At 34.3% G+C, this 61,475-nt stretch overlaps 5 protein-coding genes across 5 annotated transcripts in view; 2 read left to right on the top strand and 3 right to left on the bottom strand.

Annotated features, from left to right (window-relative positions):
* Positions 1-739: 739 nt before the first annotated feature.
* Positions 740-13,730, bottom strand: LOC109095662 (glycerol-3-phosphate acyltransferase 3-like). The gene is made up of 13 exons (XM_042752536.1): positions 13,532-13,730; positions 13,138-13,323; positions 12,051-12,117; positions 9,894-10,188; positions 9,190-9,264; positions 7,325-7,414; positions 6,977-7,070; positions 5,280-5,395; positions 3,085-3,140; positions 2,888-2,973; positions 1,442-1,570; positions 1,282-1,361; positions 740-1,198 (listed from the first exon to the last, which is right to left on the bottom strand). Exons 2-13 carry the CDS (start codon positions 13,279-13,281, stop codon positions 1,099-1,101), a joined length of 1,332 nt encoding a protein of 443 aa, XP_042608470.1. The 5' UTR covers positions 13,282-13,323; positions 13,532-13,730; the 3' UTR covers positions 740-1,098.
* Positions 13,731-15,196: 1,466 nt separating this feature from the next.
* On the bottom strand, positions 15,197-16,989 carry LOC109064721 (dual specificity phosphatase 29-like). The gene is made up of 3 exons (XM_042750268.1): positions 16,664-16,989; positions 16,290-16,558; positions 15,197-16,146 (listed from the first exon to the last, which is right to left on the bottom strand). The coding sequence occupies exons 1-3, from the start codon at positions 16,978-16,980 to the stop codon at positions 15,860-15,862; spliced, it is 873 nt and encodes a 290-aa protein (XP_042606202.1). The 5' UTR covers positions 16,981-16,989; the 3' UTR covers positions 15,197-15,859.
* Positions 16,990-17,043: 54 nt separating this feature from the next.
* LOC122145134 lies at positions 17,044-18,408 on the bottom strand. The gene is made up of 2 exons (XM_042757255.1): positions 17,686-18,408; positions 17,044-17,294 (listed from the first exon to the last, which is right to left on the bottom strand). The coding sequence occupies exons 1-2, from the start codon at positions 18,131-18,133 to the stop codon at positions 17,044-17,046; spliced, it is 699 nt and encodes a 232-aa protein (XP_042613189.1). The 5' UTR covers positions 18,134-18,408.
* Positions 18,409-19,903: 1,495 nt separating this feature from the next.
* On the top strand, positions 19,904-49,503 carry LOC109095663 (A disintegrin and metalloproteinase with thrombospondin motifs 12-like). Its single transcript, XM_042752504.1, has 24 exons — positions 19,904-20,507; positions 21,192-21,550; positions 30,966-31,146; positions 31,245-31,486; positions 33,210-33,293; positions 33,534-33,658; positions 34,783-34,932; positions 35,989-36,132; positions 36,255-36,399; positions 36,522-36,614; positions 36,691-36,836; positions 37,815-37,984; positions 39,138-39,271; positions 39,512-39,632; positions 39,797-40,041; positions 41,224-41,365; positions 41,511-41,637; positions 42,400-42,610; positions 43,590-44,489; positions 45,381-45,533; positions 45,606-45,779; positions 47,144-47,290; positions 47,703-47,856; positions 49,007-49,503. The coding sequence occupies exons 1-24, from the start codon at positions 20,396-20,398 to the stop codon at positions 49,120-49,122; spliced, it is 4,575 nt and encodes a 1,524-aa protein (XP_042608438.1). The 5' UTR covers positions 19,904-20,395; the 3' UTR covers positions 49,123-49,503.
* Positions 49,504-55,367: 5,864 nt separating this feature from the next.
* LOC122142323 (fibroblast growth factor 10-like) overlaps positions 55,368-61,475 on the top strand; it is a 17,067-nt gene continuing 10,959 nt past the window's right edge. Inside the window, exon 1 of the mRNA XM_042752487.1 lies at positions 55,368-56,041. Coding sequence (XP_042608421.1) covers positions 55,732-56,041 — 310 coding nt within the window. The 5' untranslated portion in view covers positions 55,368-55,731. The remainder of the gene's footprint in view (positions 56,042-61,475) is intronic.

The raw sequence follows: 61,475 nt of genomic DNA, 5'->3' as shown, positions 1-61,475 counted from the left end.
GAGCAAATGCTTCAGTTAAGTGTGTTGTAAAACCACTAAGACAGATGTGAAGATAATAAAAATGTCAAGTGAACACGCTGCAGCTTCAATATTTAGCCTGCTCTGAACAGATAAGATCAAATAAAAGATTTCAGATATTTTTTGGTTAGTCACTACATGCTTGTAATCAGTTTTAATATTTGCTGAAGTATACACAGATGTGACAGACCTGATCTCAAATGAAAAAAACAAAAAAAAAAAAAAAAAAACACACGGTCAGTAGTTAAAACATACTGACATTTTACAGGGTGGCCATACCTTCTGAGAAAGACATTTCCATAAATTCTTCAGTAATTTAAGATTATGCAGGTATGTAAAAAACATTTTGCAGACTGCTATCACAGTGAACAACTTTTAGCTAAATAATTTAAATCTGAGCATAAAAAAAGTTTTATTCTTCAACATTGTTTATTTGTGGTGTTTTTTTTTTCAGAATATTTTACTATATTCAATAAGACATTTTTTGACAATTAATGATAAAACTGAAATCTGCATTACCTGCATTTCTAAAAAATAGAAACTTTAAAAAAAAAAAGTTGACAATAGAAATTTAAAATTTATTTTTAAGATTTCACTTTTTTCCAAAAAAAAAATTTATCTCTTATATTTCCAGGTTTTAATGGCTGTGGCAACCTTGAGTTTAATAAAAATAAGTGTATTTTGTCATGAACTAATCACAATACTAGACATATGTGACAAAAAAAAAAAAAGTTTATTTGCTCTGAGAAATAAATGATCATATACCAAACTCAATATTAACCCCAATTATGCATTTATTTATAATTTTGTCTTTTTTTATACATTTTAAATTTAAAAAATATAAACTAATTCAGTTAATTTCACCTGATTACTATTCCAGCAAAAAAAAAAAACTTCACAGAAAACCAGTGCAGCTCATAAGAAACTGGGATCTATAGCATTTGCAATGCATATTTATTTATATCTATGTCCCATTTATAAATATCTTTAAACCGTATTTTAGCAGCAGTAGTATAAGTAGACCCTCCTGTACTTTTGCCAAGAAGTGGGTGTATTTCCAGTGACTGGTGAATGATGTGTTCAGTCACTGCTGTCGTCACCCACCACCATGTGGCTGTACTTCTTCTGCTGTTGCTCCTTAAACGATTCCTTCACCTTTGCCCTCTTCAGACCTCCATCCCTGTGAGACACACAAAGTAATAAACCTTTAACTTAAATTCAATCACTGTAGCAAGACAGCTGAAGACAAACCCATTTACACACCAGGCCAAGTCCACTAAACCTCCTTGTTGTGCAATGGTTGATTTCACCCTGTTGGCGAACTGCACAGCATCCTCTCCTTCCTGTGCGCACAGGAAATGAGTCAGTGAGGGCGTAATCAGTCACATTACACTATTTTTCACTTCACAGCTCGAGCTCTCACCTCCTGTGTCATTGGAGGCAGATACCAGACGTTGCAGACTATGGCCCAGCTCGTCATCATCCGCAGCAGATAGCTCACCATGCTATATTTACTGCTGTTCCAGAAAGCATCTCCAAACTGAGGGTCATACTATATATAACACACACACACACACTGCATGAGGGTCATAATAGGTCAGTATACAAACACACACACTATGAAGATCACTGCAACATGGGACCAAACACAGTACTCTGTATATTACTGATTTGTTTTAAATTGTATGTTATTTAATGATAATTAAATTAAAATTTAACTAATTAATTTTATTTATTTTTTGAAAATTATTTTTATTGATTATCAATTTAAACAGTTGCTACAGGAAATATTTTAAAAATAATTATATATCTAAAATAATTTAAAGAATATATTACAATTAAAATATAAAGTATTTATATTTTATATATTTAAAGTATAATATTTTTATGTATATATTACAATTAAAATATAACACACACACACACACACACACACACACACACACACACACACATACTATTGGCCAAAGGTTTGGACTGGAGTAATTAATATTTTTTAATTTTTTAAGTCTTTTATGCTCACCAAAGCTGCATTTATTTGATCAAAAATATAATAAAAACTGTAATATTATGAAATATTATTAGAATTTCAAATAACTGTTTTCTATTTGAATATATTTTAATATGTATTTTATTCCTGTGATGCAAAGCTGAATTTTCAGCATCATTACTCGTCTTCAGTGTCACATGATCCTTCAGAAATCATTCTAATGTGCTGATTTACTACTCAAGAAACATTTCTTAATTTAATCAATGGTTTAATCAATGTTGAAAACAGTTTTGTAGAAACTACAATACCATTTAAAAGTGTTGGGTAATTTATTTATTTATTTAAGTAATTTATACTTTTATTCAGCAAGGATGCAATAAAATGATTAAAATAAATTGTTTGATGGTGTAAGTTGAGTTAATTGTGTTGTTAAAGAAATATATATATTTCAAATAAGGGCTGTTCAATTATCTTTCTATTATCTTTTCATCAACAAATCTTGAAAAATGCGTCATGGTTTCCAGAAAAATATTTAGCATCAACACTGATGATAAAACAAAAAATATTATTAATAACTGAGCACCCATTTTAAGAAAATCCACATATTAGAATGATGAGTGAAGCATCATTGAATAAATTCCATTATAAAATATATTAAAAATAAATAAAATATTTTAAATTGTAATAATATTTCAAAATATTATTACAGTATTTCTGATCAAATAAATGCAGCGCAACAGAGAATCATTATCATCATTCACATTGCAACTTACTACATTGCATTTTTCAGGTCAACGAGAATTGTGAAAATCACCCTGTCACCTTACACTTTACTTTATAACAGGTAATGTGCATAAAAGACAAGTACTGATATCTTACCTTTATAGCCACGGGGTATATAGTTCCTCCGATTTCAAAACTTCCCTTTTTAAACATCATTACTGATGTATTATTGATGCAAGTTCCTGCAGGGGCAACCAGGTGCAAGTATTAAACTTCAACCATTAAACTTTAAGAACAATGCTGTGGAGCAGGACCTGAAATACGACTGAAACCGTATCTCGGTATGCACTTACCCTCAGGGAAGATGAGTATTGGCAGCTTTGTTTTGTTATTTACGTGATCTCTTAACCTGTGGAGGATGAGAAAACAACAAAGATGAACAGACCAGTGTGATATGATGAAAGACAGTATGTGGAAGAGATGGAAAAATTGCCCCAACTGAACAAATCACAACATATATATATATATATATTAGTGCTGTCAAACGATTAATCACATCCAAAATAAAAGTTTTTTTTGTCAAAGTATTTTTTTTTTTTGTGTTTTTTTTTTTTTTTGTATATATAAATACACACCCATGCATGTATATATTTAAGGAAAATGTTACGTTTATATATTAAATATATTTATATGAATATAAATATATACATGTAAATGCATGTAAATATTTTCAAAAAAAAAACTGTATGTGTGTGTGTATTTATAAATACATAATAAATATACATAGTACACACAGATATATTATGCAAATAAAAACTTATTTTGGATGTGATTAATCGTTTGACAGTTTTATAGTATATATATATTTTATGATTAATCGTTTGACAGTTTTATAGTATATATATATATACTGTATATAAAATTTACAGGCAGAGTTCTACAGAAATTAATAGGAAGTGAGGGATAAAGTCTGGATTTCCTAAGAAAAAAAACTACATAATGAACATTTAATATTTTAATTCATTTTCTTTATTATTCTAGATTAAAATGTAGTGCTGATGAATGACAGATGGATTATATTCAGACAAAAATCAAGTATTTTAAAATGAAATTTTAAACATCTCAACATTTCCCTAAAACTATAAAAATAGAAATATTTTATATTTATCTTTAGATTACAGGCAGAAGAGATTACTGAAATTAATAGAAAGTGAGGGATAAATTCTGGATTTCTTCAGAAAAAAAAAACCTTACATAATCCTTGATATTTTAATGAATTTTCTGTTTTATTCTAGAATAAAATGTAACGGTTATGAATGGCAAATGGATGAAATTTGGCAAAAAGCCAAATATTTTAAAATGATTTTAACATTTATTTTAACATTTTCCTAAGCCTATAAAAAATATAATACTTTTATATTAATTTTTAGTTAATTAATTAATTTGAATTGTGATTACATTTACAGGCAGATTAATAATAAAATTGAAAGTGAGGGATAAATTCAGGGGGAAAAAACATACATAAAAACTTGATATTTGAATTAATTTTCTTTTTTTATTCTAGATTTAAATATAGTGGTGATGAATGGCAAACAGATTATATTCAGGCAAAAAAAAAAATAATTTGAACATTTTTCTTGCATTACAAACTGAACAGAGTTAAACCTGCCATGTAAGCTGACTAAGTTTTAATTGGCTACTTAAAATATGTTACTGAAACGGCAAATATTTTTGGAAATTCTCTTTCAAATAGACAGAAGCTGTACTGACATGATGGTAAAATAGCTGCCTGGAGTGCTATCAAAATAGCCTTCGACTAAACTTACATGCTTTACAATGGCATTTAAGGATGGCAGTAACACTTTATTTTAATGAACAATTCTAATTATATCTAGTCATTTATTATCATGCATATTACTGCTATATTGGCTGTTTATTAGTATTTATAAAACACATATTATTGCCTTATTCTGCATGACCATATTTTAGATCTCTTAATCTTACCCCATACCTAAACTTAACAACTATCTTACTAACTATTAATAAGGAGTTTACTCATTTGGTCCCTAAATTAAAGTGTGGCCTGGATAGCCATAAGGAAAAAGGCTGACAATAAACCACACTATAGCATTGCAGAAATCATCCGTGCATGAAATGATATTAAACTGTGGCCTACATTACATACCATAACTTACATTACGGATATTCAATCATTTGTGTGTGTGCCTGTGTAATGTCATTTCCAGTGCTGCTTAAGTCCTCAGTGCATGTCAGAACACTGTGTGTTGTTTTTAAATAAGTGTGCTTCTGTTGTGCTGTGAGGCACATAGCATCTGACTCAGACAGACATGACCCAGCATGCAACAGGGAGATATGTTTTTAAAATAAAATATGCAGAGAAATATATGCATGCATTTATGCAGTTTTACACTGTAGAAAGATGACCTGAAATAAATGTAAACATTTTGAAAACCATTTTTGTTTGTTTGTTTGTTTTGTGGTGATTTGCTTGATTAACAATAAAATATCATCATTATTGTTGTTTTACCTTTGTGTCACTAGGTGGCGGTCTCTCATCTCCGCTCTCTCAAACCAGATATGAGGGCAAGATCGCTCCATGGCTCGCTGGAGGACTCCCATTAAACCACCATGAACCTGCCCTACCTGTTCACACAGTAATGCTTTGGTTAATTTTCACCATTTTTTTTTTTTTTTTTACTTCGTAACTAAATGTTAATAAGGACAGATAATTAGTTCTTCTGTGACTATAATGCAGTGGTTTTCTAATGTTTTTGTTGATGCCAAAATTCATTGAATAAACACATCATTTACATGTATTAATTTAGCTTATACTTACAAATGAAACAAAAAACACATTATTAACAGAAAAATATTCAGCATTTTCTTTCAGCTTTACATATATATATTTTAGTGCTTTTTAAAAATATTTAGTTATATTTCTTACTTTTTAATTTTTTTTACATAATATATGTGTGCTGTGTATATATATATATATATATATATATATATATAAATACACACACATGCATATATATTTAAAAAATATTTGCATATATATATATAATTTATATTATATTTAAATATAAATATTTTATATATAAACAAAACTTTTTTCTTAAATATATACAAGCAGGTGTGTGTATTTCTATATATACATAACATACACAGTTCACACACATATTATGTGAACAAAAACTTTTATTTTGGATGCGATTAATCGTTTGACAGCACTATATTTTTTAAATAATGAATAATATATATATATATTTATATATATTTACTGGATAAATTATGTCTCTTATATGTTCTTAAAATATTCCAAAATAAATAGATTAATTGTATATGACTATTAATATTATTGAAAAACATACTGAAAGACAAAGTTTCAGTATTTTTGCTCTATTTTTTACATGATGAATAACAAAAAATTATGAGATAAATATTTTTTTTATAAAAAACAAAAAAACAAAAAACAAAACATATGACGTATTAAAATATGACTCTTAAAATATTAAAAAAAAAATGTAATAAATTAATTGTATACAAATTTTAATATACTAAATATACTAAAATGTAATATACTAAAACAAATAGTTTTTCGGCCCTATATATATTTTATAGGATGGATAACAAAATAATTACCAGATAAATCTTAAAAACAAACAAAAATCTAACAAACAGAACCAAACAAAACAATTTAAGTATTCAAATATGGCTCTTAAAATAAACCCAAAATAAATATATTAATTTTTATAATGAATAACATAAAACATATGTTAAAAAAATAAAATACAGCAAAAAAAAAAAAAAATATTGTAAGTATTCAAATATGACTTGCAGGAGCAATATGAAATGCCCAAAATACCAATTGTGTCTCTCTAAACCTATATGATGTTTTCATCCATTAAACACAAAAATGAGAAGTTGGCGAATGTAAACGGTGACTGTAACCTTAATTCCAAAAAGCACATAATATACCATTAAATAGTCTATATGATTTATGTATGCCATTCCTAATGTTCTGAAATTATTTGATTGCTTAATGTGAAAAACAGATTGGAATTTAAGTCCAAATCGTATCAAGTAAAAGAGCTGTAGAGCTGAGCACAACATACAAATAAAGGAGAAGATAAAGGTGCGTACTAACTTTACAAACCTGTATGAAAGTGCAAATACCAAGATTTGAGAAGCACTGCAGTGAAGTGTTATTTCAGTCTCACTCACCATTGCATAACAGCCGTCATTAGCCAGAATAACGACATCAATTGGTGAAGTGTGATTAGCTACACAGATGCCTCCTCTCTTAGGCCTGTTCTGTCTGAAAAAACAATTAGCATTGCACAATTAGACTCATTCAACACACGGTTTACACATTTAACACAGATGTTTGTTAGTAAGCGCCTGCTGCTAGAAGCTACAGCCACAAGTCATTTCAGTTCAGAAACGGCTTCCTATGTAGAAATTCAGCTCACTGGGTTCTGGAACAGAGCCCCAGTGTCTGTACAAGTCTAAACCAGATTATTGTTACTTGATTAGGCCGGTTGTTGTTGTTAAATGGAGCCTTGAACTCACTTGTTGTGGTAGTGAATCGTAGCTGAAAGGCCTCTTGCACAGATCCTGTAGCACATCAAGTGGACCAGTTCACTCAACCAACCCTTCACTCTGAAACAATAAAGGACTGTAATGAATATGATTCAGATTAAACAAATCAATAATAAATAGGTTGAACGTTATTATGAGATGTCCATTGTTAAAATGGTTGAAGTGCAGTTTTCATCATTCTGCACTCATATTTGCCATTTACATAAAAGTAAAGGGCTTTTCTTTGCTAAAGCATCTCTTTTGAGGTGAGTATAGATATAAATAATGTTGTGATTATTAGTAATTGGTGTCATGTTTTTTTTATGATTAATAATTATTTTTTTTTTTTTGAAATGGTGTTTTTTTTTTTTTTTTTTTTTTTTTTTTTGTTAATTTACACTGCTGTTCAAAAGTTTGGGATCAGTAAGACTTGTAATGTTTTAAAGAAGTCTCTTCTGCTCATCAAGGCTGCATTTATTTGATCAAAAATACGGAAAAATAAACAGTAATCTTGCAAAATGTTTAACAATATAAAACAATGGTTTCTATTTTAATATCCTCTAAAATATAATTCATTTCTGTGATGCAAAGCTGAATTTCCATCAGCCATTACTCCAATATAAAGTATCACATGATCCTTAAGAAATCATTCTGATATGCTGATTTATTATTAGAATTATCAACAGTTGTCATGACAAATATTTTTTTTTGAAACTTTGATACTTTTTTCAGGATTTTTTGATGAACAAAGAGTTAAAATGAACAGCATTTATTCAAAATATAAATATTTTCTAAAAATATAAATCTTTGCTATCACTTCTTAACAATTTAACACATCCTTGCTGAATAAAAGTTAAAGAAAGAATAAAATGTACTGTCCCCAAACTTTTGAACTGTAGTGTATATTGTTAGAAAAGATTTCTATTTTAAATAAATGATCTTATTTTTAACTTTTTATTCGTTCAAAGAATCCTGAATAAAAGTATCACAGGTTCAGAAAAAATATTAAGCAGCACAACAGTTTCCAGCACTGATAATAAATCAGTATATTAAGATGATTTCTGAAAGATCATGTGACACTGAAGACTGGATGATGCTGAAAATTCAGCTGCACATCACAGGAATAAATTGCATTGTAATGTATATTAAAATAGAAAAACGTTACTTTACATCATAATAATATTTCACAATACTTAATTTTTTCCTGTATTTTTGATCAAATAAATGCAGCCTCAATGAGCATAAGAACTCCTGTAAAAAACATTCTGATCCCAAACTTTTGACCGGTAGTGTATATCAGTACAGATTTAATAATGCACTTCTCAGCTTCTCACTTTTTGCTGACTGAATTAAATCTGAATTAGAATAAAATCTAAATATTAAACAAACTTAAATGAAAATTAGAACATTAGAACTGAAATAAAATGTTTAAGTATTATTTAACTGAATTAAAAAATTAATGAAAGCTAAATAGAAATATTGCAAAGATAATAAAATGACAAATGCACAGAAAAAAAACTAAAATGAATTCCTTTAATTACAATGAATTAAAGGAAACTAAAATTAAAATGGAAATTGAAAATATAAAAATAAAAGCTATTTAAAATTAAATACTATAAATATTACTATAATATATTAAAAAACTATAAATAAAACTAAGGTAAAAATGGTTTCTACAATCTACTTAGGCTTGATGTTTTTGGAAAATACAGCCCAGGCTAATGTTAAATTAGTATTGTTTTTTTTGGATAATTATGTGCATGCTGATGTTGAGTTGTGGTATTTTTTGGTTTGGAGAGATAGTGTGTGGAATTGGTGTGCAATCCTGAATTATACATGCATTTATAAAGCATTACCTGAAATTGGGGAGGAAACCCACCATCGTTGTGCCAATCACCAGCCAGCTCAGCCCTATAGCAGTAAGTGTTATCCTACAGACATGACAATAACAGAAGGACAGTGAAAAACATGACTATACCATTTTTATTTTTAGAATCCTAATAATGCATTTTTTAAGAACAAAGCACTGAACCTCACTAATATACTAATGTACCTTTCAAATGTTTTTAAATGAAGTCTCCTATGTTCACCAAGACCATATTTTTATTTTTTGTTTTCAAATGTTTTTAAATGAAGTCTCCTATGTTCACCAAGACCAAGTTAAAATTGTAATTTTGCTAGTTTTATTTCTGTGATGCAAAGCTGTATTTTCAGCATCATTACTTCAGTCTTCAGTGTCACAAGATCCTTCAGAAATCATCCTAATATACTGATTTGCTTCTCAAGAAACATTTATTATTATCATCAATGTTGAAAACAGTTGTGCTGCTTAATATTTTTGTGGAAACCGTAATACATTTTTTCAGGATTCTTTGATGAATTAAAAAAAAAAAAACATCATTTATTTGAAATAGAAAACTTTTGTAACATTCTAAATATCTTTACTGTCACTTTTGATCAATTTAATGCATCCTTGCTGAATAAAAGTACAAATCTTGCTGACTCCTAACTTTTGAACAGTAGTGTATTAGGCATAAAGTCTTATGAGATCGTACTCTACCGTAGAGGAAGCAGTATGCAGTATCTCACCACCACGCCAACTCCCCACAGTACAGTGAGCCTGAGAGAGATGTACTGGAAGTTGTTGTTGGTTCGGGTGAGGAGGTTCCAGGACACCAGCTCCTCTGAGGTGAATCTCTGCGTGACATCGTCTTCCACAATGCTCTCAATGCCTCTCGTGCTGAAGTACAGGACGTCGCTCAGAGTGAAGTCCCCACGCTCAGCCGACTTCGGCCGATTTCGACGCAACTCCTCGATCTCCTGCTCCAAAGATGAATCATTCCGCTGAATTAAACCTGAGTCACACAGACAAAAGTGCTGGTTAATTATTATTTATAATGCTCACCAAAGCTGCATTTAAATGATCAAAAATACAGTAAAATCTGTAATATTGTGAAAAATTATTACAATTTGAAAGAACTGTTTTTTATCTAAATATATTTTCACATTTAATTTATTAGTTTGTTGAAAAGGTGTATTTTGATCATCATTACTGTGTTTTTTTGTGTCACGTGATCCTTCAGAAATCCGAACTTTATTATAGTATTCTTTGATACATAGAGAGTTCAAAAGAACAGTATTTATTTAAAATAAAACTCTTTTGTAACATGTCCTTAATGCCACTTTTGATCAATTTAATGTGTCCTTGCTGAATAAAAAAAATTATAAAAATAGCAATCGAGTTTTTTTGACTGGCAGTGTATTTTGAGCTTGAAGATGTCTATGCCCAATCGCTTTCATTATGAAAAGAAATCATGTAAAACATTAGTAAATTATCATTTTTAGGCTTTAATATGATGCAAGCACACAGAATACAGTGCCCATTCTGTGCCATCTTAAGAAACACATTCAAACAAGACGACTTTATAACCAGGTGTAATCAGTAACGCTTTCATCAGCTAAGATGTTGATTAATCAGTGAAGATCAGTGAGGTATTGATAAAGAGCATTTATAAATCTAATGCAGGGTGTCAGTGATAAAGACGGGCTAAAGTCCACTGTGAGCGTGTGAGAGAGCGAGAGAAACTGTAGTCATTGTGTAATGTGTGATTGCTTGAGTAGACAGATAAGCTAAGAGATCTCAGAGCACTACTTGTGTCTTGTCAGACCACTGATCGTATCTAGAGGGAAACAGCCTTCGTGCAGCAAAACTAAAAGGCAAAAAAGCTGTTTACTTTTATGAGAACCTGAGGACTGAACTAGAAAAGACCAGCTCTTTTTTACCACTGAACACTAAAACAGAAATCCTGAGTAATCCTTCTGCAGTGAGGAACAGACTGAGGTTTAAGACATTATTCACTGATAATCTTCTACTATGTTAAAGATCTGTAATCTTATTTGCTTTCAGCTTAAGAAAACGATCCAGTGACCTAAGTTTGAGATTGTCAATAATGGTTTAAAATTCAGGCTGCTCCTCACATAAAGTTACTGTATGACTTCAGATGACTTGTAATAGTGGAAAAATCATACGTAGCACTTTCATTGTGCTTTTTGTACTTTTTTGGAAATTGACAGTCACTATGGACTGGAATAGAGATGCATGGAAACTAGAAACGGTATATACTACCGTTCAAAAGTTTGGGGTCATTAATTATTTATTTTTTATATTAGTAGTTTTGTTCGAAGAATGCATTAAATTGATCAACAGTGACAGTAAAATAATTTATGTTATAAAAGATTTCTATTTTAAATTCTATTAATCCATTCGTCAAAGAATTCTGAAAAGACATGCATCATGGTTTACTCAAAAATATCAAGCTAGATTGATTTCAATATGGATAATATTAAGAAATGTTTCCTGAGCAGCAAATCAGCATATTAGAATGATTTCTCAAGGATCGTGTGACCCTGAAGACTGGTGTAATGATGCTGAAAATTCAGCTTTGATCACAGGAATAAATGACATTTTACAACATATTGAAATAGAAAGCAATTCTTTTAAATTGTAATAATATTTCACAATTTTACAGTTTTTACTGTATTTTTAATCAGATAAATGCAGCTTTGGTGAGCAGAAGAGACTAAGGTGTTTGGGATATGTGGATGAATAAAAGGTGACAGAATTTAGATTTTGGGGAATATAAATTCTATTTTATTTTATTTGGTTATAATACACCTGAATCCAGATGTGTTTGTGACTGTATGTGTGTAAACTCACCATTTGATGCGGACCGTTTCAGTATCTCCTCTGCTCTACTTGCTCTTTGGATTCTGTGTGTTGCCCACTGCAAAAAAACCAGGCAGAGCTCAATATATACTGTACGATTCCATTTGTTCCTGACACTAGGCATTATACTTGCATAATGAATCACAATTAAGACCAAAGGGCACTTAACTATGTGATGATACAGCACATTTCAGGTTGAGAAATGTATATCATCTGATTATGCCACAATGTTCATTTGTCCAAAATAAAAAGTTGTTTCATTTCCCCTTGGTGAGTGTGTGCAATAGCCTAGTGTCCTGGCAGACGTACTGTAGCGTGTCAAGTAGTCTTCTGGAGTGTGTCATGCTGTACTTCTTCTTAAACGTTTTTAAAACATTGTCAAAGTCATGTATAATTAATATATATATGCAGTTTTATGAGCTCATATCAACTGAGAGACTACATGAAGTATTTGTGATTTTAAAATTCATTACTACAGCTCTACTATAGCTGTAACCTATTTTAGTTCTATAATGAAAAAATCTAGGGCATTAATTGAGTTTATCTTTTTGGAGCTGATAAGAGGAAAATTGGGAGTTGGAGCCAGACTGAATGTGAAATAGCTAGGTGACTATAAGTTAATATTATCCTGCACAGCTTAAGTGACATCAGCGACAGAAAGGAAAGTTGTTTCATTTGTGGAGGAAGTTACAGCATTCTGATTAAGGATTATGAGAAAAAAAAAGTTTTTCCTTGGAATATTGTGCACATTACATTTGATGAAAAAGGGTCATGGACATAATATATCCTATATTTTTATGCCTGTAAATGTTATTTATATACTTTATAGTTTTATTTGTATTTTGAATTATATTTTAGTTTAATTTTTAGTGACTTTGTTCCGATTTTGACATTTTTATTAGTGTTTCTGTTAATTTAAAAAAATTCTAAATAGTTCCATTTTTTTTACATATGATTTTTGTTATTTTTTTCAGATCAGGCTATTTGCTAGCAACTATTTACATTTCAGTTTCCAATCTCTAAACAATTTTTTTTTGTTTGTTTTTTTTTTTACGATAACAACACTCATCTTACGTACCTCTAAGGTTTTGAGAAGGATCTTCATGTAGGTCTCAGTGATGCCCAGAGAGATCCCAAACATGGCAGGCAGCATGATCAGGACCACCAAACAGGTGAACCAGACCCTCAGCACAGGGAAAAACACAGCCCAAAACCCCTCCATAACCACACGGACTAGACCACTTTCACTGCATGCACTACAACACTGGGGGAAAGTGAAATAAAATGCATGTAATAAACTTTAAACAATCACGTTTATTTAACATAACTTGACTTTTGATGATGTGATACATACTTTTAACCTATCTGTCGAGGCAACTCGGAGTTTAAGCCATGAAGCAATATATTACACAAACAAATCAGTCAAACAAAAACTAGCTTTCGTTTTCTCAGTGACTTAGGATCGAACTCACCTGGTTTCATGAAATGCCAGCAGCTCTTCAGCAAAGCAGAGAATGTTCCTCGCTGTCATACTCCTCTGACTCTTAACATGATGAAGACTGGAACTAAAGGTGTTCAAAAGGCCGTTTGAGGAACTTCTGCGGCCTTTACACAGAGCGATGAGGAAATAGCAATGCTGGAAGACATCCTAGACCTGTAAATTTTGTACTAAGTTCGACAGCAACAATAGAAAACTGCGCCTGTGCCCCATCGTGAGGATTGGTTGTGCAGTGCACTAATTGACCACATCGGAACTCTCCCTCTCTCTCTCTCTCTCTCTCTCTCTCTCTCTCTCTCTGTAGTATATCAAAAGTTCAAAATTTTTTTTTTTTTTTTTTTTGAATTCAAAATTTACAAAGTAACAACTCTGCCTGCATAATAATTATACAAGCATTACACAAATATTTAAATTTGTTTTACTTGAAGTTTAGCACACACACTTGTGCTACTTGGTTGGTTAAATTAATACAAAAAAAATCAAAGACCCCCCCCCCAGTCTTTCACAGCATTTACCACATTAATAAAGAATTTAAGAAATAATGTAGAAATTAAACCTCTTGCAACAACAGAGCAATTCTGGCTTTGTAACTTGTGTATGCATGTTGTCCGTATGGAAATGAAATCTTCTCTAAAATTAGGAAGTCTTTAATTGCTTAACACATGAACTAGTAATAAATAGTTTTGTTCTGGTAAAACGTTGTAGTTTAAGTGGGTTTGAATTAGGACATTAGTTCAATTTAAGTCAAAATACTAAGTGCACCTTTAAATTTACAACTTAAGCAAAATGTGACTTCATGTCTTAACTTAGCAAACAGTAGGCTACAGCAAGATTCATTGCTATAATCAATTGGCATTTAAACTATTGTCACACAGTCCACTGGAATAGAGTATTTGGTCAATGCCATGCAGCAATCAGATATTTCCTTACAAGTATCTGTTCTCATCCGGGAAATTGAAACAACACGTACTGGCGCTCTTTTGTTTCACACAAACAGAATTTTTAGTAAAATGTACTCAGAGGACGTCAGTAATAAGATTCACAATTCTCTTAATACTCTGATTACACTTTGCAATCAACTGTATAGTGTTTCTATTGTTTTTCAATAAAACACACAGTGAGACAGACTTATTTGACTTTTGCGCCTTGTATTTTAGAGCAGTCAATGCATTTTGGGAAAGAAAGAAATTAAATCTGTTTTTCTATACCAGTGGGGAATTAAACCTGAATACACATTAACTCATGGGAACTTGTGTCACCATGGGGACCTAAATTGAGGTCCCCATGGGTACAGAAGCTTATAAATCATACAGAATGTTTTTTTTTTTTAGAATGTAAAAATGCACAAAGTTTTCTATGAGGGGTAGCTTTAGGTGTAGGGTTAGTGTAGGGCGATACAGTGAAATACAGTTTGTACTGTATAAAAACCATAACCTATGAGGAGTCCCCACAAGGATAGTGAACCAGACTCTGTGTGTGTGTGTGTGTGTGTGTTTGAAAATATTCAGTATGTAATGTTTTGTTAACATTTTAATTACACATTTTTTTCTCAGTAACTGTAACAGATTAAAGTTACGTTTATTTTGTAATTAAATTATGTAACTGTTATGTAATTTACGTAAACTCCCCAACACTTAAGAAATGATGGAATTCAGAAATCAGGAAAACTGACAACAACAACAATGCTTCATAAAATGTTATATTTTCAATATTTTATTCAACTATGTGCAGAGGTTTGATTTAAACTATTTCTGAATGAGCAGATTTTGCTCATATATTTATCTGTGCTATTTTATTTTAACTTATCTGTGCTGTTTTTTAATCCGTGCTCTATTTTTTTTTTATCTGTGCACTTAATCATCTGCACTGTAAGAAATAGAGTAAAATACATAAAGTACATAAATAAAAAATATTAATTTTAATATTTAAACTATGTGCAAAGGTTTGATTCTATTTTTGAATTATTCTTTTTATTTTGCATTTTTTTAATAAATATAATTTTTATTGTTTTTTTTTATCTGTGCTCTATTTGTTTTTCTATCTGTGCACTTATTCAACTAGACTGTAACGAAATAAATACATAAACAAAGGAACTAGCAGCTCATTACCAGGAAATTATCCAATAATTTTAAATATTTTATTCAACTATGTGCAAAGGTTTGATTTTAACTAATTTTGAATGATTATTTTTATTTTTTATTTTTATTTTATATTATTTTTTCAGATTTCAAAAATAAATTCCTTCAAATTAATAGAGTATTGTGCCCTATTTTTACGTTTTTTCTGTGTGTGTGCTCTGTTTTCATATGTGCAAATTTTTTAATATCTGCACACTACTTTTTTTTAGCTGCCATTTTTTCCTCTCTCTGCCTGCTTTTATGTCCTCTAGCTTTAGTTTTCGTTTGTTCACAAGGTCAGCATTGAGGAGCATCAGCTTCTTCAGGAAGTCTCTGGAGGGCCTGATGCGTCTCGACTTTATGACGTGATCAATGGCATCCTCCACCATCATGTCATGGCAGATCATCAAATACGCCAGAAACAGAGTCGCAGAGTGGTCGACACCCTGCTTGCAGCAAATCAACACCTTACCTGAGGAAACAAAAAAGAAAGATGGTCAAAAAACTCATTCCTAAGCTGTCGACACTTGATAATAGATGAGAAATGGAGTGTGTGTGTGTGTGTGTGTGTGTGTGTGTGTGTGTGTGTGTGTGTGTGTGTGTGTCAGCCCTTACTCGCTCGCTTATCCAGGGCCTTGTCAATGAATTTTGCAGCTGGCATGAAGCACTTGCTGATGTCAGAACAGTGTCTGTCCGTTGTAGGCAAGCTGTAATAATTGATGTGCAAGCCTCTGTAATATCTGGACCCTGTATTGACTGTTCCTACTATGTCTTCAACATAAGATGTTCCCAAGAAGTAGTTCAAGTCCTTTTTGGGCGCTGCAGCATTCAGGATGTGAGTGATGCACATCTCCTGCAGCATATCTCGGTCTGTTGCGGTCTCTCTGCACAAGAACACAACAGCCTAGGTTAGTCTTTCATAAAAAGGATTTACCTTGTAGAATAAATGACAGAACAATGAGAGAAATACAATTGTGTTGCGGACTTACTCGTCTCCGATGAAGACCCTGGGCCAGACGTTAGTGACATGTCTTTGTTTGAACAGTGTACACTGCTTCAAACGATCCTCTAGTTGGAATATGTTTAAAGGGACATAGTTTTCCAAACTTGAAAGTTCAGATAACACCTTAGATTCTGGCTCAAGAATGCTAGGACCTGGTGCACCCAAATCCTCCGGAGTAGCCAGATCCCATTCAGGTTGTGGCTCGAGAACGCTTGGACCCGGGACGTACAATTCCAATGAATCAAACAGATCCTCTACAGAGTCTGGCTCAGGATCGCTTGAACCTGGGGCATATAATTCCATCGAGTCAACCATTTCATAGTGTCATTTTGGAGGTTATTATAGATATTCTTCTGGGAGTCTGGGTCAGGGGGTGTAGGGTTCGTTTGATTGAGTCATTTTCCATTTAAGTCTATGAGGAGCAGCCAGATCCTCCCTAGGTTCTGGTTCAGGAACATTCAGGTCCATCTCAGGCCATGCTGAGACCCCAACAGGCTTCAGTCTGTCTTTCTGGAGGAAGGTACTAGTTTTCTTTATATTCCTCACTGTAGCATATTCTACTCTCTTGGTCACAACAAAGCCATGAACTTTCTTACTCTTCATGGCTTTGGTACTTTCTGACAAAAGAAGAAAAAACAAATAATGTGGCATTAGAAACCAATCAGACCTTTATCATGTATCCAACTATTTTTAGCAGATAGAGCGAGAGAGTGGATAAATTCTAAACAAGTCAATACTGTCAAAAGTTTTCACCCCCCTGAATAGAAATCTATCAGCTTTTGGAAGTCGGCTACAGGAATTCCATAAATCGGATCAGTTAGAAAAGATATAGCAACAAATTCAGATCAGCCTAAAGGTCGCTGACAAATTTGGTGGTTGTAGCTTGAGAGCTCAAGGAGGTGTCGGAAAACAGTATTAGGTCTTTGTCAAGCCAACATAATAATTCACTATTAGAAACATCTCTAACCACATAAAATAAACATGAATAAGACTCATGCATGTCTTCACCTGTTGGACTGTTCTCAGCATCCAGGCCACCCTGATCATTGGCCTCTTCCACTGAAGGTCCTGCTGGGTCGCTCAGATCTTCAGACACCAGCGTAGGGCTCTTCAGCTCTGAGATGCCGTCATTCCTGTTCATCTCCAGCTGCAAATCTTTCACTTCACAGACTGAGATGTAGTCACTGGCATCAACCTCCAGCTGCACACGCATCTCTCCTGGACTGCAGTAACTGACTGAGACATGATACTCCGTTAAAACCTCCAGCTGCACATCTATCTCTTGAGATGCACTGCAGCCGATGAGGTCGTAGATGGCATCGGTGATCTCAAACTCCAGCTGCACATCTTTATCAACTGATGCCCAGTAGCTGTCACCGGAGTAGAAGGCGTCGTTGACGTAAACCTCCAGAAGCACCTCTCTCATGTCTGTGGACATTGTGTCTGTGGTTCTCATACTGACAGATAAGTAATCTGTATCTGGTAATGTCAGTTTAAACTCTAACGTTATCTGATACACACTGTCTGTACAGATTAAATATATCTCGAATATATCTGTAAGTTGTGGCGTTTGTACAAGTGTTGCTAGGTTTGTATTCGCAGACCTCACTCAAACTCACGTCTCTGCTGTGAATATCACTCAACTACAGAGATTCTGCCAGTGCGAGGCCTTTTACACAGACTGAGTCTGTGACGTCATAAAGCAGTGGCGCGTCTTGTCATCGTTCCACAGTTGCCATGGAGACGGACGTCTTGTTCCAGTTGCCATGGATAATTATTTTTTAAAATAAGTAGTTTTTTACGAGTGTTTTTTAATAGCGGTTTTCAATTATATTTCATATCGCGTTTATGTCAGCGTTTGCTGCGATCCATCTCCAGCGCCACAGCATGAAAAACAAAAAAAATCTAATTTACTATGCTTATGAATGCAGTTTTACCGTCAACAACTGACTCATTTAAACAGTTTCTTCTCATGATTCATGATTGCTGGTTTGAATCTGAGTCACTGAATGAACTTGTCATATCATTTAGGCTACTGTAAGTACAGCGATGTCCGTTTAGAAATTAAGCCATTGTTTGTGTACCTAAGACTCGTGAAACTCCACTTATGGTAATTTCTGTCTAACTTTATATAATTGGGACTGATTTGTTCGATACCAAATACATTTTCAAACAAAGTTTTTTTTTGTTTTTTAATGATTGCCAATCATTTTTGTTAAATTTTAAACAGTTTTTAATAAACTTAAATGCATAATGAAGGGTCATTCCGCAGCAGCGCGCGCACTCTCTCTCTCTCTCTCTCTCTCTCTCTCACACACACACACACACACACACACACACACACCACAGGAGGCTATTTCCATTTCAAGTGATCCATAGTAAATCTTCTGTTCAAGACAGTATTGTGTGACTGTTTATAGTGGATCCTTTTACAATTTAACGTGATGAACTTACAGCGGTCAAGCGCAATGCAACAAAAACTCAGTCCAAAAAACTCAAAAACTCAGTTGCTCTTCTCATTTGTAAGTCGCTTTGGATAAAAGCATCTGCTAAATTATTAAATGTAAATGTTAAATGAAAGCATAATCTATTAAATGCAATTAACCAATCATCTAATACCATGAATATGTAGTCTAAATATACATGTGTTATTTTATTCTTTTTTCTGGCTTGTTTTGTATTGATTAGCTTTGGCTAGAGAGTATTACAATTCTTCCTTTTTATTATGTGTCATTAAAATATCTACAAATTATCATAGTGGTGAACCACTGAAATTTCGAAGGCTACAGCCTAGAAGCCGCTACTGAAACCACTTAAAGGGATACTCCACCCCAGAATGAAAATTTTGTCATTAATCACTTACCCCCATGTCGTTCCAAACCCGTAAAAGTTTCGTTCGTCTTCGGAACACAATTTAAGATATTTTGGATGAAAACCGGGAGGCCTGTGACTGTCCCATAGACTGCCAAATAAATAATAACCCTGGATGGTTGATTTTGTTTGATACACGCTTCGAATCACTGATTCGAAACAAGTGATTCGCAAGGTTCACGAAGCAGTGTTTCTAAAGCGCCCGTCACTGTACCGTTCAGACAGAACGCGTTTCTGCGTCGAAAAACGCGAGCTCCAACAAACACGCAAGGTCTAAGCTTTTCTAAAAGTTTAACTTCTTTTAACTTGCCATGATTTTAGAACGCCGTGACTTGCGCGAGCGCCCATCTAAGTTTAAAATATTATATAGGCTACATGTAAAATATAAAATAACTTACCATCAAATTAATGTTTTACAGAGAAGCTTTTATTGTGCACAATCAGATGGTCATTACCGCAAAATAAACCACATAATGACACACATACGTCCCAAAATCTGGGTTGCATCAACATTTTATGAAGGATAAACAGCTTTTACGGTCTATTTTTGAGAGAGAGAAAAAACAGGCCATTTGTGCAAAGTGCCATTTACGCGTACGTGTAATGCATCCCTTCACTTCTGCAGCTCTTGTGTTGATCTCCTCTCCTCCTGCGCGTGGAAACAGGAGGACAGTCAGTCACCGAATTTCTCCTCCCACTCCAAATTATATTCCTTCATTCTCCGTTCACTTTCTTTCTCCGTCTCTGACCCCAGATGCCTCTTGCTTATATCAGAAACGCCCATCAGGACTGACTTTAACCAGTTGCAGTGCGTGTATTTACTCCGTTCATTTTGCGTTGCAGAAACATGCCAAGTCGGGTCAGCGTTGCGATTTTGCGGTTCAGTTGTGTTTTCTTTCTGGCTGCAAGCCACGTCAAGAGCTCTGAACCGGACTACCTCTTTCCAGACGCAGAACAAGGTTTGTGTTTCCATGCAAAAGTATCTTACAGTTGTGTTCATATCTTATTTACAACATTTAGGTTGTTTTATCCACTGAAGGAGCTGGTAAGTCCCTCTGATATGCAAAGTGTTTCACTGAGGCGGGCCGGCAGCTGCTGCAAAGTCCATTTTTTTGTTTCTGAAGTTCTGAACTATTATAATAGAAGGTAGTTGGTGCATCAACACATCATTCATTTTCACTGTACATATTTTAAAGGCATGTGAGCTCAATTTCCATCTCGAATTCCACCTAAAATATTGTAATGTAAAATAAATAAATACACACATGCACGCACACACACACATATATGAATAAAATACTTAAAGGTTATATATGTCATTATTATATATATATATATGTGTGTGTGTGTGTGTGTGTGTGTGTGTGTGTATATGTGTGAGTGTATATATATATATATATATATATATATATATATATATATATATATATATATATATATATATATATATATATATAAACAAAAATAGACAAAAATTGTACACAAATATATTAATTTTAGGGTGAAATGTGATATTTCTTGATGTTTTTTGTGAGATTCACCCAGAAGATATTTAGATCCAAAAAAGATTGTCAGCTGTGATAAATACTTAAAGTGAAATACTGTTAATGAGTTAAAAGAGAATTTTCTTGTTTTCATTTCAGAGCTCTTCATCAAGCAGCAGTCTGAGTTTTATGTGGATCATCCTGAAAAAGTGGACGGGAATGGGATGTTAATCTCATACTCTTTATCACATCACTTCACTGACGGGCGACATAAGAGAGACCTTAATTCAGCAGAGCGGCGAGTGTTTTACAAACTCAACTACAAAGGTCAGGAGTTCACTCTCAATCTAACCACCAATGACAATCTGCTCTCCAACGAGTATGTGTTGAAGAAACACAACAGGAGTTTAACAGAAAAGCGGTCGCAAACATCCGGGAACCTAGCCTGCCACCTTTTTGGCACAGTAATGGATGGTAATGGGCAGGGAACCGCCGCCATCAGCACCTGTGAGGGACTGGTGAGACTTAATCTGTCAATTCTTTTATGTATCATGCAATTCATTTCTGGTGTAAATTCACTTACTGTGCTTGCGGTCGTGCAGATATTGTCATTGGCTGAATATGTTACATGTAAATTTAGTTTATTTTTCCTAGTTGCTATTCATTGTATAGATAAGTTTGTTTGTTTATTTAAACAGATTTTTTTTTTTTTAAAGACATGCAGCTTTTCACTTCACAAGATGTTAACTGATGGACTGGAGTGGTGTGGATTATTGTGATGTTTTTATCAGCTGTTTAGACTCTCATTCTAACGGCACCCATTAATTGTAGAGGATCCATTGGTGAGCAAGTGATGTAATGCTACATTTCTCCAAATCTGTTCCCATGAAGAAACAAACTTATCTAAATCTTGGATGGCCGAAGGGTGAGTGCATTTTAATTTTGGGGAGAAATATTTCTTTAATGTCAACATCAAAATTGACCTTATGTACTTTTTTAATGCATATTCCTGATTTAATTCTGAACGATTCATCAGTGCATATTATTTAAAAAAAAACATCTGTTTTTCTCTGAAAAACTTTTCTTTTCATCTGATATCATCTTTTGGTTAATGTCGACATAGTTTAACATAACATTGATAAATGTCATTAATGTTGAAATCTGTTTCACTGTGAAATGCATCACATCTTATACGTTTAAATTGAACAATTTAAATTTAATTTACAAGCCCCCACTGAACAATGATATTTTAGAATTATTTGTATACTATTATATTAGTTAATATTTTGACCTGGCTTTTATTTTTTATATATTCAATTTTGTGTGCTTTTTAAATATATATTAAATATGATTATTATTATTATTATTATTATTATTAAATATATATATATGTTGCTTTCATTTAATTTTATTTCGGTTTTAATTATTATAGTTCTTCAACTTAAACAACCATTTAAAAAAATAATATATTTTGTTTACATTTTTAGGCTTTTTCAACTTATATTTAGAGTTTTTCATCTGATATTTAGATTTTATTTTATTTCAGCTAGTTTAATTTTTAGTTTTTGTTAACAATAACAACACTGCTAGTGAATAGCTCTCATAAACCTGGTGGTCCCAGACTGAACAAATGTCTGTCTGGAATGACATTGACTCGCCTGTTAGACTCTTGACTCTTTGGCCCCTGATTTGTTTTCAAAAAGAAGTCAGTATTTGGCCCTCAGAGTGACTCTACAAAGAAACAGCAGCATGTTGGTCGACTGTATTTCGTGTCCGCAGAGTAGATCTGAAAATTTTCAGATAATGATCTTCTGACAGTAAATTATCCCATATATGGAATGGATATGAAATATTGATCAAATGATTCTAAAATCCAAGAAACAAAGGAGCTGGAAATGAATTATGTGGGAAAACTTAACCCCAATTCAATTTAACAGTATTATACAACAATATTTAACTGCAGAAAGCCATGATTGACCAATCAGAGAGCCATGTAAAAAGATCCGATAGTAGCCTGTTATTCAGAGTGGATGCTCATAAAAAGTGGGGAACTTGAGAAGAACTGCAACCAGGTCAGTGTGTCAGCACATAACATGACTCATTCTAACTTGGCAATTTAACAAAAAGTTGCAAAGGGGGGAAAGAAGAGAAGCAGAGTGAATCAGTTGCTGGTGAAAGCACAGGAAAGAGTTCTGGACTTTAAAATGAGCTTTGATTTATTAGATGCATGCATAATTTGCACAAGCAACTGCACAAGCAGTACAGTACCTGCACTAAATGCTTTCTCTGTCTGTCAGTCATTGCCTGAGCATGCATGCTCCTCCTGTAAGGTCGCGTTTATGTCAGTCAACAGCGCTTCATTGCATTCTCATGTTATTTTTTCTTCCAAACATTTGCTGTCAGTTTCTGTTGCTACAACGCTGCGATTCCATTAACTTTTATGCATTCATTCCTCAGAGACTCAGGTGTTTAATGGAAGAAGCAGAAAATAACAGAGAGATAGTCCTCTGCGATATTGTTGTGCAGGATGTTGAGATGATGCCAGGTGCTTTTGCTTTTAAAGTGGACAAAGTCAGGATTCTTTGCAATGTGTGTGACCAAACTAAAATGTAATGAGGTGCAACTGATTAGTCAAGTGTGTTTATACCCTGCCAACATGCACAGTTAAAAAAGAAAATAACAATGTGCTAATGTTTTGTGCAGTGCATTCGGTGTTGGAACTGTGACCAAAAACTACACTTTGCAGAGCTTGTGGAATGTTTCCTGTAGTTCTAAAAGGAATAGTTTACCCAAAAATAAAAATTCTGGCATCATGCTGTAATTTTTAAAAAAAAAATTTACTCCTTTTTTCATACAAGGAGAATTTATAGTGATCACCATTATTTCACAAAAACGTTGACTGTGGTAATTACTTTTACCATCTTCTATTTTTATCCAGTCAGGTTGTCCCACCCCAAACTCAAGCCATTGGTTAAGCCAAACGTTGACTAAATAAAAGAGTACTGTTCAAAAGTTTGGAGTCAGTAAGATTTTTTTAATGTTTTTGAAAGAAGTCTCTTATTTTCACAGAGGCTGCATTTATTTGATCAAAAATACAGTAAAAACAGTAATACTGTGAAACTGTTTTCTATTTGAATATATTTTAAAAGCTGAATTTTCAGCATCATTAATCTAGTCTTCAGTTTCACATGATCCTTCAGAAACCATTCTAAAAAACTGAAAAAATGTATACATTTTTTCCAGGATTTTTTTGTTGTTGAATAAATACAAAGTTCAAAAGAACAACATTTGAAATAAAAAGCATTTTGTAACATTATAAATGTCTTTACTGTCACTTTTGATCAATTGAATTCATCTTTGCTGAATGAGTATTAATTTCTTTAAAAAAAAATCTTACTGCAAACATTCAAACAGTGAATAATTTTGAAAGCAGAGCCATTGTGTGTATTCTATTACTTCTAATCATCTCTACACATTAATCTAGGATGGGAGAAAGTACTTTAGTAATGCGGTGCATTTCATAGCCCAATAAACTGAACTCTAAGATCGTTTACTGTTTGGTTTATGGTCGTTGTGAAAAACTCATTAGCACTGAACTCTGTTAACTCCTTTCCTGTTCAACTTTTGTTTCAAACCAGAGCAGTTACAGATAACCATAACTACCTGTCACTGACCCACTCTGCATTAGTCATCAGATCCATACATTCTTCCTTCCCTCCAGAAAGCGTACGGCTGGTTTTGAAGCACTATACTGTAGTCTGAAGTCCCCTACATAAGATGGAAGGCCTAAATATCCTGTTTGAAGTCCTACCAAAACCTGCAGGAACTCGGGAAGCCCAGCAACACACACATGGCTTCTGTATTTAGCAGTTCAGCCTTTGTTTTCATAATGCCCCCTGACACCAAAGCTCACGTTTCTGCTGTGAGGAACAGATGACGAGAGAGAAAAAGACGGAGATGAATTAAATGAATTTTTTGCTTGTGTACTTTGGCAGCAAAATGAGAGTTATTATATTGTATTTTGATATATATTATATATATTATATATATATATATATGATATATATATATATATATATATATATATATATATATATTAGTAAAATGATTAATCACGATTAATCAAAGTCCAAAATAAAAGTTTGTCTGTTTACATACTATATGTTGTGTACTGTGTATTTTATTATGTATATATAAATACATACACATACAGTAAATATTTGAAAATATTTAATGTATAATTATACATTATATATTTATATTCTTATATTTTATATTATAAAATATATTTAATATATAAACTAACATATTTTTCTTAAATTTATACATGCATGTGTTTGAATTATAGATACATAATAAATATACACAGCATACACGCATATATTATGTAAACAAAAACTTTTATTGTTGGATGTGATTATCGTGAATATCATTTGACAGCACTAATATATATATATATATATATATATATATATATATATATATATATATATATATGGGTAACAAGTGAAACGTTTACAGCTTTAATTTCTCTGTATTTTAGAATGTGTCCTGTTTAATTGTATTTTGTATCATTTAAAAATAACTAAATTTAATACAATCACTTACTCTAATATATAGTCTGATATATATATCTTATATATATATATATATACATAAATATATATATATATATATATATATACACTAGTAAAAATAAGTATGTTGTTTGATTTTTACATAAATATATTGGTAATGTTGAATAACATCATTTTCATCCATATTTTGACATTTTATTTTCACAAAAGTTATTTGAAACGTTAAAACAGACACTTTGTTTGCATTTAATATGCCTTCTGTATAAAAAACACTTTTGTAAACTTAATTGATCTCATCATATAAATATTTTTTGTAATATTTGTAGTAATTTGTTATATATTAACTGAATGATTACAATATTTATATACTATGATACCAATATGGTACATTTATTTTATTTCTTTTGAATTACTTTTTAGTATTTTGACAGAATTGTTGTATTTGATCATGCATATCATGGTATTTTTTGTGCAGTTACAGCATCAGATGATAATACCTTGGCACTTTTAATAGTTAATGATTTCAAATTTAGATACCATAGTATTTCAATGCTGATCCAAGATATTTCGAAGAGTACTACTAGTATTATCATGGTAATGGGCCCAAGAACATGGTATTGCCATGAGGCATGTTCAAAAATATTGGTATTTTTTGTAACATGAGAGATTTAAAATAATTATTTTTGTTAGGACTTATGAGAACTCGACTGTTCTTCTTTCAAGATACATGCTTTAACTTGTCTCAGATGTCGGGAGAAACAAGAAATAGACAAATAAGACAGTTATTGACACAGTAAGAGTATAGCAGGTCAGACATTCGGTTTTGAAAGTATTCAATGAGAAATATTTGAGTTCATATTCTGATCTCTGAATTTTGATGGCAGACTTGGTATCTTTGCAAATCTGAGCACAGTTTAAGACATTGTCTATCTTCTGAAACTCTAGAGAAGATACTAGAGATGCACTGTAACTGTAAAAAATTATTTTTCATTTTTTCAAGCTGTAGACAAAGATTCTTGTTCTTTGTGTCTTTGTGCTTAAAATTTTACCTTTAATTCAATGTGTTACTTGTTTTTTCTTTGTAGTTATTTTTGAAATGTTCTAGCAAAAATTTTCTTCGAAGCAATAAAAAAAAAAAAAAAAAACTTGGAGCAGGAGACATCCAATGAGTAATATTTACTCTTCATTTATGTCTAGGAGAAGCAAAGAGATTTTTCTTTCATTTGATGACATATGTAAGAGTGCTGTTAGAGTCTCATGCCATAGCTGTGTATCACAGACATGCATGTTGCAGTGGTTATATTGTTTAGACTCTGTGGGTGATCGACTCGGTTGAGTCAATATTATGACTCTGTCTCCGGTCCCTGGAGAGTTCATGCTGTATTCCTCTGCCCTTCCACAAATCCCAGTATCTGTTTTGTGTTATGTGCAGCCCAGTTTCAAAATATTTGGAATGTTTTTTCTGGTCACGGTGTATTTAGGTTGTGCTGAACACACACACACATACACACCTGTTTTTGGCCTGTGGGACTGATTCACTCAGCAGGGTGGTGAACGAGTGCATGAAGTGCATCATGAGAGTCATTCTCCTTCGCCTAAAGCTGGGATTTCACTGCATCTCCAAGAAAATATGGCGATAAGAGAAAAATGGCACGTTTCAGAGATGTTTTATTTGCCAGATTAAATCTCATGGGTTGAAGCGTTCGGAGTCCAAGACATATGGACACACACTTTAAGAAGACTGTAAAGAGTGAATGTGCAACCTTGAGGCTAACACATGGGTTAACATAAGTTTGTTTAAAAACCCTAACTTTAAGAAATAATGATGCTATAGGATTGAATCTATATCGATCAAAAGTGACAGTAAAGACATGTATAACATTACAAAAGATTTTTCAATAAAATTTCTAATAAATGCTGTTCTTTTTATCTCTGTTAATCAATGAAAATTCTGAAAATTCAGCTTTGCATCACAGGAATTACATTTTAAAATATATTCAAATAGAAAACGGTTACTTGAAATTGTGATAATATAACTGTTTTACAGTTTGTGTGTTTTTTGTTTGTTTGCTTGTTTGTTTGTTTTTTACTGTTTTTACTTTTTGAGCAAAAACAAAAACAAAAAAATTTAACCTTGGTGAGCATAAGAGACTTTCACAATTTGGGAAACATTTTAAAAATGGAAATAACCGATTTCATATACTGTAGAACCTCTTGTGGAATGGAAAGATTCCATGGTTGTTAAAGATTCTTCATAGAACTATACATGCCAATAAAAATAAAAAGTGTAATACTTGCATTTCAAGCTGCATGGATGTTTGACATTTCACAGACGCATTGAATTCATTATAATGTATTTGTTTTGTGTTTTAGCTTGTGCATGTGACACGTTCAGGCAGACTGATAAACTTGCTTAAGACCCTGCAGTGTGGAGAAAATGCCAGGACTGGCAAGCACTTGCAGGGAAGATTAACAAACAGGGAGTATGACAGGAAAAATACCTTCCCTGAATTCACTGGAATTCCAACAGATTTAAATAATGAGCCTTGACACCTGAAGTGTTATTACAGTTTGAACAAACCCTAATCCCTAAGTATTAACCACTAATGTGCAACGCTGTTTGGACTACAGACATGAATGAGACTGCAAATTATGTGGCTTGTTGAGGATTTGGGTTGTAATTTTTATAAGCTGCTGGATTTGCCATTTTCAACTGGGGGATGATATAATAAGCAAAAGAATTACTATAGACTTAAACTGACAAAGTGAGAAACCATGGACCCCCCATATCTTTTCCACCAAGGCAGTTTGAGTGCTGGTTCAGAGCCAGAGCATTTCAAATAAGTTCTTTGTCTTTCGACACCCAAAGCTCCAGCTCCAAACCAGGAAAAGTGAGATGCATGAGAGTGGGCTATTTTGATTTTGAGCAATGACCAACCAGACCAGCCATTCATAGAGACATGGAAGATCATAAAACATTTATTACTAAAGAAATAACTTTAAAATTAAACAGACTGTTTTGCCACTGCATCTTCAAAAAAATGAAAACACTCACTGGAATCATTTCGAACGCCAGCACTCTCACACTTACTGACCCCAACTCGTTTACCAGAGACCTGAACAACTTTTATGCCAGGTTTGATACTTTGAACTGCACCTCTAAAGCCCCTTTCACACTGCACGTTCAACCCGGAAAATTGCCGGAACATTGCCTGATCACCTTCTGTGTGAACGCAAACATGTTCTAGGATTGATTCCGGGATCAGTCCCGGGTTGGGGAACTTGTAACATTGCTGGGTTCAGTCCCGGAACGAGCTCTGTGTGAACAAAAGCCAGAACCAATGCCGTGTCGTAGCGATGAAGCATGTTATTGTGCAACTCTTTTACCAGGTGTTTTGAAGGCAGATCAACATTCGCGATGAAAAAATTGGTGCAAACTGTAATGAAGCAGAGATCAAGTATTTCCTCACAATCCGCGCTGAAGCTGAGATCGTTCGCCAGCTTAAGGGAAAGTTAACGTGCCTAGCGTTTTCGACTCGTACATTACACGTCACATCCTGATGTCACGTGTCATCACGGGACCTTTACGGGTTGTGTGTGAACGCACACACATATTACGGGAAATCACTGGCAGTGTGAAAGGGGCAAAATCTAGTGACCCGGGAAAAATTGCCGGGACACATTACCCGTGTATTTTCCGGAATCGCAGTGTGAAAGGGGCTTGAGTGTGAAAGATTGCTCAGGAACCTGCCCACCCCTGAGCAGCCACATTTTGTGTGGGAGACGTCTATCATCAGCTTAGGACGTGCAATACTGGCCATGTCCTTTTCCTAGATGGGATCACTTATAGGCTGCTCAAGAACTGTGCCATGTAGCTCTCTCCTGTTCTCCATTCACTCTTCAATGAGTCATTACAGACAACAACTGTTCCCACCCTCTGGACAACAGCAACCATCATCACCATCATCGCTGTCCCTAAGAAACTCCACCCTTCTGAGCTGAATCATTACAGACTGGCAGCACTTACCTCCATAATAGCAAAATGCCTTGAGAAACTGGTACTGAACATCATCCTCCCGGTCATCTCCCCACAGCTGGATCCTAACCAGTTTGCCTACAAGGCTAAAAGAGGAACAGAGGATGCTATTGCATGCCTCTTCTTCAACATCTGGACTCTCCTGGCTGTTATGCCAGGATTCTTTTTATAGACTTCAGCTCTGCCTTCAATACGATTCAGCATCACACCATGATTACCAAACTTCATCAGCTTCATGTGCCACCTCTTTTCACTATGCTCTCTCTCACCGATAGAAACAAGCCCCTTAAAATCACTAACACTTCCTCAAAAATAATTGGTCTTCCAACTTCCAGCTTGTCAAACCTCGTTGACACTGCAATCACTCGCAGAGCAATATCATAATACAAAATCCTATCCACCCTCTCCATTCATGCTTTACTCATCTCCCTTCAAGCACAAAAAAGCACACCTTGGGAAGAGTTTTGTGCCCTTAGCTATAAGAGCGTTAAATTCAAAATATGTGTAATTTTAAATTTACACTGTTTGATGCTGCTTCCACATCTAAGTAATATATATGTGTGTGTATATATATGTGTGTATATATATATATATATAATGTGTGTATATATATATATATATATATATATATATATATATTTCTGTCATGACAACTCTCGGAGGGATTGGCATGGTAATGTACATCTATACAGGTGGAGCTGGGGAAGGCAAGGTGTGACTGCTACAGCAAGCACTAGTCATATATTTGAAAGTTGAGCAGCTAGCTCATTGGCTAACGATACAGGACAGAACCAATCAGCTGTGCCATGTGTTAATGATGTCATTAGGTCAGATTGAGTTAGACCTATACTGCAGCATCTAGAGTTTCATGCCAGAACTCTGTATATATACTTTACACAGAGTCTCTTATACTCAAAAGCTGCCTTTATTTGATCAAAAATGCTGCAAAAAACAGTCATATTGTGAAATATTATTATAATTTAAAATAACCATTTTCTATTTGAATATATTTTAAAATGTTATTTATTCCTGTGATGCAAAGCTGAATTTGCTGCTCAATAAAAGTTTATTATTATTATCAATGTTGAAAACAGTCATGCTGCACAATACTTTTGTGAAAACCGTGACATATTTTCAGGATTGTTTGATAAATAGAAAGTTCAAACGAACAGCATTTATTTAAAATGGAAATCTTTTGTTATATTATATATGTGTTTAATGTCCCTTTTGATTAATTTAATGCATCCTTGCTGAATAAAAGTATTAATTTCTTTTGGTTTGCCCTCAAACTTTTAAACTTTCGTGTTTCTTTTCTTATAGAGAGGGTTGTTAAATTTACCGCAAGGGCCATTATTGATCGAGCCGGTCCGTGGCCACACCCCAAACGTCACTCATCCACGACACCCACATGTGATCTACCGGAGTTCAGCCTGGAGTGCAATCAGGCAGCAACGTAGCACTGATGCACACAGAATTCATCATAGTCCCTGTGGGGTCAAAGGTCAGATATGTTAGATGTCTAAAAATCATAATAGAATGATACTTCACCAAAAAATATTATATTGGGAGCTCATTTTTATGTGTGTGTCTCCGGTGCAGATGGTTCTGAGTTCTCCCAGCAGGTGGAGCAGGAGAGAGAGCGCTGGGAGCAGGAGCAGCGCCAGCAGGGTGGGGATCGTAATCACAATCAGCATCAAGAGTGGGAACGACCACGGAGGATCTCCCCTCGCTCCATCAGCAAAGAGCGTTGGGTGGAGACCATGGTGGTGGGAGACTCCAAACTTGTGGACTACCACGGAAGTGGAAACGTTGAGTCCTACATCTTTACCATCATGAACATGGTGAGTGTGTTCAAGTACTTCTGGAAAGCTCATATGTGACCCTGGACCACAAAAGCAGTCTTAAGTCGCTGGGGTATATTTGTAGCAATAGCCAAATATACACTGTATGGGTCAAAATTATTGATTTTCTTTTATGCCAAAAATCATTAGGATATTAAGTAAAGATCATGTTCCATGAAGATATTTTGTAAATTTCCTACCGTAAATATATTAAAACTTAATTTTTGATTAATAATATGCATGGCTAAGAACTTCATTTGGACAACTTTAAAGGTGATTCTCAATTTGTTATTTTATAAGTAAGGTTATTTTTTTTTTGCACCCTCAGATTCCAGATTTTCAACTATTGTCCTATCATAACAAACATTACATCAATGAAAAGCTTGCTTATTTATTTATTTATTTATTTATTTATTTATTTATTTATGATGTATAAATCTCAATTTCGACAAAATTGACCTTTATGAGTGGTTTTGTGGTCCAGGGTCACATATTTACAAATTGGGAAGTCGTAGTTAAGATGTCAGATCCATTCAAGTCACTTTGGTCAGTGATGGCAATGCATAAAATTAAGCAAGATTTTAAAATTTCTACAGAGTGATGAATAAAGAATGTGCATCAGTGTGTTTTTGCTTTTTTATGTTGTTCAATTTATGATGGTGCTATAAATTAATTGTTATACATTGTAATTGTACAATACTATCATATTTTGAAGATGCAATTTAGATGTCAATACACATGCTGCATCTAATGCACACGTCATATTTTCACAGACACACCCAACTTGGAAACTCACATCTTAAAGAAAGCAGTTCAGTTACACTTTATTTTGATGGTCCCCTTGTTGGCTATAAGTAACTTTGCAAATAAACGTCAACCAAAGGCCAGATGTACTAAATTAGCGAATTAGCTTGAGAGCACAATCCCATAAAATCGCAGACAGGACTGGAAGTTTTGAGGGTGATTTACTGACAGTGTGCAAATTAAAGAACACAGATGCAGCCGGATCGATTCCATAATGACCTACGCAACCTACCAAGAGCAGCACAAATTAGCGTAGGGTCGCAGACAAGCAAAGTCGATGATAATGTGGTGCATGTGATCCACTAGCAACACAGGCACAAATTGGCTTAAGAAATGATTTTTGGTGCTGTTAAATAATGGTGCAAATACCAAAAAAACTGACCACCGCAAACCTTAGTAAATCACTCTGCATGAATCATTTACATACTTGCGTCTGAAAAGGAAACTCCTACAATTGCATATGCATTAAGGTCAGCCGCAAAAATAACTGTGTCCATGCACTTTCATTGCTATTGTTTCATTGCGTGTCTTTAGTAAATCCTGATATATTTTAATGCCAGAAGAGGATTTGCTCTGGTGCAAACTCTTATTAGAGTATTAGTAGAGTATTAGTGGACTGTAAGGGTTAGGGATAGAGTTAGTGGAATAAGCTGACATGCGAAGTTACTTATAATCAACAGCATGTCTAAAGGGGACCATCAAAATAAATTGGTACCAAACATTCAGAGTTTCCCACGACTTTGTAATTACGAATTTGTGATGGTGTTCATGTGCATAACTCGTAAATACATCATTCAGACATGACTTGGACGCAACATATGACTTTCATTGTATAGAAAAGACCAGCTTGATAAACTTCAATAAATTGCATTTCAGACTTTCATAAATAAATCTTTTGTATCACCTTTTTTTTTTGTAGGTGGCTGGAATTTTTCACGATGCCAGCATCGGTAATGCTATCCATATCGTGCTGGTCCGGCTCATTCTGCTACACGGAGAGGAGGTACATATGAATCAAGGCATAATTTGTTTTACATCCAGTCCTTCCTCGCTGAACAGGTCGTCTTTGCCCAACATAAGTTTCCAGGGGTACAAATGGTTCTATGCTGGTTAGTGCTGGTAAACATTGACACCTTGCTGGTATGCTTGTTAACATACACAACATATACTGTTTTTATTTTTTAATAGGGTTACTGGACATTATTACTACTTGTACATTACTACTACTTTTATGTGTTTTCAGAAAGGGCTGAAGATCATTCACCATGCGGATACGACTCTCAACAGCTTCTGTACCTGGCAAAAAAAACTCAATCCTCAAAGTGACACTCATCCTGCACACCATGATGTCGCTATACTCATCACACGGTAAAAACACCCTGGTCCATATATACATATACATACATATATATAATTTTATATATATATATATATATATATATATATTTTATATATTATATATATATATATATATATATAGTATATATATATATTTCATTTATTTGGTAGTTCAGCCTGGAGTGCAATCTATCTATCTATCTATCTATCTATCTATATATATATCTATCTATGGTATATATATATATATTATATATATTAGTATTATTTTTATGCTTTTTTTTTATATATTTAATTCATTTTTGTATTAGCTTTTATTTTCATATTTTTAGTTTGATATTAATTTTAGTTATTTTGTTATGTATTATTGTCATTTTTATTCAGTTTTGTTTTAAAAAATATATTTTCTAAAATATATTTTAGAAAACCAAAGACTAGAGTAATCTATGCTAAAAATTCACCTATAATGGGAACAAAATGTTTTTTAAATATATTGAAATGGAAATCAGTTTTTTTCATTACTGTCAGGTCTATGCATTCTTATTCTCCATGTACATTCTTATGGTTATAGTTATAAAATGATTATAAAATCAGTTGTCCATTGACAAAACATTATCTAAATTATCTTAATAATAATATCAAAATATCTTCATCTAAACTAACTACATTTATTCAAGTCCATTAAATTAATATTACTGAATAAACCTCAGTGCCCTGGAATAAACCTATGTAAGTGTTGTGGATTTATTATATTGTTTATTATATAGTAAAATAATTAATAATTACCTAAGGTTAAAGTGGTGTAAAGTGCTGTTGGGAGCATGTTGGATCTCATTTATTAACATAAATGTCAGTCTCTTGGTTGCAGTAAAGGGAGCTGTTTGTCTCTGAGCATTTAACAGACCCTAAACACTCTCATTTCACCCCAGAGCACCACAGATTGAATGACTTCACCATGTTCTGTGTCCAAGGCTTGAGATTCTCCAGAGCTCATGCATGCTGAACACAGCCAAATAAATGACTAAGAATTCAACCCCTGCCATAACTCTTCTTCAGCAGTTTACCCCTGCTGCATGACTTTAGTATCCTATAAAAAGAATCAAAAACGCTGTTGTGCTGTGTTGTGTCTGAGCTGATGTGATCTCTCCTCTCAGGAAGGATATCTGCGCAGGCATGAATCAGCCGTGTGAGACGCTGGGCTTGTCTCACCTGTCGGGCATGTGTCAGCCGCATCGCTCGTGTAATATCAACCAGGACTCGGGGCTACCTGTCGCTTTCACCATCGCTCATGAGCTCGGACACAGGTATGTCTGTGTGGGTCAGATTCTCATGAAATGGTGCCATTGGTGCCTAAATATGGCATTCATTTTTCATTAAGTATTTGGAAAGGTCAAATTCTTTTGCCCACCTCAGGCTCATGCCAAGATTATTTTGTTCTTTCAAAACTGATAAAAATTTTTGTTTTACAAGATGACACTCTGAAATAATAATAATAATAAAAAATAATTGTTAAAAAAAAAAGATAATCTGGTGTTTTAATGGTGGAAATTTCACAGCTGTATGTGGTTGAACAGAAATCGAAAAACAATTGCATTTTCTGGTAAAATGCATAAAGCATTTTAGTATTATTACTTATTGAAAAATACATCTTTTTAAAATGTTATATAATTAATTTTACTATTATAATGCCATGAAAATTGGGTGGCTTTCCTATGCAACATTTTAAATAAAATAATAAATAAAATAAAAAATTTACATTGCACACATTTATCAAAAAATGTGACTACATTAATTTACTTATACATATATGGTGTTATATTGCATGATTCATTGGTGAATGTTATTCCAAAGCAAAAAAATTTTTTATTTTTTAAAGAAATTTATACTTTTCATTCAGCAAAGATGCATTAAAGTGACAGTAAAGACATTTATAATGTTACAGAAGATTTCTGTTTTGATTAAATGCTGTTCCTTTCAACTTTATATTCATCAAAGAATCCTGAAATAAATTGATCACAGTTTACTTAAAAATATTAAGCTGCACAAATGGTTCTTGAGAAGCAAAATCAGCATATCTGAATGATTTTTCTGAAGGATCATGTGACACTGAAGACTGGAGTAATGATGCTGAAAATTCAGCTTTGCATCACAGGAATAAATTGTATTTCAAATATATTGTATTTTAAATTCTAATAATATTTCACAATATCCCTGCTTTTACTGTATTTTTATCAAATAAATGCAGCCTTGATGAGCATAAGAGACTTCTTTAAAAAACACTTAAAAAATCTTACCAACCCCAAACTTTTAAATGGTACTGTATGTTATTGTTTTGGAATGTTTTGGAATCTGTGCTGTAGTTTTGGAATCTATCATGACGGTCAAGGGAATGACTGTGAGTTAGTCGGGAGGCATCCCTTCATCATGTCCCGTCAGCTCCACTACGACTCCTCTCCTCTCACCTGGTCCTCCTGCAGCAAGGAGTACATCACACGCTTTCTGGAGTGAGAACACACACTCATGTACAGGAGCATGTCATTGCATGCTTTATATCTTACGTCTTACAGCTGATTTTTGAATATGTCATGCAATGGTCTTCAGTCATAAAGCTCTGTTATCCTCTCAGTCGTGGTTGGGGGTTCTGTCTGGATGACCGGCCATCTAAGAGGGACCTCAGCTCTCCGCTGGCAGCACCGGGAGTGCGATACACCCCCCAGCACCAGTGCCAGCTGCAGTACGGACCCAACGCCACCTTCTGCTCAGAAGTGGAAGTAAGGAGTGCATTCATTCAAAAATCAAGATACTGTATGGTTCTAAAATATTTTGTTGATTCTAAAAATGAAAGGGGCTCTTTAGGATGTCAAGCCATTCATTCAGGCTCTTTTGGTTCCAGAATGTGTGTCAGATTCTGTGGTGCTCTGTTAATGGATCCTGCCGCTCCAAACTGGACTCGCCGATAGACGGAACCAGGTGTGGACCTGAGAAGGTACGAGAGGTTCACTGTACATTTAGAGAAACGTTTTGCATTGCTATGCATTTAACTGTGTGTTCATGTGTGTCAGTGGTGTATCTCTGGTGAGTGTGTGATCGTAGGGAAGTTACCGGAAACAGTGCATGGAGGTTGGGGTCCCTGGAGCACATGGTCTCACTGCTCTCGTACCTGTGGAGCCGGCGTCCAATCAGCAGACAGAGAATGCATCCAACCCAAGTACACATCACTCTCATCACTCTCTTCATTATTCCTTACTGCTTTTCTTTTATTAATTCTTTTTTTTTTAGTAAGGTTTTAAAAGGTTTTAGCAAGAAATCATTAAATTGATCAAAAGTGATTTCTGAAGGATCACGTGACACTGATAACTGGAGTAATGATACTGGAAATTCAGCTTTGCATCACAGGAATAAATTACGTTTTAATATATACTACAATAGCAAACAGTTATTTGAAATTGTAATAATATTTCACAATATTACTTTGATCAAATAAATGCAGCTTTGGCGAGCAGAAGAGACTTGATAACATTAAAACTCTTACAGACCCCAATATTTTAATATCAATGTGCTTATGTAGATAGATACATAATTCTACTGTAGCTATAGGGTAAGATTTGTTTTAAAGAAATCAATATTTAAAAAAAAAATGAAAATGTGCTTTATTCCTGTGATGACAAAGCTGAATTATATATACATTATATATAATTTATAGATATAAAATAAATTACAAATACATTATGTGCCAAGAAGATTAACAATTAAAAAGTTATTAATCAATTTATTGATGTCATGCTTCAAAATAAAAGGTGAAGTCGAGTGCATTGCATTCTGGGATATAGTATTCTGTGCAATGTGCTTGTTAGGTGGATATTCTATTTATAGATAGAATTTGCACTATAAACAAGTATTGTGGTAGTATACTGTTCTGACACCGATTGTTGTTCATGCATTTCTGCCCATTATCTGCTGTACTACCAGCAGAATACACTAGAGGACACTCTTGTAACTCTTTTACAAACTTTTTGGTCTGTTGTTAGGGCTCTGTCATAAATTGACTACTAGCATCTTAAAACCACACCATTTTAGGTTTTTAAGTAACCACTTGTGAATTTTCTCAATTTCAATCGCTCCACCGTCTTTTCTTGTACATTTTGCTGAAAATGATCTGTAGCATGATTTTTGTTTCTGTGTTCAGACCTGAGTTTGGAGGCAAATATTGTACAGGCGAGCGGAAGCGCTACAGAATTTGCAACACAAAGCTGTGTGCCAGAAAACATCCCTCCTTTAGAGACATGCAGTGCAGTGAATTTAACACTGTGCCTTACCACAATGAACTCTACGAGTGGATACCTGTTGCAAGCTCATGTAAGATCACTTTGCATCACATGCATCAAAATATTGCATTCAAACTTGTATATGTGCATGATACGAAATCAATATTTTTGGTCATTTTTATCAGGAGAGAAATACACATTTTAAAAATATACACTACTGTTCATAAATTGGGGGTCATAAATTGGGAGGTTTTTAATGTTTTTGAAATATGTCTCTTATGCTCACCAAAGCTGCATTTACTGTATGTGACCGAAAATACAAAAAAGAAAAAAGAAAATTTAAAATAAGTATTTTCTATAGTATACAGTTTAACTTGAGATTTATTCCTGTAATGCAAAGCTGAATTTTCAGCATCATTACTCCAGTCTTCAGTCACATGATCCTTCAGAAATCATTCTTATTTGCTGATTTACTCCTCAAGAAACGTTTCTTATTATCATCAAACAAGCCCGAACCTGAACAACCTTGCATCGCAGTCATGACTTCTACATCGCTTGCATTTTTTTCAGAAGTTGGAAAAAGTCTAGCTGATTAACTTTTCTCAAGGACTGTTTGAATAAACACAACTGGCTACACAAATGTAAAGCATTTAATGTTGACTTGAGAAATAAAAGCATGTGCTTTCTAGTTGAACAGCTGAGCCAAGATACTGTGTTAATGCACGCTGCGACGGTCGAGGCCTGTTGACATTAACATAAAACTTCTTACATGTGGCTGCTTACAATTTTATAGAGTTAGTTGGTTCACATTCAAGAAAGCCCCAGTTTTATTAGCCAGCTTTAGAGGCGTGTGGATTCCTGACACAAGTGTTCAGTCATTGTTTGCTCTGTTTAAGCCGTTGGAGCACAGCGTGAGTTTGTATTGTAGATTATAGCCTAAATACTATTTGATGTTTGCATGGTAACAATACCAATTAATTATACATTTTATGTGTTTTTTCTTCTTTGGGTCTTAAGCCCCGTTCACACCAAGAATGATAACTATAAAGTTAACGATATTAGCGTCCACACCAGCAGACGATATCGTCTGTTTATTCCAAGCAAACGCTCGTCTGCCGCTGATGATATTAAATCTATAAAATGTTTCGGTAAAATGCATTTACAAACAGTATTATATTAAAATGCTTCACTGTATTATACAGTAAATAGCACTGTCTTTCTCTCCTGTTCTGTCTCTCTCCCAGCGCGTCCATGTGAGCTGCACTGCAAGCCTGTGAATGAGGCCTTTTCTGAGAAGATGCTGGATGCGGTTACAGATGGAACGCCCTGCTTTATGAACAACAACAGCAGAAACATCTGTGTCAATGGTGTGTGCAAGGTAGTGTGGCTGGGTATGTCTTACTTTCACCCATTTGTGCTCATGTGTGCGCTGGTGTATTGGTCTGTTCTGTAGCTGTCTGGTGTTTTTTGCCTCCTCCTAATGTTCATCTTTCATGTTATGAGGGAAGTAAATTGTGAGTTATGTTTTATTGCCAAAGAGAAAAACTATGTTTTGCGTTTTTGTATATGTGGTGATGGTTTTGTATATTTCTGTGATGTATGTGTAATCTTTCTCCAGGAGGTGGGTTGTGATTTTGGCATCGATTCTAATGCTAAAGAGGACGGCTGTGGTGTTTGTCTTGGTGATGGATCCACTTGTGAGACTGTGAAGGAGAACTTTGTGGAGCAAGACGGATCTGGTGTGTAAGACTAGTAATCTCTAGCCCTGCCTCTGAGTAGCACACATGACTTCTATGTTTATATATATATATATTATATACTAAATTAGATTTCAGAAATGATAAGTCCACATAAATGTACACAAATGTTTTAAATGGCTTATAAGTGAGATTATGTGATTTAGGTTACACGGACCTAGTTTTGATCCCTAAGGGAGCTCGGGATATCTTCATACAGGAAGTGGAGGAGGCTGGGAATTTCCTTGTGATCCGAGCGGCTGATTCAGAGGAGTATTACCTCAACGGGAATTACATAATTCAGTGGAATGGAGAGTACGAGGCAGGTGGCACTAAGTTTTACTATGATCGGACTGGTAATATGGAGAATCTCACCTCAGCAGGACCAACAACTGAACCGGTCATGATCCAGGTACTGAACTTTACACACGTAAACACATTTGCCATATTACATATGGCAACATATTAAAGGAATATTCTGGGTTCAATTTCAATTAAAGGGATACTCCACCCCAAAATGAAAATTTTGTCATTATTCACTTACCCCCATGTCGTTCCAAACCCGTAAAAGCTTCGTTTGTCTTCGGAACACAATTTAAGATATTTTGGATGAAAACCTGGAGGCTTGTGACTGTCCCATAGACTGCCGAATAAATAACAGTGTCAAGCTCCATAAAAGGTATGAAAGTCGTCGTCAGAATACTCCATCTGCCATCAGACGTGCAATCTGGGTTATATGAAGCAACGGGAACACTTTTTGTAAGCAAAGAAAACAAAAATAATGACTTTATTCAATAATTCCTTTGTAAACGGTCTCCTCTGTGTCTCTCCATATCACTGTATGCTGTGTATGTTCTTCTGTATCATCCACGCCATTTATTTACTGTAGATATTTATTTGGCATCCATTTCATCCAAAATATCTTAAATTGTGTTTCGAAAACGATCAGAGCTTTTATGGGTTTGGAACGACATGGGGGTAAGTGATTAATGACAAAATTTTCATTTTGGGGTGGAGTATCCCTTTAAACCCTATAGACGCATTATGACATTTATAAAAACGAGAAAATTTGTGTTTACAGTAATGCACAAACATTGGAAATATATAGGTTGAGACATTTTGAAATATAAAACTTTAAATAATTAGTTATGATAATTAAAACAATGCTTTGTGGATAGCTGCATTAAACCCCTTTCTGGCACAAATTATTTTTTGTTGAGCACAGAAAAGATTGGCATGTATTTTTTTTTCATATAAATATATTTTACTACCTGTTGTGTTCTCTGAAATCAGTGTGTATTTTGCTTTGACTGAAAATCCAATTTTGGTTATTTTGAGACACTGATTAAAGAGTCAGTGTTATTTTCTGTGTTAATCATGGGAAACATTTCACGAAAACAGCTCATTGTGAAAAATAATTTCATTATCATTACAGACACAAATAGTTTGATTTATCCCTCTTCTTCTGACATTATTTATATTAGAAAGATTTGGAAATAAAGTAGCTTCTAACTGGTGGCACTTGCAAAGAAAGATGATTTGTTGAATGCTGTCATTAATGATGGATGCTTTTCTTTCAATTTGAAATGTTCAGCTGTTGTTCCGAGAGGCAAACCCCGGTGTCAAATATGAGTACACCATTAAGAGGAGTCGCCCGCTGGGCAACGAAATTCTGGAACCAGAGCACATCTGGAAATATGGAGCCTGGACTGACTGCAGCACCACCTGTGGGCTTGGTATGGAGCATGATTTTTCTTTATTCAATCCATAGTTCAACTGTAGCATCATTACTTCTAAATAAAGGATGTTTTGGTGTGTTTATATTGATAAAGGTTACCCCAGCAGGGCTTTGATAGCATGTGACTTTCTGTCTCTGTACAGGTGAGCAGCATCAGCCCGTGCGCTGTTTTGAGGCAGAGGTTGGTGTGGTCGAGGAAACACTGTGTGACCCCAGCACACGTCCTGATGACAGGCATCGCAAGTGCAAGAACATAGACTGCCCTGCAAGGTACACTACTAAAAAACAGCTAAGTTCAGAACAGCACACCACCATATTAGTCTTATTTATAATATCTCCAGTATGTAATATGTATATACAGTATAGAATGCAGCATTTCTGTATGCATAGAGTACCCAGAAGACCTACAATAATTCCCAGAATGGTCATTACACAGCAGAGTATACTATGGTGATCAATGTACATGTACAGTATACCATAATTCAGCACTGCATTTCATTTCCAGTGTGAAGGAGAACCAGAAATTATATCAACTGAGGTTTTTAAAATCTTTTTCTTGACTCATTATTTTAATTGTACATGAACCTAGATTAAAAATGCTATTTATTTTCTTTAAATAGGACATTTTTATCTTTGCCTATTCCATATTGTTTCATATGAAATAGTAGGTCATAAAGAGCTTTCATTACTGTTTAAAAGTTTTTTTTTTTTTTTGTAAATGATTTTGAGGACATCTTTTATGTTTACCAAGGGTGCATTTATTTGATCAAAAATACAGTAAAAACAGTCAAATTATGAAATATTATTACAATTTAAAATAACTGTTTTTTATTGCAATATGTTAAAACATTTAATTTATTCCTGTGATGCAAAGCTGAATTTTCAGCATCATCACTCCAGCCTTCAGTGTCACATGATACTTCAGAAATGTCTTTACTATGTATCATATATATCATATAATTTTACTATATGTCTTTACTATAATTTTACTAAATGTCTTTACTATATATCATATATATCATATAATATCAGGTGGTGGGTGGGAGGATGGCAGACATGCTCGGCTACATGCGGTCCAAACGGAGTGAAAAAGCGCACAGTTCTGTGTATACGGACTGTGGCCGGAGAGGAGCGGGTTCTTCACCCTGGGGACTGCAAGCAGCTGCTCAAACCCAAACCTGTGATACCTTGCAACCGAGACGTACCATGTGGGTCCGAATGGACAGTGGGGAACTGGAGCGAGGTGGGTAGTTGTCTTAAAAATTAACATGGTTAATGTACTTTACATTCACCATGATGATGGTAAAAAAAAAAATGGGATGGAAAATTATATTTCAACGCTTTTGTATTCAATGTTTTGCGAGAGAATGCAAATGTTTTGCAAGCGAATGTAAAGTTTGAAAGGGGAACGGATTGCTTTTCCTCAAACACAAATGCATTGAAATATAATTTTTCCTTCCATCTATTTTTTCTATCACCATGTCCTCTTAGTGGCTCTGTATCAGTTGCATGTTTTGTGGATTGTTTTGAATTGTTCATGGTTTTAAAAAATTCTAAACACCCTGAAAATTAAAATTCTGTCATCATTTCCTTACCCTTATTATTATTTTGTTCCATGTGACTTTTTTCTTACAATTTGACTTACTTTGAGCTATGAAGCTCATAAGGACAAAAACCACAGTAAAAGTCCTAAAACTGTTCATAAAACTTTATTAAGATTTGTGAAAAACTTGAAATATGATTTGTGCATTATTTCAAGTTTTTCATAACTTCTGAAGTCATGCAATAGCCTTGTGTGAGGAAGAGACCGAAGTTCAAGTTAGTTCAATTAAAACCTTTGGTCTGTCAAAACTCAGTCGTGCATGTACATATTCATAGTAGTGCTGCACGATTAATCAAAATAAAAACAAATTTTCAAAATCGCTTAGTGTGATTATCAAATTGCAAAAAAAATATGCAATATTATTTCTAACATATCACTGTAAAATAAATAGTAATTTTTAAAAATTAGTAAATATTTTTAAAAAATTAATAATAATTATATATTTTTTATATAGCCATACTGATGTATAATAACAAAATGTGGGCAAAATTGTTGTTTTTTTCCAGAAAAAAATGTGCCCCAAATCATGTAGCCCTGATTCATACATAGTAATTAGTTGCATAGTCATATTATTTAATTTCTGTGTTACCCAAACTTATGATTGTGTGTCATCCCGCAGTGCTCTCTGTCCTGTGATGGAGGGATAAAGTCAAGAGTCATCAAGTGCATGGCAAAACAACCCGGCCGGTGCAACTCTGCCAGTCGACCTCGTTCCACGATCCTCTGTAACCTCCAGAGCTGCTCGTCCACTAACAGATGGACAGGTTCTCCATTCCGACCACGATTCCGACCTAGAGACCGTCCTAAAGTCCCAAAGCAGGCCCCCGGGACCCAAACACCAGGATATAGCACCACTCTCATGCCTCCAAACACCTCTACTACCATTACGACCAACACTTTTCCAACGTCCACAACATCTGACATCATCCATGAAGATGACCAAGACTTTATCCTGGTGAGGGATGATCACAAAGGCAAAGGTGGTCCTGGATGGGTTCCAACAAATACTGAGGACGAGGAGGGAAGCACAGACTTACGCCCTCCAGATAAAAGCTACACCCCGGGTTATGATTACATAGCAGAAGGTCCGACTGGAGAAGAAAGGACACATGAGGATGACATGTTTACCAGCACACCTGAAGAAGTCTCCACATCTGCTGTCCAACCATTGCATACTAACATCCCCACAACAAAACCAGCCACTACTAGTAGAACCCAATACAATGATCATATGACAACATCCCCAGTGCTGCAGAAAACAACAAGCTCATATGAACCAAATACCACCCCGAACCCTAAAGTGCCACATTTGAATACTCAAAGTCCACAAGCAACTGTTCCTACAGTGAAGATACTGAGAAAAGCCTCACAAACACCGAACAGTCCAAGCATAGGCAATGTGTCTAAAACAGGCAGGCAGAAGCCAGAGACGGGGACCACCACGGATGACTACAGGAACCTGAATGCACGAGATCCCGTCAGTAGGAATGCATTTTGGAAAGTGGGCACCTGGAGTGATGTAAGAATGCAAACTTATGGCATTATGTCTTACATTTCCCGCATTAAATGATGCATTACCTGAAGAAAATACTAGTGTTTGCATGGCAGCAAAAGAATAGTGTTAAAGGATTGGGTAAGTTTAGTTAACTAGTTAATTTCTTCCTCAGTATTTTTGTCTTGTTTGTCATAACAAATATCTAAACATTCTTTAGTCAAGGTACATTCTCTTGAAAATACTTGTTGATACATATATTAAAATTATGTGAGATTATGCTTAAAACAAGAAAATATATTTGCCAATGGGGTTAGAAAAATTAAGTTATGTTCCTTTTGAATTAAGTTTATTTTTCTGAACCCACTGGCAGAATTGTTTTTTTTTTAACTCACTTAATTTTGATAAATTTATCTGAAAAAAAAAAGACTTTGTTTGACATCATTTTGCTTCTTAATTTGATGTATTTTGCTTTAAAAATGTTAGATATTTGTAATGGGAAAAAATACAGAGGAATAAACTGACACTTTTTGCAGTGTAAATATTACAGCATTATGGTATTTTGAAAGACAAACATTTCATCACGTAAAAAATAATTTAACCTTAAATATCTATGAAAACTATAGTGTTTATTTTAAAAAATAGCACACTGAAAGTTTGAATGAGTCTCTACATTAGGCGGTTCAAGTTGAATTACTTGCAAAACTTTGTGCAGAAGAACAGCATTTTCTGAAGAAAATGAGAGGAGTTTGCAGTATTGTTGGTGAATAAAAGTATTAATTTCTTACTGTGCCCAAACTTCTGAGTGCTAGTGTACCAGTTTATTTATACATTACTTGGAGAGCAACCCATGTTCATTTGGGAGGTAATAAAATGCAGTTAGCAGTATTGATACTATTATGTATTTTTTTGTCCCAGTGCTCCACTACGTGTGGTCTCGGTGCGGTTTGGCGATCAGTAGTCTGCAGCTCAGAGCGTGAGGAAGACTGTGCCAGTGTGAAGAAGCCAGAACCTGCCCGCCGATGTAACCTGCGACCCTGTGCCACCTGGAAGAGTGGTAACTGGTCCAAGGTAAAGCCACGATTTCAAAAGAAACTAAATGACTGTATCCTGCAATGAACTGTGACGTCCCCCTTTCTTTAGTGTCCTGAAGGCTGTGTGACTGATACGAAGCATCGAGAAGTGCATTGTTTCGACACTCAGAGCAGACGTCCATTGAGGCCTTTTCACTGTCAGGCTCTTTCATACAAACCACACAGCAGTTTGCCCTGCAGCACCCAGCCCTGCCTGCAGTGGATGCTCTCACCCTGGGGAGAGGTGCACATACGCATGCAGAGAATACTGTTAATATTGTTTTTTGTTAATATTTTGAGTTTTTATTTTAGTTTTCTATTTTAATTTTAATGAATTTTTAAGAAATTGTGTTGTCTTTATCATTTTTGTTATTTTTTTTTTTTAGTGTCCTTGATATACTATATGTGACCCTAGACCACAAAACCAGTCATATGGGTCAATTTTTTCAGATGAAAGGTGAATAAATATGCTTTACATTGATGTATGGTTTGTTATGATAGGACGATATTTGTCCGAGATACAACTATTTGAAAATCTGGAATCTGAGGGTGCAAAAAAATCTAAATCAGAAAATCGCATTTAAAGTTGTCCAAATAAAGTTCTTAGCAATGCATATTACTTATCAAAAGTGAAATTTTTATATATTTACGGTAGGAAATTTGCAAAATATCTTCATGGAACATGATCTTTACTTAATATCCTAATGATTTTTGGCATAAAATAAAAATGGATAATTTTGACCCATACAATGTATTGTTGGCTATTGCTACAAATATACCCCAGAGACTTAAGACTGCTTTTGTGCTCCAGGGTCACATATTATTGTTTTGTTATTATTTAGATGTTTTTTTTTTCATCTTAATTTTAGTTAAAGTTTTTTTTAAAGTAATTTTGTTGTCTGTTTTTGTCATTTTTATTAGTTTTTATTTGTATATTTTCACTTTAATCTTAAAGTTTTAGCAATTTTGTTGTGTTCTTGTCATTTTTATTACTTTTTGTTTTTAGTGTCATTGATATACTATTATAGTTTTTGTTAATATTTTGAAAGTTTTTATTTTTATATTTTCACTTTAATTTTAAAGCTTTAATTGTTTTGTGTTTTTGTATTGTTTTATTATTTTTTGTTAATATTTCAAATTTGTTTTTATTTTTATATTTTCACTTGAATTTTAAAGTTTTACTGAATTTGTTGTTTGTTTTTGTAATTTTTATTTGATTTTTTAAATATTTTTTAAACATGTCTACAGTATATAGTTTTTATTCATTTTTATTTACTAGTTTTAGTTATTTTTGTTTGTTTGTTTGTTTGTTTTAGTTTTAATTATTTTAGTATTTTAAATTAAAATAAATAAAAATGAGAAATTATGCCCTGACAGCTAGCTGCAATATATATATATATATATATATATATATATAATATTATATATATATATATATATATATATATATATATATATATATATTTTATTTTATTTCAGTTAATATTTATTTTACAAGGGAATGTTTTTTTTTTCTTTTTTCTTTTTTTTTTTTTTTTTTTTTTGGATGGTTTTAGTTTTAGTTAACTCTAATAGAGTTCTGACTGTTTTTTCCCCTGTGGTTGACAGTGCTCTAAAAGCTGTGGGCGTGGAGTGAAGGAGAGACGTGTGTACTGCACCGTGTACCAGCGCTGCAACATCACGCTCAAACCCAACAACACTGAGTCCTGCCATCTGCAGCCCTGCACCAGCTGGGCGACTGAAGCCTGGGCTCAGGTAACACACTGCCAAAACCTCAGTGTTCATTTATAGAAAGGAGTAAATATAGGGTCTAGTTCAGGCTTAGTAGGAATATTTTTGTAACAAAATTAATAATTTTATTCAGCAAGGATGCATTAAATTGATCAAAAGTGACAGGAAAGATATTTATAAGGTTACAAATGAATTACCATCCCCAAATCATTTAAACCTATTAAAACATAAAGTTGGGGTGGGATGTGTCAAAGGGCTTGTCCTTTTTTAAAAGCCGAATCAGCTATAGTTTCCATTCCATGATTTGTGACTTGCCATTGTTAGTGGTATTTATAATCAAGTGGGCGGGACGTTCCCATTCCAAAGAGCATTTTATTGGACAAAAATTGTTGTACGCCCCTCCCTGAGCACCTATGATGTCATCACGGTTTGACAGTGCTCCAGAAGCTGTGGTGGAGGCGTTCAGAAGCGAGCGGTGAGGTGCATAAATGAGGAATCGGGCGAGGAAGAAAAGACCTCACTCTGTGCAAAAAACAATAAACCTGACAGTGTGCAGGACTGCAACCCACAGGAGTGTAAAACTGATTTAGGTAAACTCTATTATATAATATCATGTTCTGTTTGTTTCATAATTGTTGATAATCCTACAGTGGACCCTAAATGTATTTGGACACTTAAAAATGCCTGAAGGTCATTGCATTTAATAAAAACAATTTAAAAATATGAATAAAAACTATTAACTCGATGATACTATAATAACACCGATTTTTAGTGGATGTATGAAGTCAGTTCTCCTCAAGTTCACACAGGTGACCTAGCAGAGAAACCACAGGTGTATTTCATTACATGATCCACTAACGTCCTGATCCACTATCAACAGGTTATTTTACAAAAACCCAACCAACTTCTTTACAGCTGCCTTAGAGCGTAAAGGAATACTCCACCCCAAAATGAACATTTTGTCATTAATCACTTACCCCCATGTCGTTCCAAACCCGTAAAAGCTTCGTTCATCTTCGGAACACAATTTAAGATATTTTGCATGAAAACCAGGAGGCCTGTGACTGTCCCATAGACTGCCAAATAAATAACAGTGTCAAGGTCTATAAAAGGTATGAAAGTCATCTTCAGAATACTCCATCTGCCATCAGACTTGCAATCTGGGTTATATGAAGCGATGGGAACACTTTTTGTAAGTGAAGAAAACAAAATTAACAACTTTATTCAACAATTCCTTTGTCAACGGTCTCCTCTGTGTCTCTCCATATCACGGTATGCTGCGTATGATCTTCTGTATCATCCGCGCCACAAGGATGCACTGTTCCTACATGTATTTAGCTTTGATTTGAAAGAAGACAGCGAAGACATCCTTGTGGCGCAGATGATACAGAAGAGCATACACAGCATATGGTGAAAATTTTCATTTTGGGGTGGAATATCCCTTTAATAAAAGTTATTTTGTTTAATATTTTGTTTTCTAAAGCAATGACAATTTATGCATTTTTAAGCATGGCTTACATGTTCCAAATTTGTTCAACTTTATCCATGAAAAATGTGGTCTTTTTGTGCAAGACGCCAAAAATCTTTTCCCCCGAAGTACATGCAAAAAACATTCTGGAAAATATAAAGTTGTGCCAACATAGATCATTTTAATGTACAATCCCATGGCTTTGTAGCTTATTTTTAATGTTAAAGCCCTTTAAATAGTTTTTTTTTTTATTTTGTTTCTCTTCTTTGCAGGCCTAGTTTGTAAGAAAAACAGCATGTCAACACGTTTCTGTGAGAAACTCAAGCTGCTGGGTCGCTGCTCGCTGCGCTCGATCCGCAAGCAGTGTTGTGTCACTTGTCTGATGTAACACTGCAGAGGTCAGGCTTGGGTCAACGACCAAAAGCACAAACTACTGGACACACTGCACGCAGAGGTTCATGGTGCTCTAGAAATGCAGACGTCCCTCTCAAATATATGAAAAATATGTGGTTTTTACTTGAACAAAGGAATCCTTGGCTTTTGACGATGTGTTTCCTACATTTGTCTTTAAATGCGTCTTGAAATACTTCAAACTTTAGTTACAGGATTCAACATCAGTTAGACAGTTAACCTATATGTTATTTTTTGCACTCATTTTGGACTTTTTGTTGTTGTTCTTATTCTTCTTTTTAACCTAAAAATATATGTTTTTGACAGGTTTACCAGTCAAGAACTGGTTGAGCACACAGCAAGACACCTGTCTTTAACGATCCACTTTATATATTATATATATATATATATATATATATATATATATATATATATATATATGATATATATATATATATATATATATATATATCATGGATCAGTTGAAATCTGCTATGAAGCAAGCAAAAGTTTTTGCACGTACAGGCTGATATTCAGGTTATTCATTAAGAAAAAAGTAGTTGTTATTATCTGAAGCGTCATGTGACCACTGTCTGATGAACATTATGCAACGCTTTCACAGTCAAAATGTGCACTTAGTGTTGTTTTATAAACTTGTTTTTCACAGAGCTAAAGTTAATTCTATAATTTGCGGATATGTGCGCAGAATTATTAACAAATTAACCCAAGTTGTTATTAGACTGATATTAATAGGCTGCATGAAAAATTGAGGGAATAAATTTGATTTTAGAGAGTTAGTCTCAGGGTTTTTTTATTTGTAATTTTTTTTTTCTTTGCTATGAAAGATGTTTTGAAAATTTGCATGGACAAAGCAAATACTATCACTAACATCTCGACATAAATTGATAATTTTATTTAAAAAAATTATTTAATACATTTGTTGATTATTTGTTTTAATTTGGATACTGCCATAAAATCCTTTCTCCCAAGCAGCTTCTATTTACTGCTATAAACCTATGATGGCCTCATCATTATAAATACAGAGAAAAATTAAAAAACGACTGTAAACTAAGAAATATATATATATATATAAAAAAGAAAATGACTGTGAAATAACAGGCTGTATTACATTAAGAGATGAGCAATGGTACTTTATAACCAGTATATATTTGTGACTTAATTGAACAACTTATGTAATGAGAGTTCTTGTCAGTACGTGAATCATATTTAGTGATGATAATGCAGGTATGAATATGTCAGGTACAAAAAAATCCAAAGGAGCCAGTATTTTGAGTTTACAAAAGGTCTGGTCTAGTTTAGTTTCCATTCAACTATTATTATTTTAATTTAAAAAAAATCTAATTTCTTACAACTTAACAAATTAAAAAGTTTAAATAATAAACAGTTTTTTTTATAAATCTTTACACAGGATCTAAGAAATGTTTTGCTGAAACTGTACGCTTATTATTTTATTTGCGTTTGTTTGTTTCTTCATTGTAACATATTTGGAGAAATGTAGCATTACATCACTTGCTCCTCAACTGATCCTCTACAGTGAATGGGTGCCGTCAGAATGAGAGTCTAAACAGCTGATAAAAACATCACAATAATCCACAAGTAATCCACACCGCTCCAGTCCATCAGTTAACATCTAAAGTGAAAAGACTCTCATTCTGATGGCACCCATTCACTGCAGAGGATCAGTTGGGGACCAAGTGATGTAATGCTACATTTCTCCAAATATGTTACAATGAAGAAACAAACTCATCTACATCTTGGATGGACGGGGGGTGAGCACATTTCCAGCAAATTTTCATTTTTGTGTGAACTGTTCCTTTATCTGCACTTTATTTGTGGTAGGTTTTTCTAGTTCATGTGCTTTTGTTACCGTCATTTGAAAATATGGATCCATCTGTGTGAATATTGTATTGGTGTAGCTCTCGGGGCTTCATGGTGCTGTTAAGATGCTGCAGACTGTTGGTGCTCTATGCTTAAGAGGCATCATCAAGGGTGCTCAAGCGTTAAAATACATTCTTAACCAGTTAAATGCACATTGTCACTGAGGATGGAGGTGTTGCAGGTCAATCCTCTCTGGCCTTTAAAACAGGCCTGAACGTTTTATACTGCTCATCTGTACTGCTGCTAAAATTATAAATAAATGCAGTCATGATGTGTGCAAGACCTGTTGTCTGCTGTTTGATTTGCTTGATTGCTTTCAGATCATTCTGAGACTATGTATGAGATCCGAACTCTGTTTCAAAACACAGCGAGCCTTCCTCGGAGGTCTGTATAATACTGTTAGAATTATTTATTATTAATAAATTTTTAAAGAAATGAATACTTTTATTCAGCAAGGGGTGGATTAAATTGATCAAAAGTGACAGGACAATTGTAATGTTACAAAGATTTCTATTTCAAATAAATGCTGTTCTGTTGAACTTTATGAGAGAATCCTGAAAATAAAATGTATCACGGTTTCCACAAAAATATTAGATAGTAAAAACTGCTTTCAGAAGTGATAATAAGAAATGTTTCTTGAGCAGCAAATCAGCATATTAGAATGATTTCTGAAGAGACACTGAAGACTAGAGTAATGATGCTGAAAATTCAGCTTTGCATCACAGAAATTATATTTTAATATACATACAAAAAGAAAACTACTGAATAAAAATACAGAAAAATGACTATGAACTTCAGAATGTCTTAGTATTTGATTTTTCTCAATTTTATGTTAATGACAGCAGCAGTATTGACACGCACAAAACCAGATGATCATGATCTCCAGCATGATTTGAGATGTTCAAAAGAGCATCTTGAGCTTCAATGGAAGCAATAATTTTTTCATATTTTTATTAATTAATAAAATTTTAAATCCTAAAATCTTATTTTTCTATATTTTAAAATGTAATTTATTTCTGTGATGCAAAGCTGAATTTTCAGCAGCATTACTCCAGTCTTCAGTGTCACATGATCCTTCAGAAATCATTCTAATATGCTGATGTGTTTAAATTAAATTGAATTAAAATTTATAGATTTTTGATAGGCGTTTCAGACATTTGCATGTACTCTTAACTCTAAATCTAAAGGTTTGGACAGGACATGCAGAAATATTGATGGAAACTTCAAAGATTAGTCCACTACTAAATGTAGCTTGCCACTCGTCCATTGTTTGTTCTTAACTAGCAACACTTTTTCAGGTCACCGTAAAATGGGAAGAGATGACTCTGCAATCCAAACCGTGCCGATTCAGGCTCCATTACAGAGGTCGGGTTAAATTAGGCCAGATTTGGGCGGTTTTTCTATCCCTTATAACTTGAAACCCACTTGGCACCGCAGCGCTGTCAGCTAGGTCACAGAACGATCACATTTGTCAGCACTGTCACACCATGTTAGTGCCCTAGATTTTGTGTGTTTCATGACAAAGCACATTACATAACCTTGATTTTAGCTCAGTTACATAATCACATGTTACAGTAATGTGCATCCAGCAAAAGAGGCCTGCATACGCAGTGCGATTCTTAAATGGCAGTAAGGCGACTTCCCTTTCCTGTGTACCACTAAATAATTCAGACGTCCAGTCAGAGCAGATTCAATGGGCCTGATTAAACTAAAAGCAGATCACTTCGTAATATTACTTAACTAGAACAACTTGTCTAGCTTTACACCTTGGACCGAATGGCGGCACGTCACTTACTGCAATATCATGAGCACACAGCACCTTGTGGAGTGAACAAGTTCAATAAAGTGTTAAATTAAACAGTTTAAAGGTTAAGACTTGGGTTTGGTTCAATCCGTTGGTTTACATACGTATAAGGTTAGCTCAACTGATCAATGATTTCATGGCAAGCGTGTCCAGAAGCGGAAAACAAGAAACCATCACTGCAAGCGGACACCCCGACACCTTCAGTGGACACTCGCTTCATCAAATATTTACTTTTAGTGACTGGCAAAACTGCTCAAGCCCAGAATGGATGAAAACGAATAGCATTAAAAAAACAGAGATTTCTGAGCCAGGTTTAAATCTACTGAATATAAATATAAAGCAGCATTGCTAATCACAAATACTCAAGGTTAGGATTTGAACAAACCCCAAAGGGATGCACCGATGTATCGGCAAATAATATCGGCCGATAAAAGCAATTATTTGGATTATATATTAAAAACAGCTGATGATGTTTGTTTCTATCTGAAAAAAAACAGCATTGAATATAATAGTCTTGCTGTTAATTTTAACCTCTAATATTATATACCAAAAGAGAGGGTTCCCTGTATATTTTACAGCATTAGCAGGAGTGATTTTTTTTCTTAAGAAAACAAAACTATCGGTTTCGGCAGATATCATTCTGGATAATCGGCTATTGATATCGACTGAAAAATTTTGTATCCGTGCATTATAATAAATTTGAATATTCACCCCTGAGTCCTGACTTTTGTTTATTTTACTTTTAAAACATTTTATGTAAAAAGTATTTGCACATGTATATTCTATTTAACAAATGACACATTTATTTTGTAGTTTTGCCCAAAAAAAAAAAAAAAATGGTGTACTGAAATTCAATATTCTTTCTAAGTATGCTGTCATTTGATGCAAGTCTCTCATTGGAAGTCGGTTAACTGTGCTGTTTCTAACTGGATTTGAGGAACAGTACAGAGAAATAGATCTATCGAGACAGAACTAACCGATAAAGCTCAGATCACAGAGAAAGATAAACCTCTGGCTTCAGCACAATCCTCCAAATCTTTCTTATATTACATGTGGCCCGAAAAAGGAGACGGGAAAGGTTTCATTTCGATTGAATTGACTACTGCATGTTTTTCAAATAAAATCCGGCTGTTGGCTACCACAGCATTTTACTTTATTTGAATTTTATCTGTGGGTTACAAAAAATAAAGCCTTACAGAAAGCGAATCATGTTGTGCACTCAAGCACGTGTCAAATGCAGGAATGTGTGACTAAGACTGGATAAGGTTTACGGCACTATGGCTTTTTATTACTGCATATTTTAAAGGAAAAATATATACTTTGTTGTTGTGATTGTAAGAGGGGCAACAAGCCAGTCTCATTTTTAGAATCCAAAAAGGCTTTTAGAGGGAAACTGAGCAGGAAATGCAGATAAGATAGTGATGTTTGAGAAGACAGATAAAACCAACCACACAAGACATTTGTCACTGGAAACACATTTCAGTTCATCAATACTCCATAAAACTGTGTGGGATCAATGCGAAAGTCAAAATTTTTCCACTCAGTTTTGAGGGCTGGAATTCAGGTGTTTAGTTTTTGTTTCGAATGAAATTTTACAGAGCAACAGAACAGTCTCATCTGACAAATTGAGCTAGAACTTTCACAGCTACTGATAAACGAAGAATAGAAATTAGAATAGTCTACCTGGAAATGATTGTCATTATTAGACATTCTCCTATATTTGTCTTCTTTTGTGTGAGCACTGTGTTGGACTATTATGCTGTTTTTGTCTTTTTGAAGCATGCACACTATGAACTGTCACTGTATGGACAAGAGCAGCATGATCATTTTTCAAAACATCTCCTTTTGCGTTCAACTGAAGAACAAAAATGGTTTTATTCATTTGGTTCATACAAAATAAAAGTAGCTCATTTTCCGCCAAGACATTATCTATTAAGTTCATTTCCTTTAATCCAATGCAGAATTCAAAATAGTTTGTAAACCACCTGTAAAATCAGTATGGAAAATTTCTTCATATTAACACAATAACAGTTTAGAACCTTCTTTGCAAAATAAGCTTTTAGAATTTGAATTTCTTGTTTTGGTGCCAATTTAGAATTTCCGTAAATTAGACTATTTGAACTAGATGTTTTGCTTTTGATTGTTTTCTTCAATTAAATTTTAGTTAAATGCCTGTAGTCTTACAAAAATAATCAATTTGTTAACACGTTCCAAAGAATAATAATGACATGTAATGTGTAACAGACAAAACCAACGTCTTGTCTTTTCAAGCAGTGTTCCTTTAGACCTCAGGATATTGTACAAGCTGAAAGAGACATGATCCACGACAAAAAAAGAAAAGACAAAACATGATGATTCCAAAACTTTATCAAGCTTCTTATCATCAGATGGGACCAATCATGAGTGGCATCTGGTTAGGTTTGTTCATCTTAAGCGTCTGTACTCTTTTCCTAGTCCACTATCAAAAAGCTCCAGATAACAGCCATTCACAAAAGCCCTATCAGACGGAGGGGTAAACACGACGAGGAGGAGCAAAAGCTGCGTGTGAGTGTGAGCATGGAGGAAGGGACCTAGAATGACAGACAAGGAGTAGGGAGGGGTGAGGAGCCAAGAGAGAGACAGCAGCTTTTCTGTGAACCTCCTGGAGGTAGGAGATCACATCAGGAGACAGGATGCCAGGAACAGGGTCGTTTTGACACACATTCCCTGGAAACGCAGGAGGAATAAGTGCTGCCATGATAATCATTCCCAAATGGGATTAATAAAGCACTTTATATTTCCATCAGAAGCTTTACAGACTCACTCCTCAGCCTAATTCCACAACTTCATGCTTTCTTCAACGGTCTTAAGTGGAGTTCTCTGGAGCGAGAGGCATCCATGCACATTCACTGAGCAGCATGTCCCATGAGAAGTACCATGAGGAGATGGACAGTGAGTAACAGTGTGTCTGCATGCTGGTCGGTGTGTGTCGTCTATCTTCTCGCCGTCTCTGTGATCTTCGCGTCCTGCCGCAGCGCATGTCCCGTGCAGCGGGCGCTCAGGGTCGCCAACTCCTCATCCGTCTCCGCCTCCACCTCCGGCCGGCATGTGCGCAGCTACGTGCACCTCCAGGGAGACGTGCGCCAGAGGAAACTCTTCTCCTTCCAGAAGTTCTTCCTTAGGATCGGGAAAGACGGCAGAGTCAACGGCACCAAGAGCAAAGACGATCCCAACAGTGAGTCACTTCATAATAGCCTATGCACTCCGTTTATTCCGAAAAAATTCAGTAAATATACGATTTCGAGTGTTTGGAAACTTTATACATCACCTTAGCTGTTAAGAAAATGCATTGATCAGGTTTAAAGGCACACTTAAAATTACAATTACTACAATTACTAATCATGCAATAATGTTGGTAATGGAAGTTATGAACTGAATAGTGTTATTTAGATTTAAATTACGTCAGAAAAATCTGATGTTAATAATAATAAGAAGAAGGGAGAGGATGGAGAATTATAGGCTATTTAATTAGTTTTAAACTCTATTAATTGCCTATCATATGCTTAACAGATCAGTAGTTGATGTATTGATGCACTGTTAATGTATCTGAAAATATCTAATGTTTAATGAAGCTTCTAATGGTTTGAAAGCACTTTAATGCTCTCTTCATGGAGATCTATATATATATATATATATATATATATATATATATATATATATATACATATACATTATGCAAAGTCTATATATATTTTCTGTTTGGCCAGTTACTATCTGTTATACATGTACTGTAGAAAAATCAGTTTACATTTAGGCACATTTAGTATTTTTTAATCTGTTGCGTAGTGTGCACAAGCAGTAGAAAACCGGTATCCAGTTTACATTGATCTCACCATCATCGAATCTGTCTGTTTTGCCATTGAGACATTTTAATAATAATCTAGTCAAGACGCTGAGAAACCTTTTGAATGCACAAGCAGTACCTGACAACAACAATTTATCACACATATTGATTTTGTTAATAGAAGTTCCTTACTTTGACAATATTTTTGAAAGCATCCTTACTTTACACATATTTGCACAAGCATATTTACACAAGTGCCTGCTTTGAAGGCAGTTTTCTTAAAATGTCTTGAAGGCGTTGCTACAGTTCTTCTGGATTTAGTTTGTCTCAGTTTCATCTGTTTCTTCATGTAATCACAGACAGATTCGATGATGGTGAGATCAGATCTCCATGTGGAGCACCGGTTGTTGTCAGACTGCTTGTGCATTCTAAAATCTAACTAGATTATTTTTTTTTTAATTAATGGTAAGATGAATGTTTGGAAATGTAAACTGATATTTTCTACTGACACACTACAGCAAAAGATAGAAATAACTGGCTTAAAACCCCATATATATATATATATATGTATATATATTAGTTTATTGTATTTATTGAGGTTAAAATAGAGTTTCTGGATTATGTCATTATAGGCAAAACTATTGAACATTGTGACATGAAATTAATTATTTAAAATGTAATTAATTATGAAATTAATTGAAAAAATAAATTAAATTAAAATTAAATTATTACATTTATTGGTCAAATTAGTTAAATTAATACATTTATTAATGAATTAAAATAAAAATCCAGGAATCCATTTAGGAATATTATTACTTTTATAAGTAAACTTTAATTTTATAATTAAATTAATAACTTTTGTAAAACATTTTTTAACAATAAAATTGTTAATAATTGATGATTTTTAGATTTTCTCATGTGCATTCCCATGCATATAAATCAAATCAAAAAGCCTATTCGACTTCCTATTCTATTCTACAGACATTTCTATAACCTGCAATAACTTTTTGCAAATGACAAATTATTGCAAATTATATCTAGGCAAAACACCTGATGCAAAACTAAATTCAGCGTGTAGGCTGTTCTGTCTTAATGAACCACACAGGAATAATATTAATATTTAAACCCCATGAATTTAATTAGCTACTCTAATAAAACAAACAAAATTAATGGGCCATAAAGGAAGGTGCTGTTGGCTGTGATATCCTTTTAAATGCATAATTATGTCCTGACACCCAAAAACCTGAGAGGAATTAACCTGCATATTGCCGTAAATGTTTTCCCTGACACAGCAAAGGAGGAAACACATCCTTTATAATGTAATTAAAGGTTACGCTTGTGTTTGCAATGGCTGTATAAACCTTACAGAGTCATGGATCTTTTATTAGATTGTTTCTGGTTTCTTATCAAGTATTATGAGCCCATCAGGGAGAGGCACAATGTGTTTTCGGTGTTTTACATGGAACAAGTTAATTAGCCATTACTCATATGGAGCCCATGTGCAGATAAGGGTCTTCCTGTTTCCTCTGTGTGTGTGAGTGTGTGTTTGTGTTTGTGTTTGTCTGGTGCTATTAGTGATTTGTAGTTAAGGGTCTTCCTGTTTCCTCTGTGTGTGTGGGTGCGGGGCATCTTGATTTAGGCATATGTGGTTGTTTGTGTCTGGTGCTTTATAAATCAAACTTTATTTTAATGTCTCAGTTTTTTTCTGCTAGACAGCAGTGAGATGTCTGCTGATTCTCAGATTGATCCCTTGACAAAAAGAGCCCGGGATATCTCCTATTGGGTTTCAAAAGAGATCCCAACAAGGTCTCAAACAGGGCTTAGATATGCCGAGATATCTCAAAGATGTCACTGGGACGGCACCTTGTCAAAAGGTACACCTTTGTACCAAACGGGTACATATCAGTACCTAAAATGTGCATATTAGTACCTACACTCTCAGAAAAAAGGTACAAAAGCTGTCACTGGGGCGGTACCTTTTCAAAAGGTACACTTTTGTACCTTTTAATTACTAATATGTACACTTCAGGTACTAATTCTTATCTTTAAGGTACCAATATGGACTCTTTAGGGACAAAGGTGTGCCTTTTAAAAAGGTACCGTGACAGCTTTTGTACCTTTTTTCTGAGAGTGTAAAGTGTGCAAATTAATATCTAAATGTGCTTATTGTACATCTTAGTACCTACAATGTGCATATTAGTACCTCAAGTGTGCATATAATGTGTGTATATTTACAAAAGTGTACTTTTTGGAAAGGTACCATCCCAGTGACAACTTCTGTACTTTTTTTCTGAGAGTGACAGTGTATAGGAGAACTATTCACTCATTTGTTTTGCAACAGATCATTACACTTTGACACTGTCAGATTTTTGTTCACTTTATCACCTTCAGCGAATGAATAAGTAAAATAAATAAAGAATTTTCAAACCAATTCATTATGATAATTGTACTTTTTTTATTTATCTGAACGGAAATCATAAAAGATGAAAAAAGGGTGTGGTCTGAAAAAGGAGACTGCTGGCCTAATTATTCTTGCGCAAAATCCCTCATTGAATCTCAAAAATAAAATGTATAGGCCCTAGCCCTAGACAAAAGAAGCCAAATATATATATATTTTTTTTTTTAAACTTTGTTTGATTGATTAATTGTATTATTTCCTCGTTATGAAACTGTGATTTGAAGTATTTTTGCACGTGTATTGTTTTTTTACGAATGCCCAGAAATAATTATTTTGTTAATTGTATGCATGAACGAAGTGAAATAATAACTCTTGATTTTGAAACTTTTTTGGAGTGTCCTTTATTTGGTTTAAGCGCTGAGTGGTGTCATTATATTTTTTTTGACAGTTATTTAAACTGTGTGGCCATGCTACAGAGTAGTGCCCGAACAGGGACACGAACTTTGAACTTGACATTTAAGTGTGTGACTTGGAATTTGAACTGTCTTGATTTCGGTTGATGAATTATTTGATGAACACTGGAACTGAATTAACAGGTTAAAAAGGAACCTGCCTGAAAAAATAAAACAATAAGGTGGGGCTTTTGCAAAAGGGTTTATGAACATTATATCCAAAATTTTGTCATAAAAAAAACATAAAAAAAAAAAAAACGATGTTGAGATGTTGTCCTCAGGTATTATTGAACCATCACATTATTGTTGATCTTCTTCCGTGGTGTTGGTCCCTAAAAAAGATGGCGGACATAGATTTTGTGTGGACTACAGAAAGCTTAACTCATTCACTGAAAATGATGCTTACCCTCTTCCTTCAATTGCAGAGATTCTAGAGTCCCTCGCTGGTTCAGTCATTTTTACAGCAATTGACTTAAACAGTGGGTATTGGCAAATGGAAATGGCCCCAGGGAGCAAGTTTAAGACTGCCTTCATAACCTCATCTGGCCTCTATCACTTTAATGTAACGCCCTTTGGGCTAAAAATGCTCCAGCTATTTTCCAGAGGCTAATGGAGTTGGTCTTGGGAAATTTACGGGGTCACTGTTCTGTTGTCTTGTCTACTTGGATGATATTATCATCTACTCCTCTTCTGTGTCCCAACATTTCTTAGAAATCCAAAAGGTGTTTAACAAACTACATCAAGCAGGTCTCACAATTAACATGTAGAAAAGCAAATTCTGCTTGTAGGAAATCAGGTTTCTGAGACTCATTGTGAGTACCAAAGGTATCACAGCAGATCCTGGAAAAGTTCAGAGCATTCAGTCTTATCCAGTCCCCAAAAGCCTCAAAGAGGTACAAAGATTTCTTGGTTTGTCTGGATGGTACCATTGTTTTGTTCCAAGGTTCTCCAAGATCACAGAACCCTTGAATGACTTGAAGAAGAAGAAGGGGCATCCTTTCATTTGGTCTTTTGAATGTCAACAGGCTTTTGATCAGCTTAAAGCATGTTTGACTTCACACCCAGTCCTTGGCCATCCCAAACAAAACCTTCCATTCACTGTCTATACCGATGCGAGCGAGACCGGTCTTGGAGCAATTCTTGCACAGAAAACAGGGGCTGACACTGAACAAGTGATAGCATATGCTAGCAGAACCTTAATTAAATCAGAAACAAACTACTTTGCCACAGAAAAAGAGTGCCTCGCTGTTGAGTGGGCCCTAGAAAAGTGGCAACATTATTTGGAACAAAAATGATTCACTGTAATCACAGATCATTCTGCCTTGCAGTGGGTCCTGACTTCCCAGAAAACCACAAATCGTCTGTTAAGATGGGCCCTGAGGTTACAGAAATTTGATTTCATAGTGGAGTACCATAAGGGTAATCTCAATGTTATTCCTGACGCTCTCTCCCGGATTCCTACCACCACTGGATGTGTCCTGTTCTCTTCAAAGAAAGAGAAGGATGACCTGCCTTTCACTGCCGACCTCATTTGGGAAGAACAACACAAGGATCCTGAGATTGAGAAATTGTTTAAGGCAGTAGCAGGGTGAGACAAAGAAGCTGAGGAGAAATATACAGTCTTGGAGGATAAGTTGTACGGAAAGACACAGGTTTTTTTTCACTACTGCATATACATTTCCATCCTCACTTACCTTCCAGGTGTTCAAAGCTTACCACAAGAATCCTCTCAGTGGTCATCTAGGAATTTTTAAGACATACAAAAGACTTCATACTGTTGCGTTATGGCCGGGGGTGTGCTCATCAAAAGTTGTGAAAAATGCCAGGTCCTGAAATACGACAACAAAAAACCTGCAGGAAAAATGCAACAAAACATAGTTAACAGCCCTAATGAGTTGTTAGGAGTTGAGATTATGGGTCCTTTTCCTCGCAGCTCTCAACAGAATGAGTATGTGTTAATGACTGTGGACTATCA

The sequence above is a fragment of the Cyprinus carpio genome, chromosome A5 (assembly GCF_018340385.1).
Source record: "Cyprinus carpio isolate SPL01 chromosome A5, ASM1834038v1, whole genome shotgun sequence".
Lineage (NCBI taxonomy): Eukaryota > Metazoa > Chordata > Actinopteri > Cypriniformes > Cyprinidae > Cyprinus > Cyprinus carpio.
The sequence above is the reverse complement of the archived record's forward strand: the minus strand, read 5'-3'. Positions and strand labels throughout refer to the sequence as shown.

What these genes read in the sequence shown, in the direction of transcription:
- LOC109095662 (XM_042752536.1), bottom strand. Translation starts at nt 13,281, where the DNA reads ATGGAGGGGTTTTGGGCTGTGTTTTTCCCTGTGCTGAGGGTCTGGTTC. An exon ending in TCCTTCTCAAAACCTTAGAG is followed by an intron (nt 12,118 to 13,137) that starts GTACGTAAGATG and finishes GTTTTTTTGCAG; the next exon opens with TGGGCAACACACAGAATCCA. An exon ending in GGTTTCCTCCCCAATTTCAG is followed by an intron (nt 7,415 to 9,189) that starts GTAATGCTTTAT and finishes TTATTGTTTCAG; the next exon opens with AGTGAAGGGTTGGTTGAGTG.
- LOC109064721 (XM_042750268.1), bottom strand. Translation starts at nt 16,980, where the DNA reads ATGGAATTATATGCCCCAGGTTCAAGCGATCCTGAGCCAGACTCTGTA. An exon ending in AGGGTCTTCATCGGAGACGA is followed by an intron (nt 16,559 to 16,663) that starts GTAAGTCCGCAA and finishes GTTCTTGTGCAG; the next exon opens with AGAGACCGCAACAGACCGAG. An exon ending in GGCCCTGGATAAGCGAGCGA is followed by an intron (nt 16,147 to 16,289) that starts GTAAGGGCTGAC and finishes TTGTTTCCTCAG; the next exon opens with GTAAGGTGTTGATTTGCTGC.
- LOC122145134 (XM_042757255.1), bottom strand. Translation starts at nt 18,133, where the DNA reads ATGAGAACCACAGACACAATGTCCACAGACATGAGAGAGGTGCTTCTG. An exon ending in TGCTGAGAACAGTCCAACAG is followed by an intron (nt 17,295 to 17,685) that starts GTGAAGACATGC and finishes TTCTTTTGTCAG; the next exon opens with AAAGTACCAAAGCCATGAAG.
- LOC109095663 (XM_042752504.1), top strand. Translation starts at nt 20,396, where the DNA reads ATGCCAAGTCGGGTCAGCGTTGCGATTTTGCGGTTCAGTTGTGTTTTC. An exon ending in GTGTCAATGGTGTGTGCAAG is followed by an intron (nt 39,272 to 39,511) that starts GTAGTGTGGCTG and finishes ATCTTTCTCCAG; the next exon opens with GAGGTGGGTTGTGATTTTGG. An exon ending in AACATAGACTGCCCTGCAAG is followed by an intron (nt 41,638 to 42,399) that starts GTACACTACTAA and finishes ATATAATATCAG; the next exon opens with GTGGTGGGTGGGAGGATGGC.